Source organism: Neofelis nebulosa, chromosome 7, assembly GCF_028018385.1.
Source record: "Neofelis nebulosa isolate mNeoNeb1 chromosome 7, mNeoNeb1.pri, whole genome shotgun sequence".
Taxonomy (NCBI): domain Eukaryota; kingdom Metazoa; phylum Chordata; class Mammalia; order Carnivora; family Felidae; genus Neofelis; species Neofelis nebulosa.
The window spans coordinates 71,977,673-72,049,761 of record NC_080788.1 but is presented as its reverse complement, the minus strand read 5'-3'; the positions used below and the strand labels follow the sequence as shown (position 1 = coordinate 72,049,761).

At 37.9% G+C, this 72,089-nt stretch overlaps 6 protein-coding genes across 6 annotated transcripts; 1 reads left to right on the top strand and 5 right to left on the bottom strand.

Annotated features, from left to right (window-relative positions):
* Window positions 1-10,084: 10,084 nt before the first annotated feature.
* Window positions 10,085-11,065, bottom strand: LOC131518210 (olfactory receptor 11H4). Its single transcript, XM_058740802.1, has one exon. It carries the CDS (start codon window positions 11,063-11,065, stop codon window positions 10,085-10,087), a length of 981 nt encoding a protein of 326 aa, XP_058596785.1.
* Window positions 11,066-20,981: 9,916 nt separating this feature from the next.
* On the top strand, window positions 20,982-21,938 carry LOC131518209 (olfactory receptor 11H6-like). The gene has a single exon (XM_058740801.1). The coding sequence runs from the start codon at window positions 20,994-20,996 to the stop codon at window positions 21,936-21,938; it is 945 nt and encodes a 314-aa protein (XP_058596784.1). The 5' UTR covers window positions 20,982-20,993.
* Window positions 21,939-40,043: 18,105 nt separating this feature from the next.
* Window positions 40,044-40,999, bottom strand: LOC131518208 (olfactory receptor 11H7-like). The gene is given in 2 exon segments (XM_058740800.1): window positions 40,044-40,945; window positions 40,948-40,999. Coding segments are annotated over 2 exon segments (942 nt in total). The 5' UTR covers window positions 40,988-40,999.
* A 3,540-nt stretch (window positions 41,000-44,539) lies between these two features.
* On the bottom strand, window positions 44,540-45,532 carry LOC131518206 (olfactory receptor 11H6). Its single transcript, XM_058740799.1, has one exon. The coding sequence runs from the start codon at window positions 45,530-45,532 to the stop codon at window positions 44,540-44,542; it is 993 nt and encodes a 330-aa protein (XP_058596782.1).
* Window positions 45,533-52,594: 7,062 nt separating this feature from the next.
* Window positions 52,595-53,557, bottom strand: LOC131518205 (olfactory receptor 11H4-like). The gene has a single exon (XM_058740798.1). It carries the CDS (start codon window positions 53,555-53,557, stop codon window positions 52,595-52,597), a length of 963 nt encoding a protein of 320 aa, XP_058596781.1.
* Window positions 53,558-67,064: 13,507 nt separating this feature from the next.
* LOC131518204 (olfactory receptor 11G2-like) lies at window positions 67,065-68,015 on the bottom strand. The gene has a single exon (XM_058740797.1). The coding sequence runs from the start codon at window positions 67,998-68,000 to the stop codon at window positions 67,065-67,067; it is 936 nt and encodes a 311-aa protein (XP_058596780.1). The 5' UTR covers window positions 68,001-68,015.
* Between the last annotated feature and the right edge of the window lie 4,074 nt (window positions 68,016-72,089).

Here is a 72,089-nt window from a genome sequence, read left to right as displayed (position 1 = left end):
TGTTTTTGTGCCAGTACCATACAATCTTGATGATTACAGCTTTGTAGTACAGGCTAAAGTTCGGGATTGTGATGCCTCCAGCTTTGGTTTTCTTCTTCAACATTACTTTGGCTATCCAGGGTCTTTTGTAGTTCCATACAAATCTTACAGTTATTTGTTCTATTTCTGAGAAGAATGCTGGTACAATTTTGATTGTGATTGCATTGAATGTGTAGATTGCTTTGGGTAGTAACAACATTTTAACAATATTTGTTCTTCCAATCCATGAGCATGGAATGCTTTTCCATTTCTTTGTGTCTTCTTAAGTTGTTTCATAAGTTTTCTTTTTTTTCTCAATATATGAAATTTATTGTCAAATTGGTTTCCATACAACACCCAGTGCTCATCCCTAAAGGTGCCCTTGTCAATACCCATCACCCACCCTCCCCTCCCTCCCACCCCCCATCAACCCTCAGTTTGTTCTCAGTTTTTTTTTTTAATGTTTTTTATTTTATTTTTGCGACAGAGAGAGACAGAGCATGAGCAGGGGAGGGACAGAGAGAGAGGGAGACACAGAATTGGAAGCAGGCTCCAGGCTCTGAGCTGTCAGCACAGAGCCCAATGCGGGGCTTGAACCCACAGACTGTGAGATCATGACCTGAGCCGAAGTCGGATGCTTAACCGACTGAGCCACCCAGGCGCCCCTGTTCTCAGTTTTTAAGAGTCTCTTAGGCTTTGTTTCATAAGTTTTCTATAGTTTTCAGCATACAGATCTTTTACTTCTTTGGTTAGGTATTTTATGGTTCTTGGTGCAATTCTAAATGGGACCGATTCCTTGATTTCTCTTTCTGTGGCTTCATTATTAGTGTACAGAAATGCAACCTATTTCCGAAAAATGATTTTATATCCTGCAACTTTGCTGAATTTATGTATCAGTTCTAGCAGTTTTTTGGTGGAATCTTTCAGGTTTTCCATATAAAGTATCATGTCATCTGTGAAAAGTGAAAGTTTGACATCTTTGCCAATTTGGATGCGTTTTATTTCATTTTGTTGTTTGATTCCTGAGGCAAGAACTTCCAACACTATATTAAACAACTGTGGTGAGAGTAGACATCCCAGTCTCAGGGAAAGCTCTCAGTTTTTCCCCATTGAGGATGATATTAGCTGTGGGTCTTTCGTATATGGCTTTTGTGATGTTTAAGGTATGTTCCTTCTATCCCGACTTTCTTGAGGGTTTTTATTAAGAAAGGATGCTGCATTTTTTCAAATGCTTTTTTTCTGCATCTATTGATAGGATCATATGGTTCTTATCCTTTCTTCTATTGATGTGTTGAATCATCCTGATTGATTTGCAAATATTGAAGCAGCCCTGCAGCCCAGGAGTAAATCCCACTTGGTCATGGTGAATATTTTTTTTAATATACTGTTAAATTCGATTTGCTAGTATCATGTTGAGAATTTTTGCATCCATGTTCATCTGGGATATTGGCCAGTAACTCTTGTTTTTAGTGGGATCTCTGTCTGGTTTGTGAATCAAGGTAATGCTGGCTTCATAGAATGAGTCTGGAAGCTTTTCTTCTGTTTCTGTTTTTTGGAACAGCTTGATAAGGATAGGTATTAACTCTACTTTAAACGTCTGGTAGAATTCCCTGGGAAGCCATATGGCTCAGAACTCTTATTTGTTGGGGAATTTTTGATAATTGATTAAATTTCTTTGGGTCTGTTCAAATTTTCTATTTCTACCCATTTGAGTTTTGGTAGTGTGTGATGTCTAGGAATTTGTTCATTTCTTCCAGATTGTCCAGTTTGTTGGCATATAATTTTTCATTGTATTCTCTAATAATCGTTTGTATTTCTGTGGTGTTGGTTGTGATCTCTCCTCTTCCATTTGTGATTTTATCTATTTGGGCTCTCTCTTTTCTTTTTAAGAAGTCTGGTTAGGGGCTTATCAAATTTATTTATTCTTTCAAAAAAACTCAGCTCTTAGATTCATCGATCTGTTCTGTTTTTTTTCTCTATATTGTTTATTTTTGCTCTAATCTTTATTATTTCTCATCTTCTGCTGGCCTTGGGGTTTCTTTGCTGTTTTGCTTCTAGTTCCTTTAGGTGTGCTGTTAGATTTTATATTGGGATTTTCCTTGTTTCTCGATATAGGCCTGGATTGTAGTAATGTATTTTCCTCTTAGGACTGCCTTTACTGTGTTGTAAAATGTTTGGACGTCATATTTTCATTTTCATTTGTTTCATATATTTTTAATTTCTTCTTTAATTTCCTGGTTGACCTATTCATTGCTTAGTAGGATGTTATTTAACCTCCATGCATTTGGAGGCTTCCCAAATTGTTTTCTTGTGGTTAATTTCAAGTTTCATAGCATTGTGATCCTGAAAATATGCATGGTATGATCTCAATCCTTTTATATTTACTAAGGGCTATTTTGTGACTCTGTATGTGACCTATTTTTGGAGAATGTTCCATATTCACTTGAAAAGAATGTGTATTCTGCTACTGTTGGAGGAAAGTTCTGAATATGTCAAGTCCATATGGTCCAGTGTATCATTTAAAGTCATTGTTTCTTTATTGATTTTATGCCTAGATGGTTGTTGTAAGTGGAGTATTAAAGTCACCTACAATTACCATATTATTATCCTTAAGATTGCTTATATTTGTGATTAATTGATTTATATTGATTTATATATTTATATAAATTGATTTATATTTTTATAAATATAAATTTATAATTGATTTATATATTTAGGTTCCCTCAAATTGGGGGCATAAACATTTACAATTGTTAGCTCTTCTTGATGGATGGACCCCTTAATTATGACACAATGCCCTCCTCATATCTTGTTACAGTCTTTAGTTTAAAATCTAGTTTGTCTTGGGGCGCCTGGGTGGCTCAGTCAGTTAAGCGTCCGGCTTTGGCTCAGGTCATGATCTCACAGTTTGTGAGTTCGAGCCCTGTGTCGGGCTCTGTGCTGACAGCTCAGAGCCTGGAGCCTGCTTCAGATTCTGTGTCTCCCTCTCTCTCTCTGCCCCTCCCCCGCTTATGCTCTGTCTCTCTCTCTGTCTCTCTCAAAAATAAACATTAAAAAAATAAAATCTAGTTTGTCTTATATAAATATGGTTACTCAGCTTTCTTTTGACTTCCAATAGCATGATCAATGGTTCTCCATCCCCCAACTTTCAATCTGCAGGTGTCCTTAGGTCTAAATCTGCAGGTCTAAAAGGAATCTCCTAGAGGCAGCATATGATGGATCTTATTTATTTATTTATTTATTTATTTAAATCCATTCTGATACACTATGTCCTTTGATTGGGGGCATTTAGCCCATTTGCATTCAGAGTGTTTATTGAATGATATGGATTTAGTGTCATTGTGTTATCTGTAGGTTTCATGATTATGGTGATGTCTCTAGTCCTTTGTAGCATTTCACTCACAGAGTCCCCATTAGGATCTTCTGCAGGGCTGGTTTAGTGGTCATGAACTCCTTCAGTTTTTGTTTGTCTGGGAAAGCCTTTATCTCTCTTATATTATGAATGACAGCCTTGCTGGATAAAGGATTTTTAGCTGTATATTTTTCCTATTCAGCACATTGAATATTTCCTGCCACTTGCTCTGGCCTGCCACATTTCAGTGGACAGGGCTTCTACTATCCTCATGTGTCTACACCTGGATTAAGGACCGTTGTCCCTAACTGCTTTCAGAATTCTCTACCTTTGTATTTTGCCAGTTTCACTGTGATATGCCATGGTGACGACCTGTTCTTGTTGATTCTGAAGGGAGTTTTCTGTGCCTCTTGGACTTGGATTTATGCTTCCTTCCCCAGATTACGGAAGTTCTCAGCTATAATTTCCTCAAATAAACCTGCCCCTTTCTCTCTTTCTTCTTCTTCTGGACCTCCTATGATATGTATATTATTACATTTCATTAAATCGCTTAAGTCTCTAATTTTCCCCCTGTGGTCTAGTATTTTACTATCTCTCTTTTTTTTTTCAGCTTCATTATTTTCCATAATTTTATCTTTATTTCATTTACTTTCTCCTTTGCTTCCTCCATCGTTGCTGCCATTGCATATAGCTAATTTTGCATCTCATTTACAGCACTTCTTAATTCGCTTTGACTATTTCTTAGGTCCTTGGTCTCTGTGGCAATAGATTCTCTGCTGCCTTCTAGGCTTTTTTCAAGCCCAGTTATTAGTCTTGTGACTATTATACTAAATTCTTGTTCAAATATATTGTTTATATCTGTTCTGAGCAATTCTCTGGCTGTCATTTCTTCCTGAAATTTCTTTTGAGAACAATTCTTCTGTGTAATCATTTTGGCTAGTTGTCTGTCTTTTACATGATTTAATAGCTTGTTATCTGTTGTGCACCTGAGAGTACTACTGTATTAAAAAGGGGTCATACACTCTCCAGGGCCTTGCCTTTCACGAAGTGTTTTTAGAGTGTGTTGCATGCTCTCTGCTGTTGTGACTCTGGTTGCCTTATCTCCCTACTCGTAGTGGCAGTTTTGACCTTCCACCAGGTGTGCGTTGATTTGTTCACTGAAGTAACTCTGCAAAAAAATTGATAAAGGGAGGGGGTGGGAGAAACCTTATCCTATGCAAAGAGAAATGACAGGGGCAGGGAAAAAATTACCAGGCAGAGATTCAGAGAAACTATACAGCTTAATCCAGACACAGAGAGAGGAAAATAAAGAAGGCGATACAGAAGAGGTGTAAAAAGAATAGATTAAAAATACCTGCTTAAACAAACCAACAACCAGAATAGAGAAGGGAAAGAAGAAGATAAGAAAAGAAAAAGAAACCCACAACAACTACATATATATGTGTATATATATATGTATATACATACATATACATATATATACATATATATGTGTACATATATGTGTACATATAAATACATATATATGTGTGTGTGTGTACACACACACACACACACACACACACACACATGTGTATTGACCAAGAATCAAATCAGAAAATGAAAATCCCCTGGACCATTGTCTGATGATGCCTTGGAGCTGGTGGCTGTTCTGGTCTGGAGGAGGGGCCTTCTGGTTTGGTCAATGTCAATCTCTCTCCAGTAGACAGGCAGTTGCCAGGCACAGAGGGGCAGAGTTTGGTGTAAGAAGGTCCCATCTCCACTGGGGGCCTGCTCTCCTGTTTCCTGAAGCCCCACCATGTTGGTGACCTGGAGAAAAATGGCATACCCAGTCTCTCCTCCCTAGACCAGGTGTTCCAAACCACACTGTTCAGGCAGTCCTCATAGTGCCCCGTGGGCACAAGCGGGCTGGTTTGTCCCACTCCACAGTCTCATGTGCTCCCAGGTGCTCGCTGAGATTCTTAAAGGATTCCACTCCTCCCACCCCAGTTCTGGAGTAGTGTCACTCCACCCAACTGACAAAGGGCCTCTGGCTGGCACCTGAAGGGTCTTTTGTCTTTGGAGTGGCTATCTACCTTCTTTTCACTCAAGGGGAGGGGACTGCTCTCTCTGACTGGGCCTCTGAGTTGACTACTGAGCCAGGGGCTGGCTCCTCCTGCCCCCTAGGGTGGCTGTGGCCCAGGAAAAGTGGAGCCAACCCTGGATCATCACTCCTAAGGCTGTTTGCACGTTAGAGACTGGCTCTCCATTTTTATCCATACCCCAGTCCATGGTCTGGAGAAGTTTTTCTCTTGTCCAAATACAATCCCGCACTTCCACAGCCTTTCTTTCTCTTACTTTTGTCTCTCCACCGAAGAGGTTCCCCTTTAGTCTGTGCCTATGCTGCCTGTTTTATCTCTTTCAATTTTCAAGCATGCACCTCTATCCTGCCAAGCTGTCTCCATGGGCCCCTGGAGATGTTTCTGCCACTCTGTAGCCTGGATTCTTGGAATTCCAAGTCTTCTGGCCTCAATACTGCTGTGTTTGAGGGATGAGGGAATTTCAGCCCCCCCCCCACTTCTCTATCATGTTGACTCCTCCCCCTATTTGTGTTTTTATTGTTGAGTTGTAAGAGTTCTTGATATATTCTGGATAATAGACTCTTACCAGATACATGATCTGCAAATAATTTTTCCCCATTTTGTGAACTTTTACTTTGATAGCATCGTTCAAAGCACAAAAATCTTAAAATTTTGATGAAGTCTAATTTATTTTTTCTTTTATTGCTTGTATTTTTGGTATTATGTCTTAAAAATCACATAATCCAAGATCACAAAAATTTAAATGTATGTTTTCTTCCAGGAGTTTCATAGGTTTAGCTCTTACATTTAGGTCTTTGATTCATTTTGAATGAATTTTTTGCATGTGGGTTCAACTTCATTCTTTGCATGTGGATATCTAGTTGTCCCAGCACCATTTGTTGAAGAGCCATACACTATTTGCAGATATCTTATTTAGAAGCATTTCTCAAAATTAAAAATATACATTTCCTGTATTCCAGGAATCCTATCTCTAATTTCTGGAATACTGGTGTGAATATATAAAGACATATATTCAAGGACATAAGTCACAGCATTGTTTTAATTATAAAATATTGGATGCAATAAAGTGTCTTAAGTGAGTAATTGATAAGCAAATTGTGATATGTTTGTTTGGTGGAACACACTGTGTCTTAAATAGAATGAGGTAAAATTATATGTACTGTCTTTAAAAAATACTATTATATTTTAGAAGCACCTGGGTGGCTCAGTCAGTTAAGGGTCCAACTCTTGATGTCGGCTCAGGTCATGATCTCATGGTTTGTGAATTCAAGCCCTGTGTTGGGTCTGCACTGACAGTCTGGAGCCTGGTTGGGACTCTCTCTCTCCCTCTTTCACTGCCCCTCCCTCCTTTCTAAATAAATCAATAAACTAAAAAAAAATTTTAAAAAGATACTATTACATCTTTTTGAGTTAAAAATATTTATTGAGTGATACTGTTTACCAGGCACAATGCAAAGTGCTTAAAAAGTATTAAATTAGTTTTTGAATAAAGTATTGACTCATAATACCCCTTTGAGATAGCTGTTATTACTACCCTATTTTACAAGTGAAGTAGCTGAAGTTGTGGCATTCAAGCAACTTGCCCAAAGTCATAGCTAGCAGACAAGGCAGTATATAAATGTCTGAATCTAGTGTGTTCACTTTAATGCATTAGTTACAAATTAATATGTATATGTATTATTTGGAAACAAAGGTTTTCATGAGCATAGTGACAGTCTGATGGAATAACCAGCAAACTATCCATGGTCAGATTGGAAAGATAGGAAGGAAAGGGGAACAAACATGTACTGAGAATCTATTATGTGTCTTTTATTATGCTATGGTCCTTATATAAATTGTCTCGTTTAATCCTTAAGACCTTGTTTTCAAGATATAAGTTACATACCTATTTTACAAAATAAGACCCTAAGAATCTAAGTGTCCAGTTGCATAGCAGGAGGCAAAGTGAGGCTTTCCAGGTTTAAAGAGTAACCTGAGCAACAGTGTGGAGAGGGTAGAGAATGGAGTGGTTGAGTAGCCCGACTAGAGCTGAGGGTTCATTTGGGAAGAGAAGGAAAACAAAGTAGGATTAGTGGAGCCATACTATGAAGTGTGTTGAACGCCAGACAGAGAACTGAGGAATGTTGACTTTGAAGAGGAGAGTGACGGATTGGCGAGGATGAGAATGCAGGCGGGAAATACATCATCTTTATACACTTCTTCACTGATCGACTTTGTTACAACTGCATATTACTTTCATAAGTAAAATTATTGAGATAAAAGTATTCAACAAGCATTTTGAGTTCTAACTAGGTATCAAAGTGTTGTTGATTCATGGTCATGCAAAGACCATCAAGAACATACTATAGTCGAAGAAAAATAAGTTTATTGGCTTTTTGCAGCAAGGGAGGAAATATGCCATGAGGAACATGGGGAATCCAATAGGAAGATGCTAGAAGGGATTTATTATATGATTTGGGTTTGTGTTAATTGACTTTGGGGAGAATGTAAAGAAATAGAGGTTTTCTCTGGATGCTGTCAGAAAGTGGAAGAAAATTCTATGATTAGGTATCTTTGTTTTTATTTTTTTTTTATTTTTTTTATTTTTTTATTTTTTTAAATTTTTTTTTCAACGTTTTTTATTTATTTTTGGGACAGAGAGAGACAGAGCATGAACGGGGGAGGGGCAGAGAGAGAGGGAGACACAGAATCGGAAACAGGCTCCAGGCTCTGAGCCATCAGCCCAGAGCCTGACGCGGGGCTCGAACTCACGGACCGCGAGATTGTGACCTGGCTGAAGTCGGACGCTTAACCGACTGCGCCACCCAGGCGCCCCAGGTATCTTTGTTTTTAGATTAAATTTTTAAAAAGTTTAAATATTTATTTTTGAGAGAGAGAGAGGGAGGGAGAGAGAGTATGAGTGTGGGAGGGGCAGAGAGAGAGAGGGAGACACAGAATCTGAAGCAGGTTCCAGGCTCTGAACTATCAGCACGGAACCCAATGTGGTGCTCAAACTCATGGACTGCAAGATCATGACATGAGCTGAAGTCAGACACTTAACTGACTGAGCCAACCAGGTGCCCCTGTGATTAGGTATCTTAATTTTTATCTAGAAGGCAATTGGGCTGAAGCTTTACTGGGTAAAGAGGTGGCAGTCACTCATATTAGCCTAAAGAGGGGGATATTTGGTCATTTTTTATAGTTGGGACTGTGTTCTTGATTTTGTCCGTGCTCAGACATAATTATGGAGTGGTCTTGTTTTGTCTTAATCTATCATATTCACATAGTGACCTGGTTCGAGGGTGGCATTCTGTGGAGTTGTTTATGTTCAACAGGTTTATACAGCAGGCTTGGCTGATAGTGCTAGGTCAGCTCCTGGCAGCACTAACCCTTGAGTGATAATTGCCAGGCCAGTTCCCTGGTTCCAGGGGCTGCTTTCCTCTCTGTCACTGTGTGGTTGGGATCCACAAAGGAAAAAAGGTAATTCCTGTCTTCAAGGAGCTTTCTTAGGAGTACACGTAAGTAAATAAATTATGCCACAACATGGTACATGTAATAATAGAACTGTTAAAAGCAACTTCAACAAATTATATTTTAGCTTGTATCTAAGTTTTATTTCAAACATACCACAAAGGAACTATATCTCTAAGAAAATTTGTTGGAAGAGTTCCTATTGGTCAAGAGAGTTTTGCCCCTCTCTTTTAATATAGAGAAACTGTGTTTAGATAAGCTTGTTGGACTAGGAATAAAAAATGAGTGTCTGTTGAAAATTATAGAAAGGTCTTGGGGAGCCTGGGTGGCTCATTCAGTTGGGCGTCCAACTTCAACTCGGGTCATGGTCTAATGGTTCCTGAGTTAGAGTCCCATGTCAGACTCTGTGCAGACAGCTCAGAGTCTGGAGCCTACTTTGGATTCTGTGTCTTCCTCTCTCTCTGCTCCTCCCCTGACCATGCTGTCTCTCTTTCTCAAAAATAAATAAACATTAAAAAAATTATAGAAAGGTCTCATGGCTAGTTAAAAGCCACTGCACCTTTAATGTACATTAAACATATGCGGTCTTTTTGTATATCAATTATACCTAAAACAACTGAAAAAAATCACTGCACCTTTAATAATTTGGTAAAGGTCATTAGACTTGTCCTAAAACTGAAGGTATATCTTTCAGGGAAGTCTAACTTCTCTCAGAAATTAATCCCATTTTATCACTCCAATTATGATAGGCTTTAGAAAAATTTGGGGCGCCTGAGTGGCGCAGTCGGTTAAGCGTCCGACTTCAGCCAGGTCACGATCTCGCGGTCCGTGAGTTCGAGCCCCGCGTCAGGCTCTGGGCTGATGGCTCGGAGCCTGGAGCCTGTTTCCGATTCTGTGTCTCCCTCTCTCTCTGCCCCTCCCCCGTTCATGCTCTGTCTCTCTCTGTCCCAAAAATGAATAAAAAACATTAAAAAAAAAAAAAAGAAAAATTTCACTGCATATTGAATTACAGTGAATTTAGGTTTTAGTAGTCAGCATAGCTTTGTAAGCTGAGCACACTTCCAGTAGAAAAAGAAAGGCTTTTAATTACTGAGGGTAAGAACTAAAAGATTATTAAAAAAAAAAACAACTCACATCTCCAACTTATTCTTTACTGCAATTTGAAAGTATGGACATTTTTGGCTTAAGAATTTTGACTAATTCTCATTCTAAACAAGATGTTTCTCAGGGCAAGTTTCATGTCCTTATTACGAAGACTATAAATCAGGGGATTAAAGAGAGGAGTCATTATTGAATATGCCACTGTCAGGATCTTCTGCATCAAAGTTGGGATGCCATATGTAGGACTCACATACATTACCATGACTGTCCCATAAAAAAGACACACCACAACTAAATGAGAACCACAGGTGGCAAAAGCCTTTCTCCGGCCAGCTGCAGAAGGGACCTGAAAAACAGCTCTGAGCAACAAGGTATAGGATCGAAGAATGTACATAATAGTAAAAAAGAGAACAAGGGAGCTCTGGGTATAGAAAACAAATTCAGTAGTGGGGGCTGGAGCACAAGACAGAGACATCAGTGGATCCATATCACACAGGAAATGATCAATGATATTGGATCCACAGAAGGGGAGTTGGGAGATGAAGAAAATGGGGATTGGGTAGCCAAGGAATCCAGTAAGCCAGCAGAGAGACACCAGAATTCTACAGAGTTTCCCAGTCATGATGGTGGGGTAGTGTAGTGGGTGGCAGATGGCCAGGTACCGATCATAAGCCATTACTGCCAGGAAGAGACATTCAGTTGTGCCCAGGGAAAAGAAGAAGTAGAACTGGAGGAAGCAGGCAGAAAATGAAATGGTCTTGGTTTTGGAGAGAATGTTGGCTAACATGTTAGGAACCGTGGATGAAGCATACCAGATCTCAAGGAAGGCAAAATTTCCCAGCAGAAAGTACATTGGGGTATGCAGTCGTGGGTCCCATCTTACTGCGCAGATAATGGTTCCATTCCCCAGCAGCGTCAAGACATAAGCCACCAAAAAGAGTGAGAAGAGGAAAATCTGTATCTCCCAGCAACCAGGGAACCCCAGGAGAATAAACTCAGTCACAAGGTGAATGTGTGTTGCTGACCTGTTCATGGGTCTTAAACCTATGAAGAAGAAAAACATGAGGGTAACACAAGTTTCTTTGCTTCCTACATATCTCAAGAACTTAACTGAGAAGGGAACTTAAGCTCTACAGGAAAATATGAGATATTTTGAGACTAGATGGGAATAAATCTCACCTTATTTTGAATTGATTGTGGTTCTAAATCTTAGTTTTCTTTTGCTAGAATGCAGTGCAGCAAGAATTTTCCACATTAGTGGTACAATGTGAAAAATTTCTTTCTTTTTTGATTTCTTTGATCCCTAAGAAGACCTTTTATGATTTTGGTTTGTTTTTCTAAGCTGATTATGGATCTTCAATGAACAAACTCATCCATTTTCTCTTATTTAGCTTACCTTGTTAAAAAAAGATTTTGAGGACAGCTGGTGTGATATTGGGTTAAACCTTGGCAAAAGAACAAAATTAGTTGACTTACTCATGGAGATAAAACTTACTCCAGGACATTGGATTTTCAGGATAGTCTAATCAAGTGAATTAATTGTCACAGACATCACCTCAGTCAAGATTCAATTGAAGATTGAATATGCCACTGTCAGGATCTTCTGCATCAAAGTTGGGATGCCATATGTAGGACTCATATACATTATCATGACTGTCCCATAAAAAAGAGACACCACAACTAAATGAGAACCACAGGTGGCAAAGGCCTTTCTCCGGCTGTTCTTAAATTTTCCTTTAAAGATTTTCTTTTAAATGTTTTTTTAAATTTATTTTTGAATATATATAGAGAGAGTGCAAGCAGGGCAGGGGCAAAGAGAGAGGGGGACAGAGGATCCAGAGTGGGCCGTGCGCTGATAGCAGTGAGCCGCATGTGGGGCTCAAACCCACAAACCATGAGATCATGACCTGAACTGAAGTCAGATGCTTAACTCTCTGAGCCACCCAGGTGCCCATAAAGATTTTCTTTTAAAGTATCACAACAGTTCAGTGACACCTAAAAAAATATACAGAAGACCAACCATATCAAATATCTTTGCTCTAAAGAATAAGAATATTTTGAATTATTTCTATTTGCAAGTGTTTATTTTCATGTTTTTACACATACTATACAAAATGAACTGTCTTAGTTTTCATATTCAGATCCTACCTAGTTAAAATAAAGAACATTATGTTTTCAGTGCAAAGTTTTAGTTCATTTAGTAAATAATTTTGGATGATAAAAGCAAAGGGATCTTAGATTGAATGGCATTTTTATCTGCAATTTTATCTGGTATAGTTAGTTATGTTTTCTGAAAGGGAGAGGGCAATTTCAAATATTTGGATAGGCATGTACTTTTCAATAGTATTTAAGAATTGAACAAAAAGGTACCAAGTTTTGTGTTTAAACAACAGAGTAATCTTGCAATTAATTAATATTAGAAAGCACTGAGTAAGAATCTTAAAAATGGTAGTTTCAATATTGAGTTTTCTTGTTAAACTTGTCAAACCACTTGCCTTGTCTAGTGGAGGTCACTAGATGTAACTGTCAGGAATGGAAGATAAAGAAATTTGAAAAGCAAATAAGAACGGAGAAGATCTGGACTTTAGTATCACTAGTCCCCTGTTGGTGGTTTTTAAGGAAGCATAAAAAGGAGGCTTGAGCACCCAAGTTCTAAAGTTGGACAGTTTTCCAATCAATGTTGAACTTGAAATACATTTGTTAACCACCTTCACTGAATAAGGTGCTCAATGGATAATTCCCAGACTGTTATTTATGAAGCATAAATAAATCAATTTCCCTGCTACAGGTCAGGAACTAAGTCCAGATTGACAGATTCAAACTAGGAATCAGAATCCTGAGATCTGTGCTTCCTATGATTCTTTCTGAAACAATGGGCCATGCCATGCCTTCTTAATGTGAATAACATTTCAGGACACTCTCCATTATAATCAACAACTTCACACTTAATTTCATTTTTTTCTGCAACTGTACCCTGTAAAATTTATTAGCAGAAACATTATTTTTCCTGTAGCCTTTGGTGAAGCTGTTGGTAAGTATAATAGGATAATCAAAGGGTTGGGAATGTAATTGAAAAGCCAGGGTAATCAATTTTTATTTTAACCACTGATGAAATAAACTGACTTCATAAAGTTCTGTATCACTCTACCCTCTAAGGCCTCCAAAAGTACTTGCTGGGAATAGGTAGGGCATTAGAATGGTGTATTTACCATTTTATACCATTAAAAAAATGCCATTTTCACGTTTTTGGCATTTATAAATCATTATATGAGCTACAATCCTAGCTTTTCAATACCTCCTTTCTAACACAAGAAACTAACCAACCAATCAACTCAGCATTCTTGGATGGCCACCTCAAGAATAATAGTTTGATTAAATAGCCTCCTTCCAAATGTCCTTCGCTTGATACACTGTCTTCTCAGTTTGTGTTAGAGAAGAATATAACACCTAATTACTCTTGGAAAGTGAGATTATTTTCAGAAGATGGTCCTTAATAATAAAAAAATAATAGTGGGGAAAAATGGTCCAGATAATCTACTTTAACGTTTCGTTTTACAGATAAGCTTCACAGAGGGTGCATGACTTTTTACCCAAGGAATGTAAATGTCACGTATTCATATATGGAATGTTCACACTGTGCTACTACCAAGAAAAAATGACTAATCAGATTTACAGAGTAAAAGGCAGCCTGTAGTATATCACAGCAGTGGTTGTAATATGGACAATTAGTCCCTTTTTCTTACATACAATGATGGATTTCCTGGCTCAGCTTGGAAAAAGGGATGGACACAGAGGAGTTGAACATATAGGCATCTTCTCTTCACTGGCTTTGATGAGGAAAACTCCAGGTGAGGGCATTATATATGGTTCGCTGGACTTCCTTAATTTCTGGAGGCTCTAGAAGCGTATTCTCTACGAGTTTACTGAGATCTTGTAACATGTAAAGCTGTGTTTAATCTCAGGGATTAATCCCTCTCAGGGATTACTCTAAAACTCGAAGACTTCCTCATGTTTCCCCTGGAGTGCATCCTCTTTCCAGTCTTTGAGGCTCATCCAGGTTTTGGTAGATTAGCTCCTAGTAGATTAGCTCTGTTGTGAAACAGAGAATCCAGGGGGAAATACTGAGTAAATTTCAGGATGCTTTCTATTGAAGAGATTTCATTCCACTAAAGAATCACCCTCAGTGGAGATAAGTGCCATAAATAAATGGAAAATTTGCCCATGATTTGAATTCTGAAACTGAGACATGTTTGTGAATAACTTTAAAGTTAAATTCACTATATTTTTCTGTAATGTAATGACCTGGTAGTCGGTACCAGATAGGAACTGCCTTGTGTGACTGAAATTCAAGATGGCAGAAGTCATTTAATTGACTAATGTAGTAAAATTGTCAGTTTTCATTTTGATTTCACTTTCTAGTGGGGAATTTGAAATCAGTGCAAACACGAGAAGAGATTTTTTTATCGTTAGTCTTTTGTTTTTCTTCTGAAAAAATAAAGGTTTCTTCTGAGGGTTCTTTTTTTAAAATTAATTTTTATTTTTTTTAAGATTTACATCCAAATTAGTTAGCATATAGTGAAACAATAATTTCAGGAGTAGATTTCTTAATGCCCCTTACCCATTTAGCCCATCCCCCCCTCCCACTACCCCTCCAACAACTGTTTGTTTTCCATATTTATGAGTCTCTTCTGTTTTGTCCCCCTCCCTGTTTTTATATTATTTTTGTTTCCCTTCCCTTATGTTCATCTGTTTTGTCTCTTCAAGTCCTCAAATGAGTGAAGTCATATGATTTTTGTCTTTCTCTGACTGACTAATTTCATTTAGCATAATACCCTCCAGTTCCATCCACATAGTCGCAAACGGCAAGATTTCATTCTTTTTGATTGCCAAGTAATACTCCATTGTGTGTATGTATATATATGGTGTGTGTGTGTATATATATATATATATATGTATATATATATATATATATATATATATATATATATATATATGCCACATCTTCTTTATCCATTCATCCATCGATGGACATTTGGGCTCTTTGCATACTTTGGCTATTGTTGATAGTGCTGCTATGTACATGGGGGTGCATGTGTCCCTTCGAAACAGCACACCTGTATCCCTTGGATAAATACCTAGTAGTGCAATTGCTGGGTCATAGCGTAGTCCTATTTTTAGTTTTTTGAGGAACCTCCATACTGTTTTCCAGAGTGGCTGCACCAGCTTGCATTGCCACCAACGATGCAAAAGAGATCCTCTTTCTCTGCATCCTTGCCAACATCTGTTGTTGCCTGAGTTGTTAATGTTAGCCATCCTGACAGGTGTAAGGTGGTATCACTGAGGGCTCTTTTTAACCACTTCTTTAAAATATGATTCCTAGGAAAAGGTGACAGTGATGACCAATGAGAAAATCTTGGGTTAGCTTTTAAGTGAACTTGATGTTCAGTGATACTCTACACCATTTCCCCACTGAGTATTCTTGGTTCCTTTGTTAAATATTAGCTGACCATATTTGTAAGGGTTTATTTCTTGGCTCTTATTCTGTTCTGTATGCTTCTGTGTCTATTTTTGTACAAATATCCTTACTGTTTTGATTATTACAACAGCTTTGCAGTATAGCTTGAAATCAGGAAGTGTGATGCCTCCAGCTTTGTTCTTCCTTGGGATTGCTTTGCATATTCAGGATCTTTTGTGGTTCCATTCAAATTTTAGGTTTTTTTTTCCTCTTTCTGTTAAAAAATGCCATTGGAATTTTGATAGGGATTGCATTGTCTTTTTTCAGTTTCTTTCATCAAAGTCTTATAGTGTTCAGTGTACAGATCTTTCACTTATTTGGTTAAATTCATTCTTAAGTATTTTATTGTTTTCGATGCTATTGTAAATAGGATTGTTTTCTTTATTTATTTTTCAGATATTTCATAGTATATATAAACACAACTGATTTCCATATGTTGATTTTTTTATCCTGCAATTTTATTCAATTTATTGATAGTTCTAATAATTTTTTGGTGGAGTCTGTAGGATTTCCTATATATGTGATCATGTAATCTGCAGAAACAATTTACCTTCTTTTCTGGTTTGGATATCTTTTATTTCTTTTTCTTGACTGATTGCTCTGACTAGGACTTCCAGGACTACCATTGAATAGGAATGGTAAGTGTGGACACCTTTGTTTGTTTCTAATCTTAGCAGAAAAGCTTTTGATCTTTGACCATTAAGTATGACGCTTGCTGTGGGCTTGTCATATATGGCTTTTATGATGTTTAGGTATATTTCTTCTATACCCACATTTTTAAGAGTTTTTTTTAAGAAAGGGTACTGTATTTTTTCAAATGGTTTTTCTACATCTATTGAGATGATCATAAGATTTTTATCCCTCATTTTGTTAATGTGGTGTATCACGTATATTGATTTGCTTATGTCAAACTATCCTTGTGTCCCAAGGATAAGTCCCACTTGATCATGGTTTTATGATCCTTTTAGTGTATTGTTGAATTTGGTTTCTTAATATTTTGTTGAAAATTCTTTGCATGTATATTAATTGGGGATATAGGCAGTAGTTTTCTTGTAGTGTCTTTTTTTGGCTTTGGTATCAAGGTAATGGTGGCCTTGTATCATCCTTAGTAACAATACTTTGGCAGCCATACATGAGACAAAGTGGAAGCTTTGAGATCTGTATAAGAGATTGTGAAACCCCAGTTCAGCCCATGATCAAAGAGGACCATTTTGGGTAGGCAGATCCATGCCCAGGTGGCAGACTCACTAACCTGGTTCCTAAGTATAGATTCAGAAACAGCCCCATCTCTCTGTGGACTTGGCTAAACTATATTTGGCCTTAGTCTCACCACCAACACCATCCATCCACCAAAGGACATGGCAGGGGTCACACTTGCCTGTGCCTGCCAACCTCAGTCTGGCTATGGCCCCTGAAGTGCCCTGTGACCCAGCTCTAGCCCTAGTAATGCCAAGGGACTGGGTTGTAGACACATGTTCATGTCCCTGAAGCAGGCCCTATGAGCTTGGTCCAACTGTAGATCCTGAAATGGCTGTTTAACTCAGCCATGGACCAGGAACACTCCTGCTTCCAAGCATCAAAAAGTAAAAATACCTAGGGATAAATTTAATTAAGGAGGTGAAAGATCTATACACTGAAAACTTTAGGACATTGATGAAAGAAGTTGAAGAAAGACACAAACAGATGGAAAGATATCCTGTTCATGGATTAGAAGAATTAATATTATTAAAATGCCCATCCTATATCTATATAGGTCGTCTATAGACTCAATGCAATTAAGTATGAAAAGTGAGAAATGTGTTAAGTAACTTGAGGTGGTAATCATTTCACAATGTATACATATATTAAATCATCATGTTGTATATCTTAAAAAACTTGCTGTGCGACTTAAAATATACAAATTTTATTTGTCAATCATACTTCAATAAAGCAGGGAAAAATGAAGGAGAAATATATACTTTCTTATAAAAACAAAACTTAGAAAATTTACTGCCAAGTAAACTTGCACTATGAATAATGTTTAATTTTTCAGTCAGAAGGAATGTGATACCAGATGGACACGTGCATCCACCAAAGAAATGAAAAGCATTGGGAATGGAATAAAAGAAACATTTATGGTAGCAATATTTTGTGTTTATGGCATAAGTAAAAGTAAAATTTATAACATAAAAATACCCCAAAGGATGAGAGTGAGGAATTGGGGATATACTGGTGTAAGTCTCTTTCACAACACATGAAGTAGTATGATATTATTTGAATTTAGACTCCGACTAAATATTTTAAACCCTAGAAAAACAATTTTAAATATTTTAACAGATAAAAATAATAGGGAAGTGATGGAGTTACAGTAGATTCATAAAAAATAACACAAAGAAGGCAGGAAAAAAAAAGGGAAAAAAGAACTGAATAGATAGAATAAAGATGTGATTAGCAAAATGGTCATTGTAATCCAATCACATTGGAAATTAGATTAAATATAAATGATCTAAAGAAACTAATTAAGAGACTGAGAGTATAAATTAGAAAAAAAGGGATGATGCAACAAAATGCTGTCTATAAAAAGTCCTCTTTAAATAAAAATAATAGATTAAAAGTAAAATACTAGAAAAACATGCACGATTCAAACATTGAACAAAAAGAAGTTGGCATAGCCACTTTAATATTAGACAAAGTAGACTTCAGAATGAAGAACATTACCAGAAAGAAGGACACTATATGATTCAAAAGGGGTCATTTCTCTAGGAAAAAAAGGTAAGAGGTACCTAACAACACAGCTTCAGGATACATAAGCAAAATCTGATCAAAGTGAGGTTAACTCACGCAGTGAATTTTACTTATTGTTGTCTTATTAGCAGAACAGAGCTGACCTAGGAGAGAAAGCCTGCCCCCAAAGAAAGGGAATAACCCTTTTCAAGCCACTCAGTGAGTCAACAGGAATGAGGATGAGAGATCTGATTTCATAACTCTGAAACTGATAGATAAGAGAGTCCAAATCTCAAAAAAAAAGAATAAAATTGAATATAAAGGAACACAAAGATAACCAAAAAACTTGTATTACAGCTAAACAGGTGTTGCTGTAGTGATTGCATCATCATAAGAGTAATTTGTCTATTGAACAAAATAGACATTGGCTCTAAGAATAGCATGAGAGTTTCTGATCATCAGTGGGAAACTGAGTCCCAAAGGCCAATCAGTGGGCTCCTGAGGGAAGAGAACATTGGGGATATAACTGATAATCTTCTGTCATGAATTCTCACTTTTGGTCCCAGGAGACTATATCCCTTAGGAGGAATCAGATACAGATTTCAGAGAAACATAAATAAGTCTCTGTTGTGTAGCATATATGCCAATTTTTCTCCAAATGAATGTCCTGTGCCCAGCAATGTAAACACCTTCTCTGGGCTGCTGGCTGCCAAGGATGCCACATCCTCCATCGTGCCTGCCTCTTGCTGCAGTGCAAAGAGAAGATTTCAGGTCAGACCTGCCAGTTCTATGAGGAGGTGGGTTTGGAAGAGATACAAGTTTAGGAGAGTTCTTAGGTGTGTCTTCTAGCTCTGCCTTCTTTTATGTGGTTGTGGAAACAATAGCACCTCAAGTTACATGAAGAATGTAAGGACATTCATCTTTGCAACTAAGAGGGCTGGGAATCAAGGAAGTGAGAGAGATGAGGATGAGGAAGTATGGAAAGTCCATCCTTAGTAACCAGGAGGTATACCCAGTCAGAACCAGCTCTTTGGGGGAAACAGCATGTTAGGGAAGTGACATCTGGAAATGACTGGCAAAGTGGCGATGAGGAGCAGGGCAGAAAAAACTTCAGCTCTTTCTTATTTTAGCCGTGTTCGGCTCTGCCACAGAGCAGATGATCAGCCATTTCAAGGAGGGAAAACATGACTGAACACGCCCGCTTGGTGGGTTCATTCCCACATGGCTTACAAAGTCATTGCAATCCTCATAGACATTAATCACCAAATATTGCCTCCTTTTACACCTCTTTCCTCATGGATTCTTTGACTTCTGGGTTACACTGAATTCCTGCTACAGAAGAATTACTCAATGCTTGATATTGCCAAACATGATCCAGTCACAGACCAAAGAGGAGCCTTACAGTGATGTGTGATGTGGAAAATTCTGAACTTCCCTGATCCCTTGTGTCACCAATTGAAATCATTAAGATCACCCTTAAAGCTATGACATTATGCAATCTGGAAAGTCATGCATTTTATAACTAATACATTAATAAATATTCTTAGCTAGAATAATTAAAATAATCTGTATTCTGCACTTATATTTTTCTTGAATAAATGTCATCACTCAGTCGTGTCACTTGGGTCATTTAGGTCCAAATGATGACTGTCCTTCACTAGTGAAGGGGATCCTAAAATAAATTAATAAATTAAGACAAAACTACTAACAATGGAATTGTAGACAATTTCATAGGCTTTGTTTTGCTTTCACACATGGAAATCACACATCTATGACTAAAGCAGAGAAGGAAATTTTCACAAAAATTCTCCTTCAACTTCCCAAAACAATGCAACCTTCCACATCTAAAGTAGGATGTGGGCAACAGAGGGAGTGAGGAAGTAGGAGGGGAATCCTTGTCTAGAGGGACAGTTTATGGCTCCCACCACTGTTCCTGGTTCCCAGAGGTCTCTGCTTGGGATTATCTGACATTTGTGAGCCTCTGCCTCTATCCATAACCCAAAATAGAGGCTTTACTAAGTATCATGACACTTTAGGCAAAACCCTCAAAAATCCTCAAATAATATACCAGATATATGCTCAGTTTTTCTACCTGTAAGTAGGGATTTAACCTAGACCAAAATTTTGTAGAAGTATTTTAATTCATCAGGTAAAAGAACCAATATGAAAGCCATTATGTAGATGTCTGGGAGTTCAAATTTTTATTTACTTAACCATGATGAACACTGAATAACAGATGGTACGTTTGATGTTTTTGTCTCCATTATTGGATGATCTTAGGATGCCAAAACTTATAATTCCAACACTGATCCAGAATAACACTGAAATATATAAATATTTCTGCACCTTGTTACCTTTCTTCCTCTTCTGATGCCTAACTTTTTTATCTCTGATTCCAAAGATTTAAGTATTGAAATTCTGTGTCAAATTTTAAGGGTCTATATATCTTAATCTATAGACAAAAGTACATGATTTTCTTACTTACCTACTTTTGTTAGTACTGTCATTAACATTCTTCAAGCTGCTTATCACATAAGATCTTTTCTTTTACCATGAGAAAAGTCTGAAAGAGAAATGGGAGAATACAGAGATTCAAAATCTGATCATACCAGCACTCTGAAAGGTTGATAGTCTTTAGTAGTATAGTTATATTATTTATTTAATGGAATTACAAAATCTGAAGGAGTCTGGGATCTCTACAAAGGAAATATTCCTGAGGATTAAGGTCATCTTTGTCATTGACATTTCTTCCTCTCTACCCCTTTAGGAAGCCATGAATATGTCAGGAGTCAGCACAGTGACCGAATTCATACTACTGAGTTTTCCATGCTCCAGAGAGATTCAGGTCCTCCTTTTCATGTTGTTCTTTGTGTCCTACATCCTGACACTGATGGGGAACGGGGCCATTGTCTGTGCAGTGAAGCTGGATCACAGGCTTCACACCCCCATGTACATTCTGCTGGCCAACTTCTCATTCCTGGAGATCTGTTACATCAACACCACTGTTCCCAATATGTTAAAGAACTTCCTATCTGAGACCAAAACCATCTCTTTCACTGCTTGCTTCTTCCAGTTCTATTTCTTCTTCTCCATGGGCATTACTGAGACTTTCTTACTGCCCCTCATGGCTTTTGATCGGTACTTGGCCATCTGTCGGCCTCTCCATTATCCTAAAATCATGAGTAGCCACTTCTGCATGAACCTGGTGGCCCTCTGCTGGGTCACAGCCTTCCTCTGCTATCCAGTCCCTATCTATTTTATCACACAACTCCCCTTTTGTGGTCCCAATACCATTGACCACTTTGTCTGTGACCCTGGTCCTCTTCTGGCTCTGTCCTGCATCCCTGCCACTGGAATTGAGCTTTCCTGTTCTATATTGAGCTCTCTTATTATCTTCATCAGCTTCTTCTTCATCCTTGCGTCCTATACCCTGGTTCTCAGAGCAGTGTTGCGTGTCCCTTCAGCAGCTGGCCGACGTAAGGCCTTCTCCACCTGTGGTTCCCACCTGGCTGTGGTGTCTCTCTTCTATGGATCCATCATGGTCATGTACATCAGCCCAACCTCTGGAAATGCAGCTGGGATACAGAAGATTGTAACCTTGTTCTACTCATCAGTGACCCCACTTATAAACCCACTGATCTATAGTCTCCGGAACAATGACGTGAAGGCTGCCTTGAGAAAAATTCATATGTGCACAAAAATTAGTCAAAGCAAATGAGTACTCATTCTAGTGTACCTAGACCAGCCCCAATCCACAGACTCATCTTATAGAGCCACTATTTTAGATAAATATGTGACATAGATTTGGGAAAAGTGAAGGAGGCTACAGTGATTACTAAAGGTGACTCAAACACTAATGACAGTAGCAGAAGTTTCTTTTCCTGAGTCAAATTTGAAATCCTCCATTTATAAAGTAAGGACAAGATTACATTCTTCTTATCTTTTATCTATGAAAGATAATTAAGATACCTGGAAACAGGATCACATTTTTAAAATGGTTAGCACTTAGGGGCATCACAATTTGGGTTAGTTTCATGTGAAGGGAGGTTGAGTTGAATGCACAGCCCAAAAGAGGAAAAGCCAGTGATTCTAAGAGATTGAGATGAAGACAGATGCAGATGAATTTGATGACTGCTCCCTGGTTATTTGACCTAACAGTTCAGTCAAAAAATAAATTGGTCAGTTGACTTCTGGGGTTGGTACACTTAAATCACCCATTCATTTACCTCTCTGATATCCCTCCCTTTGTGAAACTCACATTTCACAATGTGAGACAGTTAATAAGCAGATAACTCAAAGATCTATAATACCAGAGGTACTATAAGAGGAAAAACAGAGAATCAATACAAAAATTGTAGTGGTAGGATAGGGCATAACTTAGATCAGAGTATCAGAGAGTATTTTTGTGAGGAGGTGATATTTTAATGTAAGGGAATAAGCCATGCAGAAATCTAGGGGGATTAAATTCCACATAAGTGCAGGTTTAATTAAGGGTTTTTCAAAGATAATAAAGGTTAATTTTGGTCATCCTGAAGAAAATGGTATATGAAACTGGAGAGATAGGAATCTGATTACTAGAAACTTCAAGGTCACAATAGAATATTCTATCTGAACTTTGGGGAAGCCTGCTCAATACTATATACTAAGGGTAAGGCTTAATAAAAATTGTAATTTAATAAAAATCTCACCTTGGGTGGCTCAGTTGGTTAAGCATCCGACTTTGGCGTAGGTCATGATCCTACCATGCATGAGTTCGAGCCCTGTGTTGGGCTCTGTGCTGACAACTTAGAGCCTGGAGCCTGCTTCAGATTCTGTGTCTCCCTCTCTCTCTGTTCCTTCCCCACTCACGCTCTGTCTCTCAAAGATGAATAAATGTTAAATAAAAAAAGAAAGAAATATTAATTTAAAAAGAAAAGGAGTGAAATGAATATTTGTGACTCATAAAATCTTATATTGGTAAAAAGTCCAGTTCCCAGTTATAAATTTTCTTTAAAGCAAATTCCCTATTTAAATTGTATTAGATAATGTAGTTAAATGAGCAAGCTGGTACATAAAAATCTAAGTAATATGTAATATATCTGCACACATGAAACTATATTCCAGTTAACACCCATCCTGAGAAAAGTTCTTAGCAAACTGGGGATAGAAACTTCTTTGATCTATAGTAGACATTTTCAAAACCCTGAGTCTGACATCATACTTGTGAAAATGAATGCTTTTCCTCTAAAATCAGGAACAAGACAAGAATGTTTGCTCTCACCACTTCTTTTTTTTTTTTTAACGTTTACTTATTTTTGATAGAGAAAGAGAGAGAGAGCCAGAGCATGAGCAGGGGAGGGGCAGAGAGAGAGGGAGACACAGAATCCAAAGCAGGCTCCAGGCTCTGAGCTGTCAGTACAGAACCCCACACGGGGCTCGAACTCACCACAAGATCATGACCTGAGCTGAAGTTGGATGCTCGACCAACTGAGCCACCCAGGCGCCCCAGCTCTCATCACTTCTATTCAGCGTTATACTGAAAGTGCAATCAGACAAAGGAAAAACAAAAGTCATCTAGATAGAAGATTGTCTTTCATTGGATATGAAATGATTATATAGAATATTCAATGAAATCTACAAAAAAGGCTACTAGAAGTATTAAATAAAAATAAGATTTTTTAGATGTCAAGATATAAGATCCATATACAAAAATCTATTTCTATATGCAATTGCTAGGAACAATTAGATGTTGGTATTAAAAAACACCGTTTATAAGTCACAAAAATATTTAATAGAAGTAAATCTGATAGAAGATGTGAAAGACCTATGCAATGAAAACTAAAAAGTGTTGCTGAGAGAAATCAAAGATGTGAATAAATTTAAATATATAACCTGATTACGGGCTGGAAAACTCAATATATGTATATGTATATATGTATATGTATATATATATATTTAAATTTGAGCATAGTTGACCCATAATGTTACATTAGTTTTAAGTGTAGAACATAGTGATTCAGCAGCTCTATATGTTATGCTGTGCTCACAAGTGTATACCATACAACACTGTCACCATACAACACTATAACACTTATAACAACACTGACTGTATTTCCTATAGTGTACCTTTTATTCATGTGACTTATTCATTCCACAACTGGAAGCCTGAATCTTCTACTCCTCTTCACTTCTCGTTTTGCCCATCCCTCTCAATCCCTTCCCCCCTGGCAAAGCTGGGTTTGTTCTCTGTATTTATAGGTCTGATTTTGCTTTTGTTTATTGATTTGGTTTTTATTTTTTATTAATTTTATTTTTTTATTTTTTATTTTTTTATTTTTTTAAATTTTTTTTCAACGTTTTTTATTTATTTTGGGACAGAGAGACAGAGCATGAACGGGGGAGGGGCAGAGAGAGAGGGAGACACAGAATCGGAAACAGGCTCCAGGCTCCGAGCCATCAGCCCAGAGCCTGACGCGGGGCTCGAACTCACGGACCGCGAGATCGTGACCTGGCTGAAGTCGGACGCTTAACCGACTGCGCCACCCAGGCGCCCCATATTTTTTATTAATTTTAAAAAATATTTCTTTATTTTTGAGAGAGAGAGACAGAGGGAAAACAGGGGAGAGGCAGAGACAGAGGCAGACACAGAATCTAAAGCAGGCTCCAGGCTCTGAGATGTCAGCACAGAGCTTGATGCAGGGCTCAAACCCACGGACCATGAGACCATGACTTAAGTGGAGGTCAGACGCTTAACTAAGCCGTGCAGGCACCCGTATTCATTTGTTTTTTAACTTCACATATAAGTGAAATCATATGGTATTTGTCTTTCCCTGTCTGACTTACTTCACTTAGCATAATACCTTCTAGGTCCATCCATGTTCTCCCAAATGACAAGATCTCATTCTTTCTTTTATGGCTGCATAATATTTTATTGTATGTATATACCAATTCTTCTTTGTTCATTTGTCTATCAGTGGACATTTGGGTTACTTCCATATCTTGGCTGTCTTAAATAATGATGCAAGAAAACAGAGATGTGTGCATATATGTTTATGAAGTTGTGTTCATTTTCTTTGGGTAAGTGCCCAGCAGTGGAATTTTTTTTTGGCCTGACTGTGGAATTATTGAATCATATGGTATTTCTCTTATTAATTTTTTGAGAAAACTCCATATTCTTCTCCACACAGGCTGCACCACTTTTCATTGCCACCCCTTTGGCTGTGCAAAAGTCTTATTTTTTTCATTATGATTTTATATTTTTTATATTTTTTACTATTTTTTATTTTATTTTTTATATTTTATCATGATTTCAAATGAGAATTTTTATTATGTAAGCAGTCTCTTTTTTGATGTTTATTTTTGAAAGACAGAGAGAGATAGACTGCCTGTGTGCATGCTTGTGCATGAGTGGGGGAGGGGCAGAGAGGGAGACAGAGGATCCAAAGCAGGCTCTGTAAAGAGCCCAATGGGGAGCTCGAACTCATGAACCACAAGATTATGACCCAAGCCAAAGTTGGACCTGTAACTGACTGAGCCACCTGGTGACCAAAAGTTTTTTATTTTGACATAGTCCCAATAGTTTAATTTTGCTTTTGTTTCCCTTGCCAGAGGAAACATTTAGAAAAATGTTGCTAAGGCTGATGTCAAAGAAATTACTGGCTATGTTTTCTTCTAGGCATTTTATGGTTTCACCTTTCACATTTAGGTCTTTAATCCATTTTAAGTTTATTTTTATATGTAGTGTAAGAAAATGGTCCAGTTCATTCTTCTGCATGTAGGTGTTTAGATTTGCAAACACCCTTTGTTGAAGAAACTTTTTCCCATTGTGTATTCTTGCTTCATTTGTTGTGGATTAATTGACCATAAAAGCATGGTTTTATCTCAGGACTGTCTATTCTGTTCTATTGATCTATGTGTCTATTTTCTGCCAGTACCATTACTATTTTAATTACTATAGCTTTGTAGAATACATTGAAGTCAGGAATTGTGATACCTCCAGCTTTGTTCTTTTCAAATTTCCTTTGGCTATTTGGGGTCTTTTGTGTTTCCTTACACATTCTAGGGTTATTTGTTCTAGTTCTATGAAAAATGTTTTTTTTCCCTTAATTTTTATTTTAGAGAGAAAGCATGTGAATGGGGGGAGAGGGGCAGAGGGAGAGAAAGAGAGAATCCCAAGCAGGCTCCACACTCAGTGTGAAGCCTGACACAGGGCCCAATGAGGGGCTCAGTCCCATTACCTGAAAGCCAAAAGCAGGAGTCAGTCAAGAAGCTGAGCCAGGCAGGTGCCCATATGTTTCTGGTATTTTGATAAGGATTGCATTGAATCTGTAGATTGTTTTGGGTAGTGTGGACATTTTAACAATATTGGTTCTTCTGATACATATGCATGTATTGCCTTTCATTTGTGTGTGTGATCATTTATTTCTGTTATCATTGTTTTATAGTCTAGGAGTGCAGGTCTTTCACCTCTTTAGTTAAGTTTATTCCAGGTATTTTATTCTTTGTGGTACTTAAAAAAATGTTTATTTATTTTGAGAGAGAGAGAGGGAGTGTGTGTGTGTGTGTGTGAGAGAGAGAGAGAGAAAGAGAGAGAGAGAGAAAGGGAGTATGAGCATGAGTGGGCAGAGAGAGAGAGGGAGAGAGAGAATCCCAAGCAGGCTCCACGCTGTCATGAACAATGAGATCATGACCTGAGTTGAAATCAAGAGTCAGATGCTTTGGGGCGCCTGGGTGGCTTAGTTCATTTAGCGTCTGACTTTGGCTGAGGTTGTGATCTAGTGGTTTGTGAGTTTGAGTCCTGCATCGGGCTCTGTCTCTCTTTCTCAAAAATACACACTGTCTCTCTTTCTGAAAAATAAAATGAACATTAAAAAAAAAAACAGAGACGCTTAACTGAATCACCCAGGTGCCCCTTTTTGTATTTTTAAATGTTTGTTTATTTTTGAGAGTGAGACAGAGCACAAGTGGGGAAGAGGCAGAGAGAGAGGGAGACACTGAATCCGAAGCAGGCTTCAGGCTCTGAGTTGTCCACACAGAGCCCGACCTCGGGCTCAAACTCAAACTGTGAGATCATGACCTGAACCAAGGTCTGACGCTTAACTGACTGGGCCACCCAGGCATTCTGATACACTTTTATTTTATTTTTTATTTATTTTTATTTGTTTTTTTTAATGTTTATTTATTTTTGAGAGAGACAGAGACAGAACGTGAGTGGGGGAAGGGCAGAGAGGGAGACGCAGAATCTGAAGCAGGCTCCAGGCTCTGAGCAGTTAGCACAGAGGCCGATGTGGGGCTCGAAATTACTAACTGTGTGATCATGACCTGCGCCGAAGTTGGTCGCCCAACCAACTGAGCCACCCAGGCGCCCCTGGTACACTTTTAAATAGAATTGTTTTAATTGCTCTTTCTGCTACCTCATTATTAGTGTATAGAAATGCAACAGATATGTATGTTAATTTTGTGTCCTGTGACTTTACTGAGCCCATTCATCATGATCCAATGTTTTTTTCTTTCTGTTTTTTTTTTATTTGTTTTGAGAGAGAGAAAGAAAGTGGGGGGGGGGGGCAAGGAGGGAGGGAGAGAGAATTCCAAGTAGGCTCTGCCTGTCAGCTTGGAGCCTGATATGAGGTTTGAACTCATTAACAACTATGTTTTTATGATGTATCATGTTCTTTGATTTGTAAGTATTGAACCATCCTTACATTCTCAGAATAAAATCTACTTGATTGTGGTGATTTTTTAAAACATGTTATTGGATTCAGTTTGCTAATATTTTATTGAGAATAATTGCATCTATGTTTATCAGAGATATTTGCCTGTAGTTTTCTTTTTTTGTGTGTCTATCTGGTTTTGGTATCAGAGTTATGGTGGCTTTGTAGAATATATTTGGAAGTTTTTCTTTCTCTTCTAGTTTTTGCAATAGTTTGAGAATAATAGGTATTAACTATTTTTTTAAGTTTATTTATTTTGAGATAGAGTGAGCATGAATGGGGAGGAGCATAGAGAGGGAAAGAGAGAATCTCAAGCAAGCTCCACACTGTAGGCACAGAGCCCGATGTGGGGCTTGAACCCTCAAACTGTGAAATTATGACCTGAGTCAAAATCAAGAGTCAGATGATTAATCGCCTGAGCCACCCAGGTGCTCCTAGGTATTAACTCCTTAAATATTTGGTAGAGTTTACTTGTGAAGCCATCTGGTCCTGGACTTTTGCTTTTTGGGAGTTTTTTTTTTTAAGTTTATTTATTTATTTTGAGAGAGAGAGAGTATGAGTGGGGTAGGGACAGAGAGAGAGGGAGAGAGAGAATCCCAAACAGGCTCTCACTGTCAGCGCAGAGCCTGACCTGGGGCTTGATCTCATGAACTGTGAGATCATGACCTGAGCTGAGATCAAGTTGGGCGTTTAATTGACTGAGCCATCCAGGCACCCTGTTAGTTTTTTGATTACTGATTTAATTTCATTGGTAGTAATAGGTCTGTTCTGATTTTCTATTTCTTCATGACTCAGTTTTGGAAAGTTATATGTTTCTAGGAGTTTATCCATCTCTTCTAGGTTGTCCACTTTTTGGCATATAATTTTTCATAATAATATTTACATAATATTTTGTATTTCTGTGGTATCAGTTGTTATTTCTCATCCTTCATTTCTGATTTTGTTTGAGTCCTCTCTCTTCTTTTTTTGATGGATCTGGATAAAGATTTATAAATATTATTGACCTTTTCCAAGAACCTACTTCTGGTTTTATAGATCTGTTCTATTGTTATTTTTAGTCTCTGCATCACTAATTCTGTTCTAATCTTATTATTTCCTTCCTTCTACTGGCTTTGAGCTTTGTTCTTTTTCTAACTCCTTTAGATGTAAGATTAGGTTATTTATTTGACATCTTTCTTGCTATATAGCCTGTACTGCTTACTCTCCCTTCTTAGAACAACCTTTGCTGCATCCAAAGATTTTGAACTGATGTTTTCATTTTCATTTGTCTCCATGTATTTTTTTATTTCCTTTTTGATTTATTGGTTTACTCATTCACTGATTAGAAGCATGTTGTTTAGCCTCCATGTATTTGTGTTATTTCTATAATTTTTTTTGTGATTGACTTCTAGTTTCATGCCATTGTGGTTGGAAAGATGCATGGTGTGATTTCAGTCTTTTTGAATTTATTGAGACTTGTTTTGTGGCCTAACATATTATCTATTCTGGAGAATGTTCCATGTGCACTGGAGAAGAATGTGCTTTCCACTGCTTTAGGATGAAATGTTCTGAATATATCTGTTAAATCCATCCAGTCCAGTGTGTCATCAAAGCCCTTGTTGATTTTCTGTTTAGATGATCTGTCCATTGCCATAAGTGGGGTGTTGAAGTCCCTTACTATTATGGTATTATTATAAATGAGTTTCTTTATGTTTGTGATTAATTGATTTATATATTTGGGTGCTTTCACATGTGGAGCATCAATGTTTACAATTGTTAGATTTTTTTTTGGTGGATAGACCCCTTAATTATGATATAATGCCCTTTTTCATCTCTTGTTACAGTCTTTATTTTAACATCTAGATTGTCTGATATAAGTATGGCTACTCTGGCTTTCTTCTTATGACCATTAGCATGATAGATGGTTCTCCATCCCCTTACTTTCAATCTGAAGGTGTTTTAGGTCTAAAATGGGTCTCTTGTAAACAGCATATAGATGGATCTTGTTTTCTTATCCATTCTGTTACCCTGGTCTTTTGATTGGAGCATTGAGTCCATTGACGTTTAGAGTGAGTATTGAAAGATATGGATTTATTGCCATTATGTTACTTGTAGAGCTGGAGTTTCTGGTGGTGTTCTCTGGCCCTTTCTAGTGTTTGTTGCTTTTGGGTTTTTTTGTTTTTGTTTTGTTTTTGTTTTGTTTTTTTTTGTTTTGGCTTTTCTCCTCAGAGAGTCCTCCTTAAAATTTCTTGCAGGGCTGGTTTAGTGGTCATCAACTCGTTTAATTTTTGTTTGTCTGGGAAACTTTTTATCTCTCCTTCTATTTTGAATGACAGCCTTGCTGCATAAAGAATTGTTGGCTGTATATTTTTCTGATTCAGCATGTTGAATATATCCTACCACTCATTTCTGGCCTGCCAAGTTTCTGTGGATAGGTCTGTTGTGAACCTGATATGTTTTCCCATGTAAGTTAAGGAATTTTTTTCCCTTGCTGCTTTCATGATTCTTTCCTTGCCTGCATATTTTCTGAATTTGACTATGATATGCCTTGTTGATGGTCAGTTTTTGTTGACCTTCTATACCTTTTTCTCTCTCTTCATCTTGTGGGACCCCTATGATTCTGATGTTATTCCTTTTTAATGAGTCACTGAGTTCTCTAATTTATATCATGCTCTTTTGCCTTAGTCTCCCTTTTTTTTCTGCTTCATTGTTCTTCATAAGTTTGTCCTCTATATCTCTGATTTGCTGCTCTGCCTCATCCATCCGTGCCACCAAGGCACCCATTTGAGATTAGAGCTCAGTTACAACATTTTCTAATTTTATCCTGACTAGCTTTTACTCCTTTTATCTCCACAGAAAGGGATTCTAATCTGTTTTCAACCCCAGCTGGTATTGTTATTATTGTGATTCTAAATTCTGGTTCATACATCTTGCTTGTATCTGTGTTGATGGATTCGCTGGTTGTCATTTCTTCCTGTTCTTTCTTTTGGGCTGAATTCCTTCATTTCATCATTTTGATGGAAGAAAAGGAATTAATAAAGTAAAAAAAAATAAACAATTAAAAACAACACAAAAAATAAAATAAAGGATGCTAGATAATAGGTGTGTTTTGGTCTGGTTGTTGAAAGAAACTTGATAGATTAAAGAAAAAAGGGAAAGATAAGAAAAGGAAAAAACAGCAAAAAAATTTTTGAAAATTTGAAAAAAATGAATACAGTAAAATAGAATAGAATGAAATGATGGAAGTAAAATGGAATATAAAATGTTACAAAGAAGTAAAAAAGTAGAAAAAAATTAAAGAAAAATCTTTTTAATAAAAATGGAAAATAAAAATAAATTTATTCTCTTTCTGTATTCAACAATAAGAAAAGAAAAGAAAAAGAAGAAAAATAGAACAGATGGACCAGCAAACAGAATCAAGTATGATTGAAATTACATCTGGTTTCCTCTAAAAGTCAAACTATGAAGCACTCTGTAGTCTGTAAACACTGAGACTTGCGGTGTTCCTCAAGTACAAGGTTGGCCCAGTTGGGCAGGGTAAAAACTCTGTTCTCCACTAGGTGGCACTGCTTAGGTTACTGGGGTGTATTGTTGTGGCATGTGTAGGTGTGTATGCACATGCATGGGAGGGATGAAAACAGCATCATCCAACTATGCAGTCTCTAGTATCAGAACTCTGTGTTCTCCCTGACCAGCAATCAAGCATCCCTCCTTTGTCTCCAGCTTCTGTCCACTGCTCACTTTTAAATTGTCCATGACCAAGCCGTCAGGCTGCCAGGCGGCACCTCTCTCCTGAGTTTTATCTCACATGGGGCTGTGTCTCCCAGCCTCTCGCTGCTGAGGGACTGAGGCTTTGACCCATTCTGACTCTCTGGGGGCAGGTCTCCCTGAGCAATGGCCAGGTGCTTGCCCACCCCCAGTAATGTTCGTGAGATTGTGCTGCTGCTGATTCCCAGAGACTGTGGCCAGGATCCAGCCTGCCACAGAAAAAGTTCGTGGAATCATGTAGTAGCAGCGTTTCAGAGATTATGGCAAATCACAACACACATCTGGTGCCAGGCTTCACCCTCAACGTCCTTGCTCCAACAGCAGTGAATGTGGCCGTTCTCCGGGATCTGCTGGGGCCTTTGTCTGTGGGGAGGCTGCACTGCCTCTACCAAATGTTCTTCCAGCAGGGGAACCACCTCTTCCTGTGTGGCCCTTAGACCCCTCGGATCTTGCTCTCTGCTCCTGGGTAACTGTGCTTCCCACCTGAGCTCTGCCAGGTATTGAGCTGTGGAGTTTCAGACTCTGAGCTCCCCTCCCCATTTACACAATCTTAATGGAATTTAAACCCTCTCCTTTCTCTTTTCTCCCTTTTTTGTTCAGTCCCTGTGGCTGTTTCCACTGTTCCTTTTTCTCTCCAGCTGGTTTTGGGGGGGCTGGTGCTTTTTCCATACTCTCCCCTGCTCCATCTCCAATCTGTCTCTGCCAGCAAAACCATCTTCCTGCCCTCCATGGCTTCTCTCTCCCCCAGTTCACCTTGTGCTGTGTACCTGCTGAGTTCTATGGTTCAGGTTGTGCAGATTGTTGTGTTAATCCTCAAATCGGTTTTCTAGGCATGCAATGTAATTTAGTGTTGATCTGGCTGCATTTCAGGGATGAGAGACACAAAAAAACTTCCATGCTGTTCTGCCCTCTTGGCCCCTCCCCTTCTTTTTAAATTAGATATTTATTGGTATATATTTCCCTTGAGACTGTCACTGAATTGTTTTCTTATTAACATAGACTTAAAATTATTATTTTATACATTTGTTCTTTCAATCACACAGAAAAAAAAGAAGAGTTACAAACCAAAAATACAGGATTACTGGCTTTTATATTTATGTATATAGTTGTCTTTGTCAGTGTTTTTTGTGTCTCTCTCTTTTGTTTTGTAGTTTAAGGTTTTATTTAAATTCCACTTAAGTTTTTTTTTAAATTATTTAAATCCAAGTTAGTTAACATGTAGTGTAATAATGGTTTCAGGAGTGAAATTTGATTCATCACTTACATATAACACCCAGTGCTCATTCCAACAAGTGCCCTCCTTAATGCCCATCGCCCATTTAGCCCATCCCCCCATTCAACACCCTCTCAGCAGCCCTCAGTTCTCTGTGTTTAAGAGTCTCTTATAGCTTGCCTCCCTCTCAGTTTTTATCTTATTTTTACTTCCCTTCCCCTATGTTCATCTGTTTTATTTCTTAAATTCCACATATGAATGAAATCATATGATTTTAAATTCTACTTAGTTAACATATAGTGTAATATTAGTTTCAGGAGTAGAATTTAATGATTCATCACTTATGTATAACACCCAGTGCTCATCACAAGTGGTTTTTATATCCATACAGCTTTAAGTTACTGTCTATTGTCCTCTCATTTCAACCTGAAGGACTCCTTCAGCATTTTTTTGTGGGACAGTTTTGCCAGAAATCTTGGTTATGTTTTTTTCTTTTAACACTCTAAATATGTCATCCTACTGCCTTCCAGCCTTCCTGGTTTCTGATGAGAAATTGGCTATAAATCTTATTTAGTATCATTTGTTCATAACAAGTCACGTCTCTTTTTTTAAAATTTTTATTATTTTATTATTTTTTTAAATTTATATCCAAGTTAGTTAGCATATAGTGCAACAGTGATTTCAGGTGTAGATTCCTTAATGCCCCCTACCCATTTAGCCCACCCCCCCTTCCACAACCCCTCCAGTAACCCTGTTTGTTCTCCATATTTAAGAGTCTCTTATGTTTTGTCCCCCTCCTTGTTTTTATATTATTTTTGCTTCCCTTCCCTTGTGTTCATCTGTTCTGTGTCTTAAAGTCCTCATATGAGTGAGGCCATATGATATTTGTCTTTCTCTGGCTTATTTTGCTTAGCATAATACCCTCTAGTTCCATCCACATAGTTGCAAATGACAAGATTTCATTCTTTTTGATTGTCGAGTAATACTCTATTTTATATATATATATATTTTCATATTCCATTGTGTATATGTGTGTATACACACATATGAAAATGTGGTGTATATATATACATTTTCTTTATCCATTCATCCACCGATGGACATTTGGGCTCTTTCCATACTTTGGCTATTGTTGATAGTGCTGCTATAAACATTGGGGTGCATGTGCCCCTTCAAAACAACATAATTGTGTCCCTTGGATAAATACCTAATAGTGCAATTGCTGAATTGTAGGGTAGTTCTCTTTTTAACTTTTTGAGGAACCTCTATACTGTTTTCCAGAGTGGCTGCACCAGCTTGCATTCCTACCAGCAGTGCAAAAGAGATCCTCTTTCTCCACATCCTCTCTAACATCTGTTGTTGCCTGAGCTGTTCATGTTAGCCATTCTGACTGATGTGAGGTGGTATCTCAATGTGGTTTTGATTTGTACTTTCCTGATGAGTGATGTTGAGCATTTTTTCATGTGTCGGTTGGCCATCTGGATGTCTTCTTTGGAGAAGTGTCTATACATGTCTTTTGACTATTTCTTCACTGGATTATTTGTGTTTTGGGTGTTGAGTTTGATAAGTTCTTGATAGATTTTGAATATTAACCCTTTATCTGATATGTCGTTTGCAAATATCTTCTCCCATTCTGTCGGTTGCCTTTTAGTTTTGCTGATTGTTACCTTCGCTGTGTGGAAGCTTTTTATTTTGATGAGGTCCCAGTAGTTCATTTTTGCTTTTGATTCCCTTGCCTCCGGACGTGTTGAGTAAGAAGTTTCTGCGGCCAAGATCAAAGAGGTTTTTGCCTGCTTTCTCCTTGAGGATTTTGATGGCTTCCTGTGTTACACTGAGGTCTTTCATCCATTTTGAGTTTATTTTTGTGTATGGTGTAAGAAAGTGGTCCAGGTTCATTTTTTTTTTTCTTTGCATTTTTTCGCTGTCCAGTTTTCCTAGCACCACTTGCTGAAGAGACTGTCTTTATTCCATTGGATATTGTTTCCTGCTTTGTCAAACATTAGTTGGCCATACGTTTGTGGGTCCATTTCTGGGTTCTTTCTTCTGTTCCATTGATCTGAGTATTTGTTCTTGTGCCAGTACCATACTGTCTTGATGGTTATAGCTTTGTAATACTGCTTGAAGTCCAGGATTGTGATGCCTCCAGCTTCGGTTTTCTTTTTCAAGATTGCTTTGGCTATTCGGGGTCTTTTCTGGTTCCATACAAATTTTAGGATTGTTTGTTCTAGCTCTGTGAAGAATGCTGGTATTATTTTGATAGGGATTGCATTGAATATGTAGATTGCTTTGGGTAAAAGTCACTTCTCTTTTGCTGTCAAGATTCTTTTGCTTACTTTATATTTGACAGTTTGATTATTATGTGTTTCGGTGTGAATCTCTATGAGTTCATTGAACTTCTTGGATATGAAATTCTATCTCTAAGTATTGGGCAGTTTTCGACCATTATTTCTTAAAATATTCTTTATATTCCTTTCTTTCTCTCTTCTTCTGGTCTCTTTACTATGTGTATATTGGTATATTTGATTGTGTCCCATACATCTCTTAGGCTCTGTTTGGTTTACCTATTTCTTTTTCTTTCTTTCCTCAGACTGAATAATCTCAATTGACCTTTTTTCCAGAATTCCAATTAAGTAGATTCTGACAGTGTTCATCAGTTTTTCAGCATTTCTGTGGAGAAATATTATTTGGAGAGTAAAAACTACTCCATAGTTTTTATTTAGAGATAAGTAAGTAGTAAAGCCAAAGAAAAGGGAAAGGTTAATACAAAATCCCTCCCCCCTCTTGCTGTGTAGGGAGACTAATGTAGTTGAGGATAGGCTCACAGAAGGCTTCTAAAGTGCTGACACTGTGCCATGATTTTTACTTGGGTGAAGAAGAACACAGGCATTTCTAAATTTTATATTCTTTAAAGTTGCATATACATTATATAGACTTTGTGTGTGTTTGGCTTATTATTTAGTTAGATGATATTTGTGATAGATTTGTTTTCTTTAACAAGATCCTCCCTAGAACTGTAGGTTGTTTTTTTTTTTTTACTTTTAATTTTTTACTTTCCATAGATTGAACCTATGTGAGAATAGAATATTTTAACACAATGTTTGTCTAGTAGTTGGGGAAAAATGAAAAAGTTATGATTTATTTCCACAAGAGGACAATATGAAAGTGAAAAAGAATGAAGCATATCTATTTGTATTGTACCTGTATAGAAAATTACAAAATTTTAGGAGAATAAATAACTGCTATGAAATAGTCTGTGTAATACAATCAGTTTAAAAAAAGAAAAACCATTATATATATATATATATATGTATATATATGGATTATATATATGTGCATTATATATATATATATATATATATATATATATATATATATATATATATATGCATTTGCATGCTTCTATATATATATAGAAATTTTGACCAGTATTAAACTTGTTATTTGTGGGAAGTGGGATTGTAAGGAGGAAGGTGACAGCTTTTACTCTTAACTTTACCTCTTATGTATTGTTCAAAAATTTTATGACAAGATGATTTTTTTTATTATAAAACATACCAAAATATAGTTTTAAAAGTGATAATTTCCTTAAATTAAAAAAATGTAAACAGTTAGTGGTTTTGTGACAAAAGTATATTTATTCAGTGAGGACTGATTCAGGAACTAGCTCACTCATCCAGTTCTAAAAACTTTTCCTTTCTTTACATGCTTACTATTTTGGACCCTCCACCAGATATGCTGGACACCAGACAAACAGGAGACAAAAAACACACAAACACACAAATAACAGAAACCAACAAGTAAACAAAAAACCCTGAAGACTAAAAACAAAAAACCCCAAAACACCGACTACAAGTAAAGAAGAGGGTGGAGGCAGTGCTGATGGAAGAGCACATACAAAGAGAGAAATGACAGGAAGCCGGGGGGGGGGGGGGGGGGGGGTGGTGGTGGTGGATAAACATTGATTAGGCAAAGAGACTAAAAGGCTTAATCTAGAGAGAGAAAGGAAAATAAAGAAGGAGGCGGGGGGAGGGGGGAAGAAACAAAGATAAAGTTACCCAGACAGAAACTATATGGCTTGATTATTCGAGAGAGAGAGAGAGAAAGGAGTGTGAAGAAGGAGGTGTAGAACATGTGTCAAGACAATGGATTAAATATGTTTGTTTAGACAGACCAATAACCAGAGTAACCAGCGGAGGGGAGGGAAGGGATAAGGAGGCGAAATGGGGCGAGGGGTGCGGGGGGGGGGGGAGTGGAGAATATATCTATATATCCAGAATTGACCTAGAGTTAACCTGGGCAATGCTGCAGCGCTTGTAGGTAGTAGCTGTCCGCAGGGTCTGTGCCGTTCTGGCGGATACACAATTACCCAGTGCAAAAGGGTATGGTTTGGCATAATCTGAACCCACCTCCATTCTGGGTCCTGGGAGTGATCCCTGAGGCCCCATCTTGGTGGCGGTGGTGGTGGTGGGGTGGGGAATGGTGATTCCCCAGTCTCTTCTCCAAGGAGCCAGACCCGGTGGACTCAGTTTGAGTCGTCTTCACTGTGCAGCGGGAACAGATGGGGCGGTCTTCCTACGCCAACTCCTCTCACCCTGCGCTGGGCTAGGATTCAAAGTCCCGCTCAGTGCGCTCTAGCCCTGGGGAAGCGCCTCTCAGTGCAGCGCTTTGTCTGTGCAGCCGCACTACAGGAGGATCGCCTTCTCCTACTGTGGACTGAGCCGGGGTGGCGGACACAGGCAGCCTTTGTCTTTTCCCACAGCACTCCAGGGAAACGGTGGCCTTATCCTCCTGCACACTGAGCCCTCAGCCCAGCCTCTGTGCCCAGGGATGGCAGACGCAGGCAGGTTCTGTGCTATTGCACAGCCCTCCAAGAGGGAACCACTTTCTCCAGCTGCCGACTGAGCCCCTGACCTGCAACCACACCCCAGCCTGGTTCCCCTCCTCCCCAGGTGTATGAACAGGGAGCCAGCTCCAGTCCGAAGTAAGCCCCGCAGTTAGAGATCGGATCCCTCTCAGTCTCAGTCCGAAGTCTTTCTCCTGTCCAGATATGGTCCTGCACTTCCCTAGCCGCTCTTTCTCTTTCCTTTGTCTCTCTGCAGAAGGGGGTCCCTCCCTCCGTGCCCACGTGGCCTTTTTTTTTTTAATCTCCCCCAGTCCGCAGTTACCCACCTATCTTTTTTCAGGTTTCCCATTTTCTTCCTAGCAGATTCAGTCTCTTTACCTCCCAGGCTCTGGTGTTCAAAGTCCTTTGGCTTTTACACTTCTTTGAGAGACGGGGGAGTATGAATTCCCCCTACTTCGCCACCATGTTGGCCCCTCCTCCTCCTTTCTTTACATGCTTACTATAATTCAGTCAGTTATCATGCTACATGCTGGGGAAGAAACGATAAGATACTGTCCTTTTCCTAAAAGGGCTTATACTCTAGAGGAAGAGACAGATACATAATAGACTCACCTCAAAGAGTTTGTAAGTACAATGATGAAAAATTACCTGGTGTGTTTTATATGCATTATGAAGAGACATATAGTGCAACCTGGGAATGTTGGGAAGGCTTTCTGGTGGAAGTGATGTCTCAATTGAATCTTAACAGAAGAATAGGTGTTTTGATAGGTATAGCTACATATTCAACATCTAATAAGTTGCAGTAGTAGGATATGTGTGAGCTATTTTATACAAAATACTTTCTCTTCCTTCAGCTAATGAATTCAGCTGAATCACTAAAATATTAGTGCTGAATTAAGGCCAAACTGTAGTGGATTGTTCAAATCTGTCATTAGTAGCTTCCCAAGTAGATTTTCTGATTCTGTTCCCACCTTTTTTAAGTTCCTGTACTCATCTTGAAGTATAGTGCTGTCCAGTTGCCCAAGAATACTTTCAAAAACATACCTTTTGGTCTTCAGGTGAAGGTTTTCTTCCTTCTTTAGGCTACAGCGTTTTAAAAACATTTGCATTTTAATTATTTAATTGATTGTTTTGGACTTAGTGGGATATAAACACCAAGAAACTTTATTTTTTCTCACCATTTCTACTTCACACACTTTCTGATGTTCTATTTGTTTCCATCTGTGGATAATATCACTGTGATAGCTTTTCTGGTTACTTTTAGTACTAATACAGGGTTCTCTTGTCCAGATATTGGAAATTGTAGTATAGTTTAAAAGCAAAATTTTAATCTTTTATCCAAATTAAAACTTATTTCTCAAGACTGTGTCTGACTCAGACTTGATGTACTACTTTTCCTCTGCCCTTTTATTCCTTTTCTCCCACATGACTACACTACCTCTGGTTACTCTAGGTTTCAGGTGGGAGAAAAATAAAGGTGAAAAGCTTTTCCTTGAGTGGTATTGTTGCCCTATTGTTTGGCAGAAGTTTGTATGTTGATTTTTCTCTCATGGAGTGTTTCCTTTTTTGGTGGGGGCAGAGCTCCCTAAACTGTAGTTACCTGATGTATGTAGTGCTTCATTGATTGGCTACTTATGACTTCTTTCATCCCTGGATTCTGCTGACCCACTCCATATAGACTCACATTTGGGGTGGTCTTATTCTCCAAGTTGTGCTTTGGGGTGAAAACCCTTTCAAGATCGGTCCAAGTTGAAATGGCAAAAGGCATTTATGTGTTATATGCCTGGGTGGCTCAGTTGGTTGAGCATTTGACTCTTGATTTCAGCTCAGGTCATGATCTCATGATCATGGAATCAAGCCCCATGTTCAGCTTTGCACTGAGCATGGAGCCTGCTTGGGTTTCTCTTTCTCTCCTTCTCTCTCTGTCCCTCCTCTCCTTGCAAGTTCTCTCTCTCAAAATAAATAAATAAACACTAAAAAATTTTTTAAAATGAAGCACTATACAGCCTTGTAAGCAAATAACCAATTTGATTCATATCTCTTAACCAAGTTGTATGGACAGAGATTGTATACTGAAAAAATCAAACCTTCCTGGAGGTAAATATTGAGATTTTTAAGAGTTATTTTTTTCTCTGTGTTGGATGGCAATCTCTTTCCATGGAAACAGATTCATGAAACTAAAAGCAAATCCAAATATGACTAAATACATGAATTTTATTTTGTACCACAGAACCATTATGGTTATGAATAAAGTCAAATCAGTTTGGATTGGAAGAAAAGAGTTACTGTTCCACTTTCAGAAAAAGAATCGTTGTTTCTCACAAAACCTTTTCATGAGGGTTGGATGATTCTTATTCCACAAATGACCTGACGGAGGGCAAATTTCATTTCCCTGTTGCGTAAGCTATAGATGAGGGGGTTTAAGACTGGTGTCACTACAGAGTATATCAGTGTGATAATCTTATACATAGCAACTGAGTTGCCAGATGTAGGACTCACATACATCACCATTATGGTTCCATAGAATAGAGACACCACAACTAAGTGGGATCCACAGGTAGAGAAGGCCTTTTGCCGCCCAGCTGAAGAAGGAACCTGAAGCACAGCTCTGAGCACTAAGGCATAGGACCCAATAATGTACAAAATGGTGAGAATGATGATAAGAGAGCTCACAAAGTGGAATACATACTCTATGATTGGTGTGGGGGCACAGGACAATGCCATCAGTGGGTCCACATCACACAGGAAGTGATCAATAATGTTGGGACCACAAAAGGGTAGTTGAGAAATGAAGAAAATAGTAATTGCATGTCCAAGGAAACCAATGAGCCAACAAAGACACACCAGAATGACACAGAGCTTCCCGGTCATAATGGAGGGATAGTGCAGTGGACGGCAGATGGCCAGGTACCGATCATAGGCCATGACACAGAGGAAGAAGCACTCAGTTGTGCCCAGGGAAAAGAAGAAGTAGAATTGAGTGAAGCAGCCAGAGAATGATATGGTCTTAGTTTTGGAAAGAAAATTCACCAGCATGTTGGGGACTGTGCAGGTCACATACCAGATCTCTAGAAAGGAGAAGTTGGCCAGGAGCACATACATAGGTGTATGGAGTCGATGGTCCCACCTCACTGCACAAATGATGGCCATATTCCCAGTCAGAGTCAAGATGTAGACCAACAAAACCATTGAGAAAATGATGATCTGTATTTTCCAGGGACCAGGAAAACCAACAAGACAAACTGTGTCACAGTAGATATCCCTGACTTATTCATGGCCCCCAGACTGTGGAGAGAAGACAGATAATGACAAGTCACTTTTCTGCTGAGTCATTTGAAACTTTTCTTACGATAGGCAGTTTGATGCAGGAAAATGTACTGAATATTCTAAAACAGGTTTTGAATAAGTCCTGCTCTATTCTGAGTGAGCTCTTTGGCCCTGATTTTTTGTAAGTGTACAATTCTAAGCTACTTGAACTTTCTTTATCAGTGGGCAAAATCAGTTAAATTTAATCTTTTTTAGGTATAAAGAAATCTTGTGGTAGAGGCAAAAATGGTTTGTCTTATGTTTAATTTTTTTTTCAGTGAAAACTGTTCATATATAGCAGTTAGTGCTATTCATTTCAAAATGTTCAGATATTCAGATAACAAATTATTACAGCTACTTCCTATTTAAAGATGTTTATATTGCATTAAAGCTCGCTTACAATTTGGTATTTATTCCTTTGTTTTTGTCAATAAAAAGTCACTATAATTCACTCCATAATGATTAATTTCATGTGATAAGTTATGCTTCATATGCATTTAAATCTATGTTATTAAAGATGAATATAACAGATACAATGTATTGGAGAAGAAAATTAAAATCACCAGGAGATTTTCTTGTAAAGCTCTACTTACTGCTGCTACAATTCTCCCTAAAGTTTATTATTTGGAAGATTTTTAAATAGAGTTAGTCTATTTAAAAAATACTCTCAATTTTCAAAATAATAGAAAAGAATCAAAGATGTATCAAAAATAATTATTTCCCATATTCCAAAATTTGACCTTATTCTCTTTACAACACCATCACCAAAGATACCTTTTTAAGAATCAAATAATTCAGAGAAAAGAACACAATGATAGCTTTAACATATTAAAATCTCCAGAATTTTTTAACAAGATACTTCTTTGATAAGAGGAAAATTCTGCTTAAAAATAATTTTGATAGAAGTGGTGTATATAAAATATTTATAGTACTCACTGAGCATAATCAAATGGGAAAAATCCTTCTATTCAGTGAGATTATGTTAAGTGATATAAATATATTTATAATGAAACAGCTGTTGCAAGTTCACTAAATGAATAATGCATAAAGTGAACTATGAACCTATTCATCTAGAAGCAAACACAACCTTCCTATTGGACTGGTTAAGTCAAAGCAGGTTGTAGTCTTGTGGACAAGAAACCAAGAAGAGAAGGAAATCGAAAGATGGAGATAAATTCTTTTTAATTTTTTAAATTAAGATGATTATGAAGAACTAAACTTACCTGCATTGATCATAATTTTTGTTAAGGGTTGACTCAAAATAAAAATGCATGTGTTTGAGCTGGAGGCTACTCTTTTTTACATTAAAAAAAGACTTCACAGAAAAACTATTAGCTCTAGGGAAAGCATGGTAAATGAATTTCACAAATGGTTTCCAACATAATTATAAGAAGCATTTCCTAATAAATTCACCATTAAACCCTATGTGAATCTTAGTTGTTATACACACTGATATGATTTTACCCTTAAAATTTTTTTTTAATGCCACCTCTCCTGATGGTGGACATAAGTAATGAAATGAACAAAGAGGAGAGAACTGAGAGAGGAGACCAAAACAAAACAAAACAAAACAAAACAAATCCCTGTTTTCTCTTGGTTTCAGTCCCAGTGGATGGAGCTAGTTCCACACTGTTTTGTTCAAAATACCTGTGAAAGTCATACCATTCCTGGTACTCCAGACACTTCCTGAGATGGGGAAGATCTGTGGGTTACTTTGACACAATTTAGTGTACTTATTTGGGGGAGTATAAGTTCCAGGGTGATCTAAATACTCTGAGAGTTTTGTTTTTGTTTTTGAGCTGTGAGTAAACAATAATCCTTGATACTCAATCTCTTGAGCATATTGAATGAACAAATATATAGGTGAATAGGCCCACCTGTGGTGTATAATAGCAGCAATGCCCATCAGAGATGATGATTCCTATATATTGTGAAGCTTTCCTAGGTCACCTTGGGGAGAGTTCATAGGGAGGTCACAAAGATTCTCTCCTTCACTGCCTTTAATGTGGAAGCCCTCTGTGAGAGCTTCATGCATGACTTATTTCACTTCCTTTGCACTGTGAGATTCTAGTGGTGTGTTTCCTACAGAGTGTGCTGAAACTATGTGCTGGTCTTAGTTTATGTGCCATTTTGGCCATTGTTGAGAATTCTCAGGTATCTCTTCATGTGATCTTGCAACTTTCTCTAGGGACCTTCTTCCTTCTTGCCTGGGGGTTTCATTAATATTTCTGGTAGGTTGGTCCATAGTTATTATTAGATAATGTGCTACATTGACTCTCTGGGGACCCCATTGTCTCCTTAAGTTTGTATTTCTCAAACAGGGTATGTGATTGTATGCCATGGGATACACAGAGCTCCTAATTAAATATCTTCCTGAAGGAAAGGTTTTACTCAGAGAAGATAATTCTTTATTACACAAAATACGTATGTACTGTGGAACAGAAAGTATAATTTGTGATCATTTTTTAGATAAAACTTTGAGTTTCAAAGAAATATTATCCCCAAATGCCCCATGTTTTCTGACCACTGTTGCCAAACATTCTTTGTTTGGATTGAGGAGTGAAGGGTTTCAGAAACACTGTGTGAGAGTATTTAATCAACTAGTACCAGCAGGCCTATCTTCCTGGCACACCTAATTTTATTTCCCGAATGGCCATAACTAAAAGGGGGTACTTTCATTTTAAGTACATTGGCCTTTCAGCTAATGGCTTTCCTGTTTCAGCATGGGGTTTGGGCACAAAGATGGAATTTGTTCTTGGTATAATTTTCTCTTAATGCTTTCCTGACTCAGATGTTGCACTATAGCCTTCTGAGAGGCGTAAAAATATGCTTAGGACATTGTTATTCCATATTACAAGTGGAGTTGTCACAACTGATTTGGGGAGTAAGCACTAAGAGTAAAGATGCCCACTTGGGAGAACATGTAGAATGATCATTGTGAAGTGCAGGGCTTAGACAGTGGATCAATAGGAAAGAAGAATGGATTGAGGAGTCTCGTGAATGAGAGCTTGGCAGGAAGGAGAGTTTGTACTTTATCTCTAAGTGAAAGAAGTATGAAACATATTCTGTTTTCGGTGTGAAAGACAGCTTTAAACAATGGAAAATGTCTGTTACTGGGTGGGCTTTTTGTTGTTGTTGTTGTTGTTGTTAGTGGTGGCCCCTTGGTCCATTGTCTTTAAGAGTATTTTCCGAATTTAGAAGATTGCACCCTCTATTGAAAGGCTCCAGGTACACATATATGTGATTCTTTCCACCAGCTAAGATTAAACCAATGAGGATACATCACAGGGAAAGAAGATATATATAATAACAATATAATTATCAAGTGAGATAATTTAAAATGTTTTATTGAACATTTTTCATTGATGAGCTGAACTTGAACTGCTAAGTAACCGTGAAAAATAAGTATCTCCCTCTACTTAAGTGTGAGCTGGAACACGACTTACTGAAGCCATTCTCTATTGTTTTTATAAATAATTAAGGTTAGAAGTGATAAATTCTGCTTCTCTCTCAAACATATCTCAGTTTGGGTTACTTCTTAGTCCTAGGAGTTTCTTTAGGGCATCTTTCATGTCTTTATTTCGAAGACTGTAGATAAGGGGGTTTAAGAGTGGAGTCACTGCTGAGTATACCAAAGTGACAATCTTCTGCATTCCTGCTGGATTTCCTGATGTTGGGCTCACATACATCACCATAAGGGTTCCATAGAATAGAGATACCACCATTAGGTGTGACCCACATGTGGAGAAAGCTTTAGTTTGACCAGCACCAGAAGGAATACGAAGCACAGCTCTGAGTACCAGAGTGTAAGATCCCAAGATGGAAAGGAAGGGCCCAAAGATAATCACTGAGTTGAAGGTATAGCAGATAAGCTCAGTGGAAGGAGCAGGGATGCAGGCCAGTGCGAACAATGGGCCTGGGTCACACACGAAGTGGTCAATGATGTTAGGTCCACAGAAGGGAAGTTGGGAGATGAGGACAATGGGGATTGGATAGCAGAGAAATCCACTCACCCAGCAAATGCAGACCAGGATCACACAGAGCTTCCCAGTCATGATGGAAGGGTAATGTAGTGGGCGACAGATGGCGAGGTACCGATCATAAGCCATAACTGATAAGAAGAAACACTCTGTTGTACCCAGTGAGAAAAAGAAGTAAAATTGGAGGAAGCATCCAGTGAAGGAGATGGTCTTGGTCTCAGAGAGGATGGTGACCAGCATGTTTGGGACAGTGGAGGAGATGTACCAGATCTCTAGGAAGGCAAAGTTTCCCAAGAGGATGTACATGGATGTGTGAAGCCGCTTGTCCCATTTCACTACATAGACAATAACCCCATTCCCCAGCAGAGTGAGGAGATAGACCACAAGGATTAATGAGAAGAAAAAGTTCTGCATCTCCCTTTGACCAGGAAAACCCAGGAGGACAAACTCAGTCACAAAATGCATTGTTGCGTTCCCAGATTCCAAAGCTGTTAGAGAAACAGAAGTAACCAAGGAGTGAATAACAATGAACATTTGTGGGTTTTGCTAACAATTCACTTGTAAATGTACAAAGTATTTTTACATAAATTATCTCATTTGACCTTCCAAATGACCCTTTGAGCTGTAGGGAGGTGTGCTTCATCCCTCTCTTTTATAGATAAGGAAACTGAAGTTCAGAGAAATTTAAGGGGTTTACTTAAATGTGCAAAGCCAGTAACTCCTAGATACTCTGGCCATTTGAAGATTGGTTTGGAACGAACCTCACTTCTTTTCAAATATTCCTATAACTCTGAGTCTCAGTAATATTTTATCTTTCACGTTAAAATCATTACCTCTTAGATATTCTACATGTAAGTATAGATTTTGGATACATTCCTTTACTTTGAAACAAAATTGAATATAAATCTGAAGCAATAAATTTTCTTCTTGGAGTTTCATACACAGAAGTCCAATAAAAAGCAGATAAATGGAACTGTGTGGTGAGAGTGTTGAGACCCTTTGCTTTTGCTGCTCTGAGGGAGGTGATCTAGAAACCTCAGGATTCTGTAAAATGGTGTGAAAATCATCTGAGTAGCCCTCTCTAGGCCACATTCTGCTAGGGGGCATCTGGATTTGTAGAACAATTTAGCTCATTTCCTGTTGAGGATCTCTGGCTCTCTCAAAGTACTTTGTCTTGAACAAAATATGTCTCCTTTATTACTTCTGTGCATTGATCCTGGGACTCTGCCAAAGCTATACAAAGTAAGTCTCATTCCTCTTCCATTATGGTGATGGTTGGAGGCTCATATAACAAATGGAAGCTGTTATGTCCCCTATACATTACTTTCTTTTGGATGCCAACATTTATCCTGGCTTGTTTTCCCCTAAGCTGCACTATTCTACATCATGGCTAGGCTCTTGAGATAACTTACAGCTGGGTATGCCAAATTTTTCTAGTATATAACACCATGTTTCTTCATTTTTTGCTATGAATTAAACCCTAAGCACCATAACTTTCCATTCATCATCTTGCTTTTACCTAAATTAAATAATGAATAGAAATAGAAAGGTTACCTTAGGATATGTCAAGACCAGAAAAATCTTCCTCATATTGGATGAATTAGGAGTTGAGATATGACTATAAACTTGGATATTGGTAGCAACCTTTCTAGAACTATTTGTCCAGGCTTATGTCTATGTCCTAAAGTTTTCTTGTTAAAGTTCAATATATTTGGCTGGGTAAACCACCACCAGTATTTTAAATTTAGTAATATATTGACAACCAACATAGGATAATTGATCAATTTATTTATTTGTTTATTTAAGTTTATTTTGAGGGGGAGAGAGAGAGAGAGGGAGAGAGAGAGAGAGGGGGAGAGAGAGAGACAGGGAGAGAATCCCAAGCACTATCAGTGCAGAGCCTTATGCAGGGTTCAGACTCAAAAACCATGAGGTCATGACCTGAGCTGAAATCAAGATTTGGACGCTTACCTGACAGAGCCACCCAGGCACCCCAACCACATTATTTATTAATGTCACTATTAAGATACTCACAAAATTGCATCCTTATGCCATTTATATAATCTTCAGAGAGCATGAAGCTGGCTTCTCAGTATTTGATCAAACCTGGAGCAAACTCAGAAGGTAAATGTTTTACTGTCAAGGTAACTTTGGATATTTGTATTGATTAACAATGTTTTAGAATGATGAAAAGGACTGCATAATAAATATTATTTTTATGGAAGTTAAAATTTTTCCAAGCAAGCTAGTTCAATGGACTATAATTGTGACCATATGTATAAACATTTCCAGGAGATTTGTAATTTCACATATATTTTCCATAACTATACCTATGTTTTCCAGACCGCATGCTGTCATTTTTGATCAGAAAATAGTTACTGGGCTTATAAAAAAAAAAGTTGAATGTCAAATTTAAATTGTAGCATATTACCCATTTACTTATTCATTTGGGCATTTAACAAACATTTATTCACTATTGATTATATTCCTAGCAGCGTACTAAGTTCTGGGGTACAATAGTAAACATGACGAATAAAATTCCTCCCCTTTTGGAACTTATGACTTATAAAAGCAATCAAGACTGCCACCTACCTCTGTAGTGTCTTGAACTGTGTGTTTCATAGCACATATCTAATTATATGCCGTGGGCCTGAAAAAAATATTTATTCCAGTTCATAATAACTTAGATAAATCTATGTAGTGAGGGTAGGAGCATGATTGCTGACTCTATTTGACATAAATGAGATACTTTTTGCTTCACGAGAAAATAGAGATATGAGACATGAATTGACTTACTCTATTCATAGGCCAGGTAGTTCTTGGCACCAAGAAAAGAAATATAATTCCAGTTCATGATTTTGAGTTGGAACCCAAACTCATAAGTCTTAACTCCTTCCTGGTTATCTGACTTCAGGATGTCCAGGACCTTTTAAAATTTGTGCTACATTGAAACTTTAGTTATCTGTGGAATACAGGATCAGAAAAAGAAGGATAAATGAATTTCACAAATAATTTGAAACTCACTGCATCCATCCATTTCTGCTTCCTTTACCTTCACAACGCATCTGTTAGTAGCTCAAAGGGTGAATTTAAATCCACTTCCTTCAGCTTTCTGTTCACCTCAAGTGATGCAACAAATGAACAGAGAGAAGAGGAACAACAAAGAACATGGACAATCCATTCTATATGAAGTGATAAGGAAACCAGCTCCTCCTCCATAACACCAGCTACTTGCTTGAAATTTAAGTCGCTTGCCCAGAGAAGAGCATTTTAAAAATTATAAGTGCAGGGGTTCTTTTTCCTTTAAATATTTATATTTTTAAGATTAATCCATAAATGTGGTAATTTGATAAGTTTGGTAAATCTAAAGGACAAGAGAGTCTGCTTTATTACTTTCTCAGTTTCCACTTTCCACTTGTCCCTTGCCAACAACTCTGAAAAATAACATCCTATTTTAGTTGCCCTTGCCAAAGGATATTTGTCAACCAAAATTTACTGACCAATATTAGAAACAAAGTGGTAGAAGACTCAGGCTACATTGTAACTGAAGAAGATTTAATTCCTCCCCCCTCCCCCCCAAATATCCAAGACATCTGAGCCCCATTTTTCCTAAGTGAGTTGTAGAGTGGAACTCTGTGATACCAGTGAATCCTTCATGTGAAATCTATTACCCCATGTGTTGGGAGAAGAGAACTGCAGGGCCTAACATGTTCTTACAAAGAACAAAGGAACAAAGAATGAATGGATTTGTAGATGAATCAGCACGTTCTTAGCATCTGACAACCGTGGGTATCTAGGAGCAGTGAAGCACTGATGTAGGCAGACTTTCCTTACATACCTGATGGCGTTTCTGACTCCAAGAGGAAGACGCAAGGGGAAACTCCAGCCACAAGAGTGTCCTCATTTAACAATCTAAAACTTTCATGGGTGGAGAGCAGCATTTGTGGCCCCAGAGACTTCCTTCCTTTAGTATTCTGAACCAAATGAACTGTATTTTTCATGCCAGTAATTACTAAGAATTTACATGTCCCTCCTGAACAGAAGTCATAGTTCCCCAGAATGTTCATTGGGAGGCATCTAGTTCTCTGTTTATGTATCTCTTGTCCTATATTTGTTTATATTTCTCCCAGTGGTTTGAAATAGACACAGAGGTCAGAATAAATATCCAAGAGAGGGAGGGAAAATTGTCCTCTTGGTGGAGATTCCTTCCTCTAAGGAACTGATCTACCTGGGGGATGAAGTGGAGGAGAGCAGCGAGTGGCACAGGTTAATAGGGGAGAAAAGAGTGTGTGTGTTGGTGGGGAAAGAGATTTTTCCCAAATATACTTGCTTTATTCTTGGTGCCAAACTTCTAAGCACTTAAATTAAAAAAAAATTATTTCTCTATACTGATATTTGTATAGATATAAGATATTTGTAGATCTATATTTGTATAGATATAGATATAACAAATACAGATATAAGTATTTGTCTATACTCAATTTGGGGGTGGATCAGTGTAGGCAGCAAGTGCAAGTATGCCATGCATGGGAGAGGTGAATATGGAATCACCCAGCTTCCTAATTTCTGGCACAGGAACTCTGCGCTCTCACCGACCTGCAATCAAGCACCCCTCCTTTGTCTTAGGCTTCTGCCCCCTTCCTGCTTCTACACTGTCCCTGTCCAAGCCATCAGCCTGACAGGCAGCACCTCCCTCCTAAATTTTAACTCAGATGGGGCTGTGTTTCCAAACCCCTCACTTCTAAGAACCCTGTGGCTTGGACCCGCTCCAACCCTCTGGGGGAGGGTCTTGCTGAGCAAGGGCTGGGTGCTGACTTGCCCCAGAGAACGTCCATTGGATTGCACTGTGGCAGAGGTTCAGAGATTGTGACCAGGTGCTGGCTTGCGCCAGAAGAGGTTCAGAGATTATGGCGAATCACAACACACAGCTGGCGCCAGGTTTCACCGCACTCTGGCATCTTTGTTCCAATACTAGCAAATGTGGCTGTTCTCTGGAGTCCCCTGGGGGGTGGAGCCACTGTTTGTCCTCCAAACAGGGAACCACTTCTCCCCATGTGTCCCACGGACCCCTTGGACCTCTCTGCCTGCTTCTGGGAATTCTCCCTTCATCCCCACCAGATCAATGCCAGGTATTGAGGTCTAGAATTTCTGACTCTGTGATCCCCTGTTTATAGAGTCCTAATGGTATTGAAACCCTCTCTTTTCTACCTGTCAGTGGTTTGGGGAACAGATTTTTTTGTTCAGTCCCTTGTGTTTCCACTCTTTCTCTTTCTCTCCAGCTACTTTCAGGGGGAGTGCTTTTCCTCTACTCACTTGATGTGTCACACACCGCCCCCCCCCCTTCCTCTATCCTGTCTCTGCAAAAACAGCTGCCTACCCTGTGGGGCTTCTCTCTCCCCCAGTTCACCTCTTCACACCGCCCACCTGCCAGCTCCCTTCTTTTCCAAGGAGTCCCCCAACATGCTCCTAAATCAGTATGGACATATTTGTCTCCCATTTTCCCCCTCCCCCTGACCCTCATTGTGGTAACTGCCATTTTCTATGTTGTCTTTCTGTGCAGGCTGCTCTCTCATTAAGCGTGGCACATCACCTAGTGCTGAGTCAGCTGAGTTTTAAAGCTCCAGGCTTCAAGTTCCACTGGTTTTACAAACTCAGAATTCAGTCCTTCTGGTTTTCAAAGCTAAACATTACTGGGATTAATCTTCTCTGTGTGAGCTCCCTGAGATGAGGGCCCATTTCTCTGCCCTCTCCATTTGTGCAGCTACCTCCCTCCTACAGGGATCCTTCCTCTGCCTTTCTGACTTTCATGATCTTTCAGGTGCAGCTCCTCTATATTTAGTTGTGGAGTTTGTTCTGCTGGTCTTTGGATTGCTCTCTGGTTTATTGACTTGGGTATTTATGATATTTACTTGGAAGTGTGGAATGAGATGAGGTCAGGGCCTTCTTATTCTGCCATCTCCCCAAGCTCTCCCCTACATTATCTCTTAAGATTGTCACAAAAACATCATTCCAGAGTTAGAATGTCCTTTTTTAGAATCTAGGAGAACTTTCCATTCATTTTGAGCAAATGAGCTCCCTGGCTTTTCCCCATCCCCAACTATGTATCCTTAAGGACAGATTACAGATACAAATTCCTTTGAAAGGAAACAAACTTTTTTTTTTTAATTTAACTGGAAATAAGAGCTTTAAAATGGCCATGCCTCTCTCTAGTCTATTGTCAACAAAATTTTCATAATATAAATGGGGTAATGTTGCTCCTCTGTTCAAAAATCTCCAAAGGCTTCCCATATCACATGGAATTAAAAGTTCTTACTATGGTGTACAGGGTCCTGCACAATTTGGCCCTTTGATCATTCTCTTTGACTTTATCTCCAAAAATTTCCCCCTTAATTTCTCTACTTCAGCCAAACCAACCTCCTTGCTGTTACTTGAACATAATTCTGCCTTGGGATCTTATTGAGAACTTGTTTCCCTCTGCCTGGAATGCTCTGGCCTCAGCTGTCTGTGTGGCTCATTTCTTCATCTACTCAAGCTTTTGCTTAAATACTGCCTTCTTCATGTGGCCTTCTCTGATGATCATCCTAGTTAAAATTTCAGCTCCTTCTTCCACACTTCCTGTCCTCATCCCACTTTCTCCAAAGTGCTTATCATGCTTTGACATCCTATATATTTTACTTATTTTTTAAATTGTCTGTCCCCACTAGAAAGTAAACTATGTGGATACGGGTTTTGAACATTTTGGTCATGGTGTATCTCTGGTACTTAAAAGAGTGCCAAGAACATAATAAATACTAACAAACTCTTTCTTGAAAGAATTATTACAATTTTATCTGATGTTAGGACACGTATTTCTTATATAAGCATGAAACTTTCAGTCTATCCCTAACCTGGAAGATTCTCAACCATGCAGACCCAAGGGATAAGGAAGGCATTGTTATTAAATCCCTTAAGTATGTATCCATTAGTCATTTAAATTAGATTCTTTATTCACTTTAATTTTTTTTTTCAACGTTTTTTATTTATTTTTGGGACAGAGAGAGACAAAGCATGAACGGGGGAGGGGCAGAGAGAGAGGGAGACACAGAATCCGAAACAGGCTCCAGGCTCCGAGCTGTCAGCACAGAGCCCGACGCGGGGCTCGAACTCACGGACCGCGAGATCGTGACCTGGCTGAAGTCGGCCGCTTAACCGACTGCGCCACCCAGGCGCCCCTAAATTCTTTATTCACTTTAAAAAATATTCATCTGTCTTAATGCTTTGAATACAGCAATGATGTGTACCTGGGATAACTGCCCTTGTTCTACCTTCCACCACCATCTCCAAATAACCAAAACTACACAGTATACAATAGCACAGTATGATGCCCTCATATCACTATCTACTGGAGTTATCCATGTTGGAAATATTGTTACATTTGCAATGTAAATGAATCAGTTATGCTTTAACTCTACCAGGTTGGTTGAAGAATAAAGCATTCTCACTGAGAAATGTTTTTTGAAGTGTGCATTGGAGAACTGGCAACAGTAAATCAAGTTCTTAATTAATTTCTTATGTCTGGACATTGGTTTGCTTGATCTCATGTAGACTAGTTTACGTTCATTCTATCCTCAGGATTTTCTTCAGTGCAGCCTTCATGTCCTTGTTTCGTAAACTGTAAATCAGAGGGTTTAAGAAGGGAGTCACCACGGAGTAGAACAAAGTCAAAATCTTCTGAATTTCAGCTGGGTTATCAGCTGTGGGACTCACATACATTGCCAAAAGGGCTCCAAAGAATAAGCATACCACTGTCAGATGTGATCCGCAGGTGGAAAAGGCCTTCCGCAGGCCAGCAGCTGAAGGCACTTTTAACACAGCTATCAGTAAAAGAGTATAGGAGCCAAGAATATACAGAAGTGTGAGGATGATGATGAGGGAGTTCAGGACATAGAAGATGATCTCCATGACTGGAGCTGTAGCACAGGACAGAGCCATCAGTGGGTCCATGTCACACATAAAGTGGTCAATGGTGTTGGGTCCACAGAAAGGCAATTGAGAGAGCTGTATAGTGGAGACAGAGTAACTAAGGAACCCCAACACCCAGCAAAGAGACATCAAGATGTAGCAGAGTTGTTGGGTCATGGTGGTTGAGTAGTGCAGTGGGTGGCAGATAGCGAGGTACCGATCATATGCCATGATGCAGAGGAAATATGCCTCAGTTGTACCAAGGGAAGTAAAAAAATATAACTGGAGGAAACAGCCAACGAAAGAGATGGTTTTTGTTTCTGAGAGGAAATTGACTAGCATACTGGGCACAGTGGAGGTAATGTACAAGATTTCAAGGAAAGCAAAATTGCCTAGGAGAATATACATTGGGGTATGGAGCCGTTGGTCCAACCTCACAGCACAGACAATAATCCCATTTCCCATTATGGTAAATATATAGATCCCCAAGAACAGTGAGAAAAGGAAACTTTGCAACTCCTGACAACCAGGGAAGCCTAGGAGGACAAACTCAGTCACAGTGCTTGTCTCTGAACTGTTCATAAATTCCAGGGCTGTAGAGGAGACAGAAAACACCATTATACAAGATATTTTGTTTCCTGGAAAACTGGTAGGAAACCTATGCAAGGTGTGTGTGTTGGCTATTTGGCAATTAGTTTGTAATAACTCATCCACTAACTCGTCAGATCTTATTTAAAAGTAACCAATCAATAATTCTGACTATCCCAAATTACAATAAACTTAGGTTCATAACAATGGAATGATTTACATTATTTAAATTTTCACTATCAGTGGGGTTAGGTTTGGAAGGAAAATACTATCTTACCTTTGAGATTTTGGAAACTCGGAGTATTACCCACTGTTAAATGCAGTAAAGTGTTTGTATTTTTTCCCCACCCATAGTTAAAAAAGCTGATAGAACAGCTTTTAGTCTGTGTTAATTTTTTAGCCAAGAATTAGGACTGTGATAACTTTTTTTTTCTTTTTTGACATCTCTCACTAAGTAGAAAGTACTTGGTATCTCAGATATCCTAGGGCTGTGAATGTCCATTATGCTGAGCTTTTCACATCAGAATAATTTTCTCTTATAACATATTAATGAATTATACATTTTAGCATAAAAACCAAGAGGAGGGGTCATAGTAATATTTTTTTTGAAGACTTCAGCTCAGGTCATGGTCTCCCTGTCCATGGGTTCGAGCCCTGCGATGAGCTATATGTTGCCATCTCAGAGCCTGGAGCCTGCTTCAGATTCTCTCTTGCTCTCTCTGCCCTGCCCCTCCCTCCACCCCACACTCTGTCTCTCTCTCTCTCTCTTGAAAAATAATTTTAAGAAAGCATAAAAAAAACCCCTCCCCTAATTAGTCAATTGAATCTTCACTATTTTAAACAAGTGCAGTGTTTTGAATAATTTACCATAAATCTCTCATTAAAGTAACGTATTTGTTAAAGTAAGTATTTATTTCAAAATATATGGTTCAGCTACTTGGAAGGATTCATTCTTATGCTGTCTACATATCACAGATGATGAGTTTCAACATTACTGATTGCAATCTCCCCTGCTCACATGCAGGAAACTCAGAATCTTCACAAACTGGGAAAGGTTAATTATCAAAAGTCAAATAGACAAACAAACATAACGTAGCTCTAAATGTTGCAAAAGATTAATTCTTCTTGCTGAACACAAATGATATTTTATGCCATTTTGGTTATACACAAACCTTATGTAAAAATATTAAATAAGATTTCTCCAAATGCAAGGATATTTTCAAACATTAAGTTATTCAATACATTTCAAACAATGTAAAATGCTTATGTATTGTCATTTCAGTTTACTAATGCTACAGATGCTATAAATACATTTATATACATTTGCCTTACCCAAATAAAATTTACTTTCAAAATGAAAAACTCTTATTTTTTAATAATTAAGAGCATGAAAAATATAGAAACAAACCAAAAAACCCCCAAAACAATCCCACTTCTTAGAATAAGCAAATTTTAACTCTTTGAAGAATTGCATACTTCTTTTCTTTAAAAATTAAAATGGGATTTTTCAAAATAGGCTGTTTATAGCATGTTTTTAAGACTTAATATACTTTAGTATTTTTTCCATTTTAAAAATAAAGCTCTACTCCATATGATCCAGTAATTCCACTTCTGGGTATTTACCTTAAGACAATGGAAACATTAATTTGAAAAGGTATATGCATGCCTATATTTATTGCATCATTATTTATAACAGCCAATATATGAAGGCAACGTAAGTGTCCATCAGTAGATGAATGGATAAAAAAGATGTGGTTTATATGCACAGTGGAATATTACTCAGCCATAAAAAAATTAAAATCTTGCCATTTGAGACAACATGGATGAACCTAGAGGGTATTATGCTAAATGAAGTAAGTCATACAGAGTAAGACAAACACCATATGATTTCACTTGTATGTGGAATCTAAAACCAAAATGAACAACAAAAATATAGAAACAGACTCATAAATATAGACAACAAACTGATGGTTGCCAGTGTGGAGGGGGTTGGGGGTGTAGGGGAAATAAATAAAGAGAATTAAGAGGCACAAATTTCCAGTTATAAAATGACTTTTCACAGGGTGAAAAGTACAGCATAGGGAATGTAGTCAATAATATTGTAATAACATTGTATGGTGCCAGACAGTAACTATTTTTATGGTGATGAGCATTAAAAAAGTTTTTTTTAATGTTTATTTTTGAGAGAGAGAGAGAGAGACAGAGTGTGAGTGGGGGAGGGGCAGAGAGCGAGAGGGAGACACAGAATCTGAGGCAGGCTCTAGGCTCTGAGCTGTCAGCACAGAGCCTGATGGAGGGCTTGGACCCATGAACTGTGAGATTATGACCTGAGCCAAAGTCAGACACTTAACCAACTGAGACACCCAGGGGCCCCATATGGTGGTAAGCATTTTGTAATGTAGGTAACTGTCAAATCACTATGTTGTACACCTGAAACTAATATATACTCCAACTACAATTGAAATTTAAAAATACATATTATAGCTCTATATCATCAGTTCAATGGCTGCATTGTTTTCCATAGATTTAATCAACTCCCTTGTGATAGATTTAGATGATCAATGTTTTATATTATAATAAGCACTTTATCAATATTCTTAAACACATATCTTAAGATACTTGACCCATAAAGTGAACTTATAATGATTAAAAAATTAATAGACTAATCAATTTATTACATCCTAGTTTTTGATGATGAAGATTTCTAGATATCTTTTTGATATTTACTAAAGTCATCAAGTCAGAACTTATTTATGTATTTATGTATTTATTTATTTATTATTTAAGTTTATTTATTTTGAGGGAAAGCATGAGCTGGGGAGGGGCAGAGAGGGAGAAGGAGAAAATCCAAGCAGGCTCCGCACTGTTAGTGCACAGCCCAACGCAGGGTTCAAGCTCATGAACCATGAGATCATGACCTGAGCCAAGATCAAGAGTCAGACGCTCAACCTACTGAGCCACACAGACACCCCAAAACTATTTAAAAACAAAAATAATTTTTTCTTTGAGTGTAACAATGTTACATTAATTTCAGGTGTATAGTATAGTGATTCACCAACTTTATATGTTAAGCTATGCTCACCACAAGTGTAGCTATCATGTGTCACTGTACAATGCTGTTGCAATACCTTTGAGTATATTGCCTGTGCTGTAACTTTTATTCCCATGACTTATTCCTTAATTGGAATACTGTATCTTCCATTCCCCTTCACTTATTTGCCCTATCTTTCCACCTCCCTCCCCTCTAATAGCCATGAATTTGTTCTCTGCATTTATAGGTCTGATTCTGCTTTTTGTTTGTTTATTCATTCTGTTTTTTAGATTCTGCATAGAAGTGAAATCATATGATATTTGAGTTTCTCTGTCTTTACCTATAAGATAAATTTCTGCTTAATATTTCTATAGCATGTTATGGATGTCTCTACTAGAGCATGTGCATAATGACTAAATCATGTATTTATGTTTCCCTCTAGCTTGACAACTTTTATAATTAAGTAATGATGTTAATTTATCTTTATATTCTCAGTTGATTGAGTTTCTGGTGCATAGTAGGCATTTATTGAATGAATTAGTGGTTGGGTAAATTTTGGTCTTGCCAGTCCTATCACAAAAAAGCTCATCTACTGAATTTATGGGCTATCACTGAGCGTCCAATCTGAACATCATTGGACAGAGTCTTATGTGACTTGTAGCAAGGTCGTGTTTAAACCAGTGGCCCATTAATCCCTTCTTGCCTCATGTCTCTGTCATGTTTGAGTGTTCATTCTAAATATAAGCCTCCTTAGTTATTTACCCTTTTTTATATTTTCAAATCTATAATCACCATTCTGCTTAATACCTCTTATTTCATCTGTTTCTTTCTAAGAGTTTCCTGTCCCTTTTGTACATTTCTTGGTGAATGGCTCCACTCTTGGCATTTGCTAAAGCGAAAAACTTGAGAATCATTCCAGGCACTTTCTAATTCTGTCACTTCTCATAGGCTGTCAATCACCATATCCTGTTGATTTTCCCTACCAAATGTTTTTCAAATCTGTCTTGGGCGCATAGATCAATGTAAACGCTTTCTTTGTTTGGATGGTCCAGTCGTGGAGTGGAGCTGCTGTACATATAACCTAGAAAGAAAAAATGAGCCTCTCTGATGGACTAGGAATGTATTTTTAGGAGGAAAGCAGCTGCTTTGGTGAGGACGAGATCACCCACTCTGACAATAGCTATGTGGTGACATACCATAGCTGGATCAGGTTCACAACTGATTGGCTCAGTCCAGTAATACATAACTCAGTGGTCCTCTTATATAACTGTAGTTAGAGGAAAATAAATGATAACATCTGGATTGATTTGGGATCAAAAACCATATGACGTACTGTATGCTCTTAAGTGAGGCAGCACCTATTTTTCAGAGCTTTTGTGAAAATACTGTTGAACATGTATGCCTAGTACAGTTCCTGGAATATACTAGTATAATAATATTACCAACAACTATGATTACCAAGTAACTAGGATAATTTTTTTAACATAACCATTTAAAAACCCAAATGAAAACCAATATTAAATAAACCTAAAAAACTGGTTAAAAAGTCAGTAGGTTCCAGTGCATCACATAGCAGAGCTATGGGTAGCTCTCTTTGGTTGCTCAGGTTTTTTATTTTATTAACTTTCTTATATATTCTGGTACTTAAAGACATAGAGCTTTGTCTGATATAAAAGAAGAAGACATTGAAAGATAGTAGTGTTAACAATTCAAGATGTAGACAAATGGTTAAAGGAAGGGCATTATATTACCTGTGATGTGCATAAGACTAACTGGGAATAAGTTATATTTAATTGAGGGCATTGTAGAAAATGAGTTATTGAGTACAACGTTGAACAGTTTCTAAAACAAAATTATGTAATTTATCAAATTTCTGAATAATGAGGCATTCTTTTATGAATAATTAGGCAAGAAAATTTCAGGGATTGTTAAGCTGAGGGAGATCTGAGTAGCTGGGCACTGGAGTCAACAGTTCATGTAACATAACTTATTATTATGTTATGGGAGATATTGTGGATGAAATCACATATCCAGAGGCATGAAACCCACCCAAGTTTGCCAAAATGTATTAATTTTAAAATGGGATTTTACTGGAGCTAGAATTCCATTTATGGATGTCTTAGAAAAAGTGCAATGATGCCTAGACAGAAAAGTTACTTACCCTTCATGATAGGTCTAAGTGTGGAGAAAGCTGGGAGTGAACTCTGAGTTGATATCTTCTTATTGATTCCTCTCTTTCCTTTATGTGGAATCAAAATGGGGGAACCTGACCTTGAGAATCCTGGGATAGACAAAATTAACTTCTGACACTCCCTTTCTTCCCTTCCTGAAGTGCTCCAAAGAAACAGTTATAGCATTAGGGTACTTCTGTTGGGCAATAGGATAGCCAGTGGAAAGAAGTACAGCCCTACAATCTATCCTTGAGGTGTGGACCTCCATTGACATATCAATATTTTCATCAAGAGCTGTATGAGAGACCTCAATCACCCCCAAGCACCTGGATCTTTCATTTGTCTCACTCAGCAGAGGAAATTCAATAGATGAATTTTATATATTGGTTACTTTTGTTTTAGAATAGCTGAACAAAGTAAGATATAAACTTCATGAGGAGATTTTGAGAAGGGGTACAGATAAATAAATGCATAGGATGTATTATTGAGACTCTCAAGGGTACAACTAAAGTTTCATCATAGAGATTATTATGAAGTTTTCAGTCTCCCCTTGGGATGGTTTATGACTCCCACAAGACCCCTTGGTGTAGCATCCTTTCTTTATCTATAGTTTTCATACAGTTTGGGTTAAATTGGCTCCTAGAGTGAAGGTAGGAATAATGTCTAAAAGGCAATGGCGAGGTGTCTATATGTGGATTTCTAGAGAATTTCTTTTTGTTTTCAGAAGTCTTTTTCACTGTGAAATATAGAAAATGTTCACAACATACATTATTTATACTCTGGGAGAGTATTTTCTTTACATACTTGACATCTGCAAATTTTTGCTTCCAGTCCTTAGTTACTGATAGACTATTTTATTTTATTTATTTTATTTTAATTTTCATTTTAGAGAAAATGTGAGCAGGGGAGAGGGGCAGAGGGAGAGAGAGAGAGAGAGAGAGAGAGAGAGAGAGAGAGAGAGAGAGAGAGAATCCTAAGCAGTCTCCATGCTCAATATGGAGCTTGATTCTGGGGTTCAATCCCATGACTCTGGGATCATGACCTGAGCCCAAATCAAGTCAAAACACTCAACCGACCAAGCCATCCAGGTGTCCCAAGACTGTTTTCTATCTGTCTTATCTGTTCTTTGTTTCTTCTTTCTTGCCTTCTTTCATATTATTCGTGTATTTTTATGTCATTTTCCTCTATTACCTCTTTTTGATGGTTTTATAATATTTTTTATTGTGGTAAAATATATATAACATAAAAATAACCATTTTAACCATTTTAAAGTGTATGGTCTTGAGGCATTACACACATTCCCATTGTAATGCAACCACCACCAACATCCATCTCCAGAACTTTTTCATTATCCCAAACTGAAGCTCTATGCCCACTAAACAATAACTTCCCATTCCACTCTCCCACAGCTGCTGGCAATATGTTGGGGAAATTGGAGAATATCGTATGTGAAGTCCAAATCCAAGCAACAGCTGAACCATGGCTATAAACTTCCAGGGATGGCTGATATTTGATTTTCCTTTTGAAAGGTGTCAGGTTTAGTTCTGGTCCGTAATTTCTTTTTTTTTTTTTATTTTTTAAAAAATTTTTTTTTCAACGTTTTTTAATTTATTTTTGGGACAGAGAGAGACAGAGCATGAACGGGGGAGGGGCAGAGAGAGAAGGGAGAGACAGAATCGGAAACAGGCTCCAGGCTCCGAGCCATCAGCCCAGAGCCTGACGCGGGGCTCGAACTCATGGACCGCGAGATCGTGACCTGGCTGAAGTCGGACGCTCAACCGACTGCGCCATCCAGGCGCCCCATGTAATTTCTTGAGGATTAAGACCACTACGGGTTCCAGCTTCATGTGAGCCCTAGGTTCCCATCTCCATCTCTGCAGCCAGGCACTGCCATGAAGCATCATGATTTTATCTATGGGCAAGTGCATTCTGAATGTGACCAGTGCTTACCATTCAGACTTCCAAAAATTTTTTTGACTTAGGAGTTTCCTATTGACTCTTCATATTGTCAGTATTTTCAAGTTTTATTTTTTCAAGTTTTATTTTTTTATTTATTTTTGAGGGGCACCTGGCTGGCTCAGTCAATAGAGCATGTGATTCTTGATCTCATGGTCATGAGTTCAAGCCCACGTTGGGCATAGACATTACTTAAAAAAAAAATCAGTATTTTTCTTTATTCTTATCAGGATGGTAGATTGAAGTAACCATCTTTCTATTATGAAAATTTGTGTTTACTAAAATTTTTTAAATAATATTTCAATTTGGGCTTTAATTTACATTGCATTTTATAGCCATTTTGTTTTGGGGAGCTCATTAATCTCTGGGAGTAGTTAGTTATATAGTGGCTTATAGAAGATTTTCTAAGTACTTATATTCTTGCTCTAAAAAAATTAAAAATTATTTATTTATTTTAAAATTTGAGTATAGTTGACACTCAATGTTATATTGGTTTCAGGTACAACATAGTGGTTCAACAACTTTATTTAAAAAAATTTAATTCTAGTATAGTCAACATACAGTGTTATGTTGATGTTAGGTGTATAATGTGGTGATTTAACAATTCTATACATTACTCGGTGCTTGTCAATAATATGTTATGCTATGCTCACCAAAAGTGTAGCTACCACTTGTCACCATTCAATGCTATTACAATACCTTGACTATATTCCCTTTTCTGTGCCTTTTATTATTCTCATGAATTATTCATTCCGTAACTGGAAGCCTATATCTCCCATTCCCCTTCACAGATTTTGCCCACCCCTCTACCCCTCTCCCTTCTGTCAACCATCAGTTTGTTCTCTGTATTTATAGGTCTGATTCTGCTTTTTCTTCGTTTATTCATTTGTTTTGTTTTTTAGATCCCACACAGAAGTGAAATCATATCATACTTGCCTTTCTTTGTCTGACTTATTTCACATAGTATAATAATGGACCTTTAGGTCCATCCATTGTCACAAATGGCAATATCTCATTTTTTATGGGTGAGTAATATTCCATTGTATGTATATACCATGTCTTCTTGATCTATTCATTTATTGATGGATGCTTAGGTTGCTTCCATATCTTGGCTATTGTAAATAATGCTTCAATTAACATTAAGCATGCATGTTTCTTTTGAATTAGTATTTTTGTTTTTTGGAGTAAATACCCAGTACTGGAATTATTATATTATATAGTATTTCTATTATTAATTTTTTGAGGAAACTCCATACTGTTTTCCACAGTCTGTTTTTGTGCCAGTACCATACCGTTTCAATTACTATAGCTTTGTGGTATATTTCAAAATCTAGAATTGTGATACCTCCAGCTTTGTTATTCTTTATTAGGATTGCTTTGGCTATTTGGAGTCTTTTGTGGTTCCATACAAACTTTAAAATCATTTGTTCTAGTTCTGTGAAAAATGCTGTTGGTATTTCAATAGGGATTGAATCCATAGATTGCTTTGGGTTGTATGGAAATTTTAGCAGTATTACTTCTTCAAAAACATGAGCATGGAATATCTTTCACTTTGTTTGTCATCTTCAATATCTTTCATGAATGTTTTATAATGTTCAGAGTACAGGTCTTTCACCTCCTTAGTGATGTTTATTCCTAGGTATCTTATTCTTTTTGGTGCAGCTGTAATAATTGGGATTGTTTCCTTAATTTTTCTGTCTACACTTATTAATGTATAGAAACACAATTGATTTCTCAGAATTAATTTTGTGTCCTGAAAATTTACTGATTTAATTTATTCTAATAGTTTTTTTGTAGATTCTTTAGGGCTTTTTTTTTTTTTTTTTTTTTTTTTTAATTTTTTTCAACATTTTTAATTTATTTTTGGGACAGAGAGACAGAGCATGAACGGGGGAGGGGCAGAGAGAGAGGGAGACACAGAATCGGAAACAGGCTCCAGGCTCTGAGCCATCAGCCCAGAGCCTGACGCGGGGCTCGAACTCACGGACCGCGAGATCGTGACCTGGCTGAAGTCGGACGCTTAACCGACTGCGCCACCCAGGCGCCCCATCTTTAGGGCTTTCTAAAAATAGTATCATGTCATCTGCAAATAGTGACAGTTTATCTTCTTCTTTACCAGCAAAGATGCTTTTTATTAAAGCACTTTTATTTTGTAGGCTGAGGTGTACTTACAAAAAGACAATGCCCTATGATTAGCTATGCTTAAAACTTCTTTCACATGACACAGATCCATGCTTACACACCTGCTACTTATCACGATCTTTCTTAGCATTTGGTTCTTCCCCTCTCATTGCATGTGTACCATTTAATAAAAAAGAAAACCTTTGCAATATTTTTATGCCTCTGTATCACGAGACTGTGAGCCCTTTGAGGGAAGAAAATGTCTCTTATATACTTCTGGATCAAATTTATTTCCAGGCTCAGTGTCTTGGATTGTAGGTGCTCAACAACAAAAACAAGAATATATAGTTGAACAATGAAAAAGAGGATGTCTAAATATAAATGTTATAAGGTAGTTACAGTTTGTCACAGTATATTTGTAGAAACCCTAACAGGAAAAAGACATGTCTCTTATTTTCTCTGAAGTACCAAAAATTCTGAGTAAAAAAAATGTTAAGATGTTCTTTGGACACTACTTCAAATTTTCTATAAGTGAATAGGCTCCTAAGGAATCCTAGAATTGTTGGGGGGTGGTGGGTGGGAATGATTTTTTAGATCTAATTATCAGAAAGCTGCTCTAGGGGTACCTGGGCAGCTTAGTGGGTTAAGCCTCCGACTCTTGATTTCAGCTTGGGTCAAGGTTTGTGAGTTTGACCATGTGGAGTCTGATTGATATTCTCTTTCTCTCTCTCCCTGTCTCTACCCCCCACCCCGCCTCAAGTAAATAAATATAATAAACTTAAAAAGGAAATTAATCCAGGAAGTTATTCTTTGTCTAAAAACAATTGTATCATTATTTATTTTTAAATAAATAATACAGCCATACAACAAAGAATGTAAAGAGTTCAAAAGGGGGTATGAAGAAAACCGCTCCTTTGTCTTTTGTTCCTCAGATACCAAAGTCTTGTCATTTAAAGCAACCACTGTTATCAGTCTCTAGATCTCCTTCAGGAGATAGTCTATACATTTACATGAAAGGTAGTTACTTTCAGCTACTCACCTCGCTTTCTTCACTCAACAATATATCTTGGATGTCAACTATACTTCAATAATAATAATAATAAGCCCCAAAACACAACATATCTTGGAGATACTATATAACATTACATATAAGATTTAAGGTAGTATGACTGAACCATAGTTTATTTAATTAGTCTTCTATTAATGGGAATTGACATTTTTCTCAACATTTTGCAATATAATATAGTTATAGCAATAATGCAATGAATATTCTTATACTTTCATCATTTCCCACATATGTGAGAATATCTGTAGACTGAGTAACTCAGAAGTTGGGTTTATGGGTTACAGGGTGTATATATTCTAAATTTTGATCAAAGTTGTCTAATTGTCCTGTATAGAGTTTGTAAAATTTATACTTTACCAGCAAGTGTCAGAGAAGTTACCATCCTCAACCATACAATGGTTATCAAACTGCTTGGTCTTTGTCACTCTGATGGGTTAAAAATGAAATAGGCTTATTCTGCCTTTATCTTTTTTATGAATGAATTTGTGCTCTTACCATATGTTTAAGGATATTTTCTGTATGTTGTTTATATCCTTTTGCTTATTTTCCTACTGGGATATTGTTCTGTTCTCTTACTGTTCATAGACCTTTATGTACATCAAGGAAACATTGTTTGACAAATAATTGAGACATCCTAAATTATTGATGGGCAAATAATTGAAAAGTCTTCAAGATAGAAATATAGGATGAGTTGGTAACAAAAAAGCAACTTGGGTTAATGAAAAGGGTGGTCGATAGGAAATTTTTGTTTTTTACCATTAAAGTTATTATCCTTAGCATATCACTCCCGATTCCTAACCATCATTTTCTTCTTATGCGGATCAGGTTGTTGAATTGGTGAAGACATTTCAATATTAAGATTACCTTTCATTTAGGACCTAGGAGGGAGTTCAAGGGGAAGTAGTGCAAGTGACTAATACAATTCCTGAGTAAATACTTTTACTGATGTACAATTCCTGAGCACCTCCTATACAGAAAAAAAAAGCTTAAATCTGTTCTCTGTTGTTCTGCTTTTCTCTCTTATTTTACTGTAAGCAGAGATCTCCCTCCTTCACCTGCTTCTCTTTGGGAATCTGCAGCTACTTGCAATGAAAAGAAAAGCAGGTCTGTATCCCAGACTTGTGTTTATCCAGTCCCTGTATCCACTCATCTCTGATTTGCCTCTGAGTTTTTGCATGATTTTGTTACAAGATCATTTTTGGAAAGTGAAGGAAGTGAGACAGTGTAGAATTAGGGTGTAATAGAAGCAACAGAAAAGCGTTTCCGGTTATGGTCATGACTAGCATCTTGTATTAAAATAACCTTGCCACCAAAAGTAACCATACAATCTGGGCAGAATACCTAACACAATCATTTGAAGGTACTGAAGAGCAGTCAACACAGGCAAGAATTCAGGGGCTACAGTTCCAAGAAGGGAAAGACAAGGAAATGAGTTCCACATTCACCTTGGGTGCTTTCTCTTGAGTATGTTCGACAATTCACTGGATGGGGGTACTATGGGGAAATGGAGAGATGTGGGAAAGAATGAGGGGAAGGAAGAATAAAGTCTCAGCAGAAAGCAGTAGTTTCACTGAACTGAGAAGATAAAGGATTTGGTGTTTGTGGCTGCTAAAGAAACTGGAGTTTGAGAAACAAATCCTGGAGAGAGGAGGACCACAGAGAAGTGAGACTCAACATATGATGCAGTATCCCTTCAAGACATTTTTTTCTTTAATTTCTAAGCCATTAACATGCAAATCAGTTTTCAAGAAATCTAGCAGAAAGCAAAACTGGGAGTCTAAAGAGCTGAGCAGAAGTTTCAGGAGCATGGGGTTCAAGGAGTACAGAAATAGGAAACCAGGGCCCACTAAAGTGGAGGGGTCCAGGCTTGCAGATGAGACTCAGGCTCTGTTCATGGAGTAAGAGTCAATTCCGGGAATAAAGGCAAAACTGGCCTAGGCTATTTTTGTACTTAAATATAGTCCTTGAATGAGATCAAAGTGATCTGCCTCTACTTTCTCTACTGCTACAAGAAAACTTAACTTTTGTGGATTTACTGTACCCATTGTCTTCACAGTTTTTGAAGTATAATGTTCAGCATTCAATTAAAAAAACCTGCATGCTAAGAAACAGGATAAATGATTAAGAACCAAGTGAAGCAGTAAGCAACAGACACACGCTTACAAGCGCTTGAGGTTTTTGGTTAATAGTAGGATGAACAATTACTGGAATAAACTAGTTTTTTTTATGATAAACATCACTAATCATCAGGGAAATGTAAATCAAAACCATAATGATATATATCACCTCACACCTGTCAGAATGGCTAAAATAAACAACACAAGAAACAAGTATTGGCTGAGGAAATGGAGAAAAAAGAACCCTTGTGCACTGTTGGTGGGAATGTAAATTTGTGCAGCAACTGTGGAAAACAATATGGAGGTTCCCCAAAAAATTAAAAATAGAAGTACCATATGATCCAGTAATTCCACTACTGGATATTTAACCAGGGAAAACAAAAACACTAACTTGATATACACATCCCTGTTTATTGCACCATTATTTACAACAACTAAGACATGGGAGTAACCTAAGTGTAAATCAATAGATGAATGGATAAGGAAAATATTCACAATGGAATATTACACAACCACAAAAAGGATGAGATCTTGTCATTTGATTCAACATGGATGGACCTGGAGGTTTTTTTGCTAACTGAAATAAGTCAGAGAAAGACAAATACCATATAATTCCACTCAAAAATGGTATTTTAAAAATGAACAAGCAAACATAAAGCAGAATTAGACTTACAAATACAGAGAACAAACTGATGGTTGCAGGGGTGGAGGGGGGATGGGGGTTGGGAAAGATGGGTGAAGAAGAGAGAAAGATACAGACTTCCAGTAATGGAATGAGTAAATCACAGGAATAAAAAGCAGAGCATAAGGAATACAATCAATGATATAGTAACAGTGATTTAATGAGACAGATGGTAGCTATACTTATGAACATAGCATAGTGTATAAGCTTGTCAATCTGCTAAGTTATATGCCTGAAATTAATGTAATATTGTGTCAAATATACTCAAAATTTTTTTAAAAACTATTTTTTTTACCTGAAAATAAGTTAAATACAATTTTTGTAAATGTTTGTAAGTAAGTTAAATATAATATTGGGCTGTAATTTCCCAAGAGCCTTTTTGATGAACACTTTTTATATTTCCAGAAATTTCTGCAGGGCATTTTTCATATCTTTGTTCCTAAGACTGTATATCACCGGATTAAGGAGTGGGGTCACAACAGAATAAAACAGAGTCACAATCTTCTGTGTTCCAGCTTCATGCTCAGATGTTGGGCTCCCATACATGACCATCACTGAGCCATAGAACAGTGAAACCACGGCCAGATGAGACCCACAGGTGGAGAAAGCCTTTCTTTTCCCAGCTGCTGAAGGGACTTTGAACACTGCTCTTAGGACCAGAGCATAGGATCCCATGATGAAGAGAAAGGGAATAACGAGGGGCAGAGGACTTAAAGTGGAGAAGATAATCTCTACCACAGGAGCTTTTTTGCAGGTGAGTGTTAGAAGAGGACCTGGATCACAGAGGAAGTGGTCAATAATCCTGGATCCACAGAAGGACATTTGTGAGATGATGATGATGGGAATCAAGAACCAGAGGAAACCAAATACCCAGCAGCTTACCACAAGATTGGTGCAGAGACGTCCAGTCATAATGGTTGGATAGTGTAGAGGTTGGCAGATGGCAAGGTACCGATCAAATGCCATAATAGCCAAGAAGAAGCATTCTGTAGAACCCAAGGAGAAGAAAAAGTAGAACTGGAGAAAGCACCCAGAGAAGGAGATGACCTTGGTGTCAGAGAGGAAGTTGGCTAACATGTTGGGGACAGTGGAGGTGACATACCAGATCTCTAGGAAGGAGAAGTTGGCGAGCAAGATGTACATGGGGGTGTGGAGTCTCTGATCCCAGCGCACAGCACAGATGATGGACCCGTTGCTCATGAGGGTCAGGAGGTAGACAACAGAGAAGAGCACAAAGAGGAGGATCTGCCCCTCCCTGGAGCAAGGGAAGCCCAGGAGGATGAAGCCAGTGATGGTGCTGGAGGTGTTGGGGGTGTTGGAGATATTCATGTATCTGGGAGCTGTAAAAAAAAAACAAACTCATCAAATTATTGAATGACTGTAAAGACACATGAGGCCCCAGATTATATTTAAACAATTTTGGGAAAGAAAATAAAGACATGTATGTTAATAGTTACCTTTTCTCTTTGAAATTGAAATAATTGACCTGGGTTGCTTTTTATTCTCATTCACATTTTCACTGTGGAATCAAGAAAACTTTGGTTAGAATTGATAAGGTCGTGAAGGAGAGTGTTATAGAGGTGTTTTAAGGTTATATTAGACCTTATGCTTAATAGAGTTTCTGTCTACCTACTTACCTACCTACATATCCTTTCAAAAATGGAATTTTTTCATTTTTAAAAGAGGTGACATCATTGCAGTTGTGGCAGAAATTGAGTCAAACTCGTTAGTTATGTTACACAAACTCAGAACTTTTTGAATGACTTCTTTTACATGACTTGAAACTGGCCTTATTTAAAACTAAATGATTAACTTATTAATTTAATAATATACGCCAATTTCATGTGTAAAACAGTCAAGCCAACTGGAGGGAATTAATCTTAGTTTCTGTTGTGTTAAAACAACAATTGTAGTCATCCAGTTGACCAAGGTGAAAGAATTGTTAATGGCCCATGTTGAAACAAGTCTGTGCTTACCTGAAAAAGAGATACGAATTTGCCTACTCTACAGTTATAGATAGAATTCTATTCCAGCAGTGCAAGTTATGGATGTTATTGATAACATGGAATTCTAAATAGGAGTGGATTTGTAGGGGATGCAGAGCTAAAATTTTACTCCATCTCCTAGAAACTACTGGGAAGCATCTCAAGACAGAGTGGCTTTTAAGGGATGAATATACACATAATGCCTTTCTTTTATTCTAAATGAGTAAGAGTACTTTTGTTGAACAATCATGCCTCAGGACTTGGAATCACTTCGAATCCTCTGTAAATAAGTATATAAATGAGCAACATAAAGAAAGTTGTGTCCCTCACTGCTTCTTTTTTAGTGTTAAATCCATATTTTGCTTTTTGAAATTTGGCAAGAGACCCAGGGAGCCTAATAATTTCTTACTAGGAGTAGTCAAGTTCTGGGAAATCTGTAGGATCAAGAGCAAAAGGTGGCGCAGCCAGCTGACACCCCATCTCAAGAATTAGGTGTGGACACTTAGAGTGTTGTGTTGGAAGAAGAATGCAATTGTGTTGGGTGGTGATGAGACTGGGGAGTTATAACACAATAAATATTCTTTTAAAACACTTCTGCATCATTTTAAACTCAGGACCCCTTGATTCCAATGCCATGGCAGATTCTTGGAGCCAATAAGATCTTTACAGATCTGCTTCTATTTAATGTATATAAACTAGTATAGGGCTTAATGGACCCTGCTTTTGGTGGGGTGAAAGTAGGCTAGATTCTGGTATCCGCACTATGAACTTTAACTTTCTGGAAGTCTTTTCCTTTTCTGCTTTTTTTTTTTTTTTTAAAACCCACTAACATGTTTTCTTTTTTTAAGTTTTTTTAATGTTTATTTATTTTTGAGAGAGACAGAGACATAATGTGAGTGGGTTAGGGGCAGAGAGAGAGGGAGACCCAGAATCCGAAGCAGGCTCCAGGCTCCGAGCTGTCAGCACAGAGCCTGTCGCAGGGCTCGAACTCAGGAGCTGTGAGATCATGACTTGAGCTGAAGTCAGACGCTCAATCAACTGAGCCACCCAGGTGCCCCTCTGTTTTTTTAATATGAAATTTATTGTCAAATTGGTTTCCATACAACACCCAGTGCTCATCCCAACAGGTGCCCTCCTCAATACCCATCACCCACCCACCCCTCCCTCCCACCCCCCATAAACCCTCAGTTTGTTCTCACTTTTTAGGAGTCTCTTATGTTTTGGCTCCCTCCCTCCCTAACCATTTGTTTCCCTTCCCCTTCCCCATGGTCTTCTGTTAAGTTTCTCGGGATCCACATAGGAGTTAAAACATATGGAATCTGTTCTTCTCTGTATGACTTATTTCACTTAGCATCACACTCTCCAGTTCCATCCACGTTGCTACAAATGGCCATATTTCATTCTTTCTCATTGCAACGTAGTATTCCATTGTGTATATAAACCACAATTTCTTTATCCATTCATCAGTTGATGGACATTTAGGCTCTTTCCATAATTTGGCTATTGTTGAGAGTGCTGCTATAAACACTGGGGTACAAGTGCCCCTATGCCTCAGTACTCCTGTATCCCTTGGGTAAATTCCTAGCAGTGCTACTCCTGGGTCATAGGGTATGTCTATTTTTAATTTTCTGAGGAATCTCCACACTGTTTTCCAGAGTGACTGCACCAGTTTGCATTCCCACCAACAGTGCAAGAGGGTTCCCATTTCTCCACATCCTCGCCAGCATCTGTAATCTCCTGATTTGTTCATTTTAGCCATTCTGACTGGCATGAGGTGATATCTGAGTGTGGTTTTGATTTGTATTTCCCTGATGAGGAGTGATGTTGAGCATCTTTTCATGTGCCTGTTGGCCATCTGGATGTCTTCTTTAGAGAAGTATCATTCATGTTTTCTGCCCATTTCTTCACTTGATTGTTTGTTTTTCAGGTGTGGAGTTTGGTGAGTTCTTTATACATTTTGGATACTAGCCTTTTGTCTGATGTGTCATTTGCAAATATCTTTTCCCATTCCGTTGGTTGCCTTTTAGTTTTGTTGATTGTTTCCTTTGCTGTGCAGCAGCTTTTTATCTTCATGAGGTCCCAATAGTTCATTTTTGCTTCTAATTCCCTTGCCTTTGGGGATGTGTCAAGTAAGAAATTGCTACAGCTGAGGTCAGAGAGGTCTTTTCCTGCTTTCTCCTCTAGGGTTTTGATGGTCTCCTGTCTCACATTCAGGTCCTTTATCCATTTTGAGTTTATTTTTGTGAATGGTATAAGAAAGTGGTCTATTTCATCTTTCTGCATGTTGCTGTCCAGTTCTCCCAGCACCATTTGTTAAAGAGACTGTCTTTTTTCCATTGGATGTTCTTTCCTGCTTTGTCAAAGATGAGTTGGCCATACGTTTGTGGGTCTAGTTCTGGGGTTTCTATTCTATTCCATTGGTCTATGTGTCTGTTTTTGTGCCAATACCATGCTGTCTTGATGATGACAGCTTTGTAGTAGAGGTTAAAGTCTGGGATTGTGATGCCTCCTGCTTTGGTCTTCTTCAAAATTACTTGGGCTATTCAGGGCCTTTTGTGGTTCCATACAATTTTAGGATTGCTTGTTCTAGCCTCGAGAAGAATGCTGGTGCAATTTTGATTGGGATTGCATTGAATGTGTAGATAGCTTTGGGTAGTATTGACATTTTAACAATCTTTATTCTTCCAGTCCATGAGCATGGAATGTTTTTCCATTTCTTTATATCTTCTTCAATTTCCTTCATAAGCTTTCTATAGTTTTCAGCATTGCCTTTTAAACTTAGTTGTTAAAAAGCAGATGTTTCAGCATCTGCTTTTAAACTTAGTTGTTTAGGGGCCCAATAAATTTCTGAGACCACATATTTATCTTTTATAAAAGGGAGTTGGAAACAGACAACTGAAGTGTTTAATGGGGTGCCTGGGTGGCTCAGTTGGTTGAGCGGCCGACTTGGCTCAGGTCATGATCTTGCAGTTTGTGAGTTCGAGCCCCGCATCAGGCTCTCTGCCAACAGCTTGGAGCCTGGAGCCTGCTTCGGAATCTGTGTCTCCTTCCCTCTCTGCCCGTCCCCCGCTTGTGCTCTGTCTCTGTCTCTCAAGGATAAATAAATAAATAAATAAATGTAAAAAAAATTTTTTTTATAAGAAGTGCTTAACATTTTTATTTTTTTTACTTTTATTTATTTTATTTTATTTTTTTTAATATATGAAATTTATTGTCAAATTGGTTTCCATACAACACCCAGTGCTCATCCCAAAAGGTGCCCTCCTCAATACCCATCACCCAACCTCCCCTCCCTCCCACCCCCCATCAACCCTCAGTTTGTTCTCAGTTTTTAAGAGTCTCTTATGCTTTGGCTCTCTCCCACTCTAACCTCTTTTTTTTTTTCTTCCCCTCCCCCATGGGTTTCTGTTAAGTTTCTCAGGATCCACATAAG

Coding starts and splice junctions, on each gene's coding strand:
- LOC131518209 (XM_058740801.1), top strand. CDS start 20,994: ATGAATATGTCAGGAGTCAGCACAGTGACCGAATTCATACTACTGAGT.
- LOC131518210 (XM_058740802.1), bottom strand. CDS start 11,065: ATGTTTTTCTTCTTCATAGGTTTAAGACCCATGAACAGGTCAGCAACA.
- LOC131518205 (XM_058740798.1), bottom strand. CDS start 53,557: ATGGTGTTTTCTGTCTCCTCTACAGCCCTGGAATTTATGAACAGTTCA.
- LOC131518206 (XM_058740799.1), bottom strand. CDS start 45,532: ATGTTCATTGTTATTCACTCCTTGGTTACTTCTGTTTCTCTAACAGCT.
- LOC131518204 (XM_058740797.1), bottom strand. CDS start 68,000: ATGAATATCTCCAACACCCCCAACACCTCCAGCACCATCACTGGCTTC.